The sequence below is a fragment of the Ochotona princeps genome, chromosome 6, assembly GCF_030435755.1.
Source record: "Ochotona princeps isolate mOchPri1 chromosome 6, mOchPri1.hap1, whole genome shotgun sequence".
Taxonomy (NCBI): domain Eukaryota; kingdom Metazoa; phylum Chordata; class Mammalia; order Lagomorpha; family Ochotonidae; genus Ochotona; species Ochotona princeps.
Window position 1 is genome coordinate 13,690,961 of NC_080837.1, and position 70,629 is coordinate 13,761,589.

At 50.3% G+C, this 70,629-nt stretch overlaps 1 protein-coding gene across 2 annotated transcripts; it reads left to right on the top strand.

Annotated features, from left to right (window-relative positions):
• Positions 1 to 10,535: 10,535 nt before the first annotated feature.
• ANP32A (acidic nuclear phosphoprotein 32 family member A) lies at positions 10,536 to 41,886 on the top strand. 2 transcript variants are annotated; one of them, XM_058665627.1, is made up of 7 exons: positions 10,536 to 10,727; positions 36,622 to 36,771; positions 36,906 to 37,028; positions 38,471 to 38,687; positions 39,530 to 39,627; positions 41,399 to 41,459; positions 41,620 to 41,886. In XM_058665627.1, the coding sequence occupies exons 1-7, from the start codon at positions 10,674 to 10,676 to the stop codon at positions 41,679 to 41,681; spliced, it is 765 nt and encodes a 254-aa protein (XP_058521610.1). In that variant the 5' UTR covers positions 10,536 to 10,673; the 3' UTR covers positions 41,682 to 41,886. The 2 variants fall into 2 exon arrangements, with proteins under 2 accessions (XP_058521610.1, XP_058521611.1); XM_058665628.1 differs by having other exon boundaries at positions 39,533 to 39,627.
• Positions 41,887 to 70,629: the final 28,743 nt, after the last annotated feature.

Sequence of the window (70,629 nt, forward strand, 5' to 3'; positions counted from 1 at the left end):
GAGCAGGGTCCCAAGGCTTTGGGCTGTACTCGACTGCTTTCCCAGGCAACAAGCAGGGAGCTGGATGGGAAGCAGGGAGTTGGATGGGAAGTAGAGCTGCCAGGATTAGAACCAGCGCCCATATGGGATTCTGGTGCACTTAAGGCGAGGACCTTAGCCGCAAGGCCACTGCGCTGGGCCCCAAATTGCCTTTTAAGATAATTCTATTCCTGGATAAAAGCCTAAAATAAAGACAGTTCCTGAGTAGGAGCCTAAAATGAATCTATTTTTTTTTAAAGATTTGTTTTTATTGAAAGGCAAGATTACAGAGAGGAGAGACAGACAGATCTTCCATCTGCTGATTCATTCCTTAAATGGCTGCAACAGTTGCAAGTGAGCTGATCTGAGGCCAGGAGTTTCATCTGGATCTCCCACATAGGTGCAGGGTCCCAAGGACTTGAGCCATCCTCTGCTGCTTTCCCAGGCCATACGCAAGGAGCTGGATCAGAAGTGGGGCATCCAGGACGCCACCCAGCACTCATATGGGATGCTGGCACTGCAAGCAAAGGCTTAGCTTACCATGCCATTGTACCAGTCCCTAAAATATATCTTTTATAAGTCGAAAAACTTCTGTGTTACAATCCCTTGTGTTAGAAAAAAATAAAGAGGTTACTTAGCAATCCCTGTTTCCCCAGTGTCCTATTGGTATTTCCTTAGCATTGACAATTAAAATTATTTACATGTTTCAAATGTACTGTCCACTACATTTAAATCATTTATTAGGCCATTTAATATATGTCAGTTATTTAAAATGTTCAAATGGAGGGATAATACAGTGGAGCAGAATGTTGGTTTTATCTTCAAAGATTTACTGTAATTTTTATAGGAGGAGCAAATAGCTATAATACGTGGAAGTAAGTGGCCACCTGCTACACATTAGAGTGTAAGAGGGGTAAGAGCTCAGGTGGGTACAGCACATCACCACAGGCTTCAAGGAGACTGTGGCATCCGATCTGGTCTGACTTTGGGTAGGGTTTAGACTGGTGGAGAAAAAAGAACAGACACTACAAGGTGGAAGACTTACAGAGTTAATGAGAAAAAATATAGAAGAGTGAAATCTGCTGGGTTAGAAATAACATGAGGAATGTGCTGTCTTCGGTTGCTTTCCATCATAACAAGATACTTTGGATCAAAGAGTTTATTTAAAAAAAAAAAACAAAAAACAAAAAACAAAGAAACGTTTGTGGCTCAGCACTGTGGAGGCCGGAGGCCCGGGACCATGGCCCGGGGCACCTGCCGCTTTGCTGCTGCAGTGTCATGTGGCAGAGGGTAACACGTGCTGAAGCAGCTCTGCCTTCCTCCTCTAACCAAGACACTGACACTACTGTGAAGACCCCTCCCATGGTCTCATCTGCACCTGCTGACCTCCCAGAGCTCCCTTTCCAAAGACCCCAAACAGAGGAATTTGTAGATTCAGCTTCCAACACGTGAACTTTGAGGGGGCACATTCAACCCATAGCGGGTAGTCTTGGGCGTCCTAGAGTTATTTAAGTGAGGGTGGGAAGAGAACAGGCCACAGAGAAACCAAAGAACACTGTAACGGAAACTCAGAAACATCCATCTCACCATACGTCAGAGTCTGAGGACCTCAGGGCCCCTCCTGGTCTCCTGCAAGGTATCCATCCAGCTCCCCGGTCTAGAAATGTCACAAATTCTTGCAAAATTAGATGTACCTGGTAGAAAAGACTGTTCTGTATTCTGAAGTTGAGTTCCCCCTCTATAGTCTAAAAATTGTGATCATTTTTTCAAATAATTTTTTTAAACATTCATTTATGTTTATTGGAAGGGCAGATTTGATAGATGAGTGAGATCTTCCATCCACCGGTTAACTCCCCAAATGGCCCCACTGTCCAGAGCTCTGCTGATCCAAAGCCAGGAGCCAGGAGCTTCTTTCAGGTCTCCCACATGAGTGCAGGGTCTCAAGGCCCGGGACAGTCCCCCCTGCTTTCCCAGGCCATAAGCAGGGAGCTGGATGGAAAGTGGAGAAGCTGGGACACGAACCAGTGCCTATATGGGATGCCAGCACTGCAGGCAGAGGATTAGCCAGTGTCATCTCGGTGACTCCTAAGGAATTCTTTTTTTTTTTTTTTTAAAAATACTCGGACACCTCTCTTTTTAAAAGATTTGTTTGTTTGAAAGGCAGAGTCGGGTATCTTCCATCTGCTGGTCACTCCCCCCAAATAGCTGCAACATCAGGGGCTGGTCCAGGCCAAAGCCAGGGATCAGGGGGTCCAGTCACACCTCCCACACTGAGTGCAGTGCTCAAACACTTGAGCCACTTTTTACTGCTTTCCCAAGCACATTAACGGAGGGGAGTGGTTATAAGTGTAGCAACCAGGATGCCACTGTTGCCCATATGGGATGCCAGCATCTAATACACCAGCTTAATGTGCTGTACCACAACCCTAGTCCCTAAAAAAAATTTTTTTTAAAGATTTATTTTTATTGTAAAGTCAGATATACAGAGAGGAGGAGAGACAGAAAGGGAGATTTTCCGTCAGCTGGTTCACTCCCCAAGTGGCTGCATTGGCCAGAGCTGAGCTGATTTTCATGAAGCCAGGAGCCAGGAGTCTCCAGCTCTTCCATGTGGATACAGGGTCACAAGGCTTTGGGCCGTCCTCTACTGCCTTCCCAGGCCACAGAGAGGGAGCTGGAAGGGAAGTGAAGCAACCAGGACACGAATTGCTGCCCATATGGGATCCCAACATGTGCAAGGTGAGGATTTTAACCACTGGGCTACCGTGCGGGGCCCAAAAATGTTTTTGTCTGGAAAAATTAAAAGTTGGCAATGCTACTTTAGTTCTCAATGCCTCTTTGTAAACACTGTTGGTGGTAAAATGAGAACTCTGGGATCTCCTAGTGATGTGGGGAACTAGGCAAGGAGTTAGATGCAGAAGTGTGAGCTGCAATTTCCATCAGCCCTGCATTATAACTGTCTCCCTTCACCTGTCAATCTAATACTCCTAATTTCCTAGCATGCACCTGTGTCTCATCCTGAACCAGGAAGGAGATGCCATGATGTCACTCCCTTTTTAAACAAACCCTGCTTACCTGTGCATCATATGGATGCCTCTGCCTGGAATTCTCTCTGTGGGAGGGGGCAAGAATGGGAAACAAAGGTTAAGTTCCATAGCCCTGGATGGCTGGCACAGGAGCTGATGTGGGCACTTGTGGCACAAATGGGGATGCCAGGAGGGAATATGGTTGGCAGATAGATGAGGCTGTGGGACTCAGTGAAGGGCAGTTCCACAGGTTCCCTGATAACAGGTGATGGCAGGAGGTGGTGGGTTAGTGCTGGCTGGCAGAGAAGTTAGTTTTAGCTTTGGCTATGTCCAGTGAGCAAGTGAAATGAAAGGTGAGCCAGTTTAGTGGGAAGGTTCTGCTACTGGACGAGGCTGAGGGCAGGTCTAAATCAGGAGCACGTGGTTTCTAACCTCACTGTTGTTCACTATTGTTCCACCTCTGTACGCAGAGTGGATTCTAGTCTTCAATGGCATCATTACTTTTTCTTAAAGAGTTGTTTTATTTTTTATTGGAAAGTCAGACTTACAGAGAAAAGGAGAGACAGAGAAAAAGCTCTTCTATCCACTGCTTCACTCCCAAGTGGCCACTCCCAGTGGCCAGAGCTGAGCTGATCCGAAGCCATGAGCCAGGAGCCTCTTCCGGTCTCCCACATGGGTGCAGGATCCCAAGGCATTGGGCCATCCTCGACTGCTTTCCCAGGCCACAAGCAGGGAGCTGGATGGGAAGCAGGGCCGCTGGGATTAGAACCTGCACGTGCAAGGTGAGGACTTTAGCTGATAGGCTACCGCGCTGGCCCCAGCAGCATCTCCTCTACTCAGACTCTTCATGCTTGATCTCAGTCACATGACCCCATCTAGTGGCAAGGACAGCTGGAAATCATAGGTAAGTTCTGATGCAGGCAGAAGAGGAAATGGCATCTGTTGAATAACTAGCAACCTGCTATGATTTTCATTTCATCACCCAAGGAAACAATTACATTCCAATACAGAAAACACTTGGTCCTACAGGACTTTTTTTTAAAGATTTATTTATTATTTCTAGTGAAAAACAGATTTACACAGAGAAGGAAAGACAGAAAGATCTTCCATCCACGGGTTCACTTTGCAAGTGACTGCAATGGCCAGAGCTGAGCCAATATGAAGTCAGAAGCCAGGACCTTCTTCTGGGTCTCCCACACAGGTTCAGGGTCCCAAGGCTTTGGGCCACCCTCAAGTAATTTCCCAGGCCACAAGCAGGGAGCTGGATGGGAACTGGAACAGTCAGGACATGACCCCATATGGATCCCGCTGCTTCTAAGGCTCAGGAAAGTATGCCACCAGACATCTCTTTGGACAGAATTATAAACCAAATGGAAGAGGGGTCCCTCTTCCCACCGTGGGAGCTGAGGGGGCAGCTCATGCTTTTTTCCGACAGCTAGGACACCTTCATATGCTCTTGCTGAGGGCTATGACTCTTGAGGGAGTGGTACAAAGATGCAAGATGCCATGAGCACTGGGACAGGTGCAAGGCGCATAGCAATGACAGGACTTCCAGGGTGGGGTTCTCCACAGCACCCCACACTGTGCTCCAGGCTACCCAAGTTTCCATCAGCTGCTCCTTTCCTGGACCTTATTCCTCTTTGGTTCTGTGCCAGTCTCATAAAAGCTGCCTTCTGCTTGGTCAGTCAGGACAAATTTCAGTTGTGAGCAACCAAAAATTATTCCTAGCACAAAAAATCTCAAATACCAGTTATACCTGTATTGTCCATTAAGTCTGTTTTTCTGATTGCCAAAGTTAGCAACAGGGGTCAGCATGATGGCTCAACTGGCGAATCCTCCCCTTGCCAAGTGCCGAGATCCCATATGAGCGCCTGTCCTGGCTGCTCCACTTCCCATCCAGCTCCCTGCTTACGGCCTGGGAAAGCAGCTGAGGAGGACGGCCCCGTACCCACCTGGGAAACCCAGAAGAAGCTCTTGGCTTCAGATAGCTCAGCTTCAACCATAGCAGGCATTTGGGGAGCAAACCAGCTGAAGGAAGATCTTTATTAAAACAAAACTCAGCAACAAATTAGTCCCCTTCCCCTCCCCCAAAACAAACTCCACATGAGCCCATCACCCTTGCACCATTAAAAAACAAAAACAAAACAAAACAACAACAAAAAAACCCCTTAAACTATTTTTGGTATATTGGCGTCTTTTTTTTCGGTTAGGCATGTGAACAGCCCTGCTTTCCCTACTACAAAAAGCTGTGACTGAAGTCCTTGCCACACATTTTTGCATCCCAAATTTGCCTATTACTCTATCTTACCCATAGCAGAGCTTCTCTGAGTTCACTCAGGAGTTGGTCCAGCCTGGTGGAAAGCAGGTGTCATACTGATTCAAGCTGCCTTTGAATAAATCTATGCAAAAGTGGCAGGACGGTCTTACAAAAGGAGGCATGAGAATTTGAGTTCAGGTACACAGCTGGGCCAGAAAAGCAATGTTGCAGATAGAGCCATGCCCTTCTACTGGGGTGGAGGCTTCAGACTCCTCACCCGACTCGCACTTGACCGCATGTAAATGAATGTTAAAAATCAGGTTGCTGGGATTCAGAATTTCCAGAGAAAGTTTAGAATATACACTTTTGTGATAACATTTTACTTTATTTTTAAAGTTTTTTTTTTTTTCAAAGTCAGATATACAGAGAGGAAGATCTTCTGTCTGCAGATTCACTCCCCAAGTGACCATAACAGCCGAAGCTGAGCCAATCTGAAGCCAGGAGCTTCCTCCAGGTCTCCCACACGGGTGCAGGGTCCTAAGGCTTTGGGCAGTCCTCGACTGCTTTCCCAGGCCACAAGCAGGGAGCTGGATGGGAAGCAGGGCTGCTTGGATCAGAACTGGTGTCCATATGGGATCCCGGCATGCTCAAGGTGAGGACTTCAGCCGCTAGGCCACTGCTCCGGCCCCCTGATAACATTTTAACTGGAAATACATAAAAAATATGTCAGTTGTGGGGGCCTGGTGTAATAGCCTAGTGGGGTAAATTCTCGCTTTGCATGTGTGGGATTAATGGACCCTGCTGCGTGTTCCAGCTGCTCCGCGTTCCAGCTGCTCCGCTTCTCATCCAGCTAATGTTTGTGGCCTGAAAAAGCAGCTGAGGATCTTGAGGATCCTGCACCCACACAGGAGACCTGGCAGAAGCTCCTGGTTCCCCGCTTTGGATTGGCTCAGCTTTGGCCACATGGGAAGTGAACCAATGGATGAAAGATCTTTCTGTCTCTCCTCTCTGTAAATCTGCCTTTCCAATGAAAATAAATAAATGTTTTAAGAAAAAATGTGCCAGTTTTTTAGAGTAAATTAAATTGATCTCTAATTCAAGCACAATTGTTGACTAATTTAAAATGGATCCTTATTTACAAGTTGAAATAATAACTTCTGTTACAAAACAGAGGGAACCTGTGAGAGAATTTTTGCTATGTTACTAAAAACTTCAAGTGGTATTTGGAAACTTCAAGTGGTTTTTGTAAAGTATGATCTTTACTACTTCAAGCTTCATAGATTTTTCAAGATGTATTTTTATTGGAAAGGCAGATTAACAGAGAGAAGGAAGAGAGACAGAGAGACAGAGAGAAAGATCTTCCAATCTGCTGGTTCAGTTCCCAAGTGGCCACAATGGCCAGAGCTGAGCTGATCTGAAGTCAAGAGCCAAGAGCTTCTTCCGGGTCTCTCACGTGGGTACAGGTTCCCAAGGTTTTGGGTCATCCTCGACTGCTTTCCCAGGCCACAGGCAGGGAGCTGGATGATCCTGGTGAATGCATGGCAAGGATTTTGCCAGTGGGCTATCACACTGGGCCTCAAGCAGAATAGATAATGTCCCTTTCTTCAACTCCAGATGGGTTGAAATGAATTAGCAGTCTAGACAGTTTGTTTTTCTAGTTTTTCAACTTAAATTGTCTTTGCTTAGTCTTTATCATTTGGCTTTCAGGTATTTTTTTCCTTTATAGCCATATTTAAATGTTAAAATATAAGCGAATAGCTCTCTTTTTCTTCTTGTTGAGCCCAATTTTTCTTATTTCTGCTAGTAACAAATTAAATTTTACTCATCTAAAGGTGGGATGGGGTGGATGGACAATAGGGCACTCTCCCATCCGCTGCTAGACTCTGCAAACGTTTGCCTCTACAGTCAAGGCCGGGCCAGGCCAAAGCCAGAAGCTGGGACCCCAAGCCGAGTTTCCTTGTGGGTGGCAGGGTCTGTGTTAGCAGGAAGCTGGAGTCATGAGCAGAGCCTAACCTCACACCTGGGCACCACACTGTGGGACATGGGGTCACCTATTGTCTGGACTGCAAGGTCAAATGCCTGCAGTGCTTAATTTTTAGTCATTGATGACAGTCTTAATGGAATGGTGCTTTTTCTGCAGGATCAAAATCATTGATAACAATTCAGTCGCCTAAGTTATTTAAAAAGAAAATCTAGTATCGTTGATTAATAGCCAAAGAAAATGAAGAGCGGCTTCTCACATCTTGGGCCCCAACATTCCTTTGCTACTCACATCAAAATGCAGTAGTCCTCACATTTGTTACCATGGATTTTGAAAGAATAATCTACATTTCTAAAAGCTATTTATATAGAGCAACAAAAGAGACTGTAATTAACCTGGAGCCTTTCCATAGCATTGTCTTTGAGGTCCAAGCAGAACCCTGTTGGAGGGGACAGAGTTCTGTGGCCTGGTTCCAGTGTGTATGACACCAGTTCAAGAACAAAAAGTCAATGGTGAATAAAAAAGGATGCGAAGCAAAGGGTTTGCATCTTTTGAGATCAAACAAAGGTTGAAGGAGCTACAATCGCAGTGGTTACTTACAAAACAGGACTCTCCAGCAAGAGCCTGAGGGAACAGGTAGCTCACAGGGCTCACAGAGCAGGCAGCCTGCTCACTTGCTTGCAAGGATTCTCGGATTCGCCCTGGAGAACATTTTGGAAGGCCAGCTGTCTCTCCAGGTGCTTGAACTTTGAACTGTGCATCCGACCCAGTTGCAGAGAATAGATCCTGCCTCTCTCCTCACCCACATTCTGCTTTGGTTTCTCCAGCTGTCAGGAACCCCACCCATTCCCACTGTGTCAACAGCCACTCAATGCTACCCCGGGACAGGACTTCTCTTCTTACTATGTTCTTTGAAATGCAGATTCATTCATGGCATTTAGTTAGCATCATGATAGCCACTACACTGGAACTTAATGAAGAACCCTGGAAAACAAGGATTGAGGAGATTTCCTGATATTTGGCCAATGTCTTAGCTGAAGTTAAGCTGTATTTCCGATTTCCTTTCGATAAGAACTCAAAAATCAGCCTCCATTTCTCTGGGAGCCAAACTACAAATTTACTTACGAAGGCAAAGTGGACATTTTTTCCTCCTGGGCAATATTCAGTGGGGTGACACTTCGGATATTTCAACTTCTGTAATGACTGACTTTTAGTGAACTGCTATCAAAAGGTATTTTCAAAAAGCAAGATGCTTGCAGAAACAGGTGACACTTGTCTTTCTGACTGGGTGTTCAGGTAACGCTTTTCTAGCCAGAGTTCTATCTGCTCCTGGAGTTTGGGCTTCCCGGGGATCCTCCCCTGCCTTCTGCTTGTTTACCAGGGCAAGAGGGCTGCATCTCCGCCTCTGATTGGCTGGCTGCGAGCAGATCACTGGCCCGGAAAGGCACTGTGCCACAGGGCCATGCTAAGTGTGGTCCCGCCCGCGGGTGGAATTTTAAATGAGCTTCTGCCTTCAAAGAGAGCATTAACTGGCAGGACTGTCATCACATGGAGCCCACCAGATTGTTTCAAGGCAATTTGAAATAACCCTCTCCAGAAACAACTTGGGAGATCTCGTGGCTCAGAAAAGAATACACTGAAAGATAAACGAACCCAAATGACACTCATAGCTCTCCGTAAGATGAACAAAATCCGAGGCTGACAGAGACGCCAGCTAAGCCAACGAGTAAATTATACTACTTATACCCGGACTAAATGAAGCCACGACTTGGATGCTTTACTTGGCGCTTCCCAGCTACTCAGAGTAAACCAAACGCGGCCAACTTTCAAAGTGCATTTATGATCGCCACGGAAACGCTTCGCCACGGCTTGCAATCCGGCAGGTTGGAGTACCCAAGACGCTAGTTTCCTCCCTCGGCGTGTTGTTCTAAGTATGTCTTATTTACACTGTAGCTTTTTGTGTTTCCTCCCAAACTTTATGAAACTGTATCGGTGTTATGTAACCCTGTTTCACAGGTCTCCCTCCCTCAAGTCCTTGCCTCTGAGAAAAATAAGCAATGTATCCAGCACCCCAAAAGAACGCTACCTTCGGGTTTGTGCACCTTGGGGGGAAAGCATGTGCAAAACACCGAGTCGTGAAGGATCAGGATCGCGAGGCTGGCGATTAGGGGAGAGCCACAGGCAGGCAGCTGAACAGCTACCAGGCCAGGACACCGAGCTTCAAGGTCTCTTAAAAACTTCATTTTCTTGAGGTTGCAAGCCGAGAAACCGGGGCAGAATGTGCCCATGACTGCCACGCCGGCAACCCAAGTCGAAGCAAGTGACTCAGGTGGACCGCGCGCCGTTGGCAGTTGGCGCGCGGCGGGGATGCGAGGTGCGGCCCCTGCCTTGCCCTCCGCTCAACCACCAGCACAGCCAGCGAGACAGGCATGCAACGCACGGCCAGCACCCTCCTCGGCCCAAACACGACCCCCGCGCACCCAGGGGCGAGAGCTCTCTCCAAGCTGGCCTTAGGTGAAGGCAGAAGAGACAAGAGGGACCCGTGCGGTAAGTCACGCAGAGGTGCTCGCCGCGGGCTGTGTCAGGTACTGCTTCCGAGCGGGCCCAGGCGGTGGCGGTGGCCCGAGGGGCTGGGGCGCCGCAGCCCAGGGACCCTACACCCTTAAAACGACCCTCAGGAGCCCCAAGACTCGGTGGAGACCCTCCCCTTTCTGCGCCTTTTACTCCTCCTCCTCGCCCCGGGGCCTTTCATGCGCCGGGCGGCCCCGCGGCCCAGGGGAATCTCAGGCCGCCAGCCTCTTGGTGCCGCCCCGGCAGGGCCCCCGAGCGGCGGGGACCCCGACCCGACCCCCTCCGGCCGCACCCCTGCCCCTCGCAGCACCAACGCACCTGCGGCCCCGCCCCCGGCCCAGCGCGGAGGCGGCGGCGGGCTGGCGAGGCCGTGCGGCTCGGGCCCCGGAGGCGCAGTCACCTTCCCCGTCCCCCGCCAGGCCGCCCACCCCCCGCGCTCAGCCAGGGAGCAGCCGCCGCGCTCCTCGGCCGCCCCGAAACCTAAACAGGGGTCCGTCTCCGGCACCACAAACCAAATGGCTGCACCTCCCTGGCCGGCTGCGCAGCCCGCCCATTGGGCCCTCCCCCCCACACCGCCGCCATTGGCTGTGGCCCGGAGACCCTCGGCGGCGATTGGCGCGAGGCGCTGCCGCTCGGCCGCGCGGGGCCGCAGATCCCGCCTCCGCGGCGATCAGGTTCGTGTGCGCCGCGGGTGCTGGGGGCTCGAGCACCGAGCGCGGAGCTGGTTGAGCCTTCAAAGTCCTAAAACGCGCGGCCGTGGGTTCGGGGTTTATCGATTGAATTCCGCCGGCGCGGGAGCCTCTGCAGAGAGCGAGCGCGAGAGATGGACATGGACAGACGGATTCATTTAGAGCTGCGGAACAGGACGCCCTCTGATGTGAGCATTTGCCAAAAATATCTCGGGCGGTCCATTCTCCTACTTTGTGTGTGTGTATGTGTGTATATGTGTGTGTGTGCGTGCTGGAGGAGGAGGTGGGGGGAAGAGGCACTTTTCCTAGAGGGGAGGGGGCGCCCGGGAGGTGTGGGGTCGGGGGTCGCAGGGCTGCGGGTGGGAGGATGGCGGGCTTTGCAAGGCCCCCAGCCCATTCCCCGAGCCCGTGCCGCCCGCTGCCCTTGCTGGGTGACTACCTGTGTGTGTGCGCCCGCGTGTGCGAGGTGGGTGCGAGGCGCTGCGTGCGAGTGTGCAGCGGCGGGGCGGCGGGCGGGCGCACGCGTGCGGGCCGCGGAAGCCTCTGGGCCCGCTGCCCCCGTGACTCGGCCGGGCAGGGACGGGCGCGGGAGGCGGCGGCGAGGGGGCAGCCCGCCGGATTTCCCGGTCCCGGGGAGGGGGGCTCGCGGCCACCGCGCGCCCCTCCCGCGCCCGCCCGCTCGCTCGCCCGGGCTGGCTGGCTGGCTGGCTCTCACGCGCGCACACACACGCACACAGACACACACGCACACAGACACACACACACACACAATAAGTTTTGGGCGCCGCGAGTCCGGTTTAGTTTGCGATCCGTGTGGGCCGAGGCCCGCGGAGTTGGGGGCGGCTCGAGTTGAAAGTGCGTCCTGGCTGCCTCGCAGTGATGAGGCGAGAGACTGGGGAGCCATATTTGTAACTTTGTAGTGTTCGTGAACGCGCCCTTTCTCTCCCTCCCTCCCTCCGCCTGCCTTCCTCTCCTCCTCTTTCTCCCTCACTCTTTCCACACCACCTTCGGGCCAGATGCTGAGGTTTCCTCCTCGCCCGGCGACCACCGGAGGACAAATTCGCGGCAGGGGGAGGGCTTCTCCACGCTGCCCCTGGGCGCCCGCGGTCCCCGCGCCTACCCGCCTCGTCCCTGCCGTTGCAGCTGCAACTTGCGCTGAGCCTCCGCGTCCCGGGTGCCTACCCCTCCCCCGTCCTCGCCCCCCAACCCCTTCCGGCCTCCCTCCACGCCAGTTGAGCTCGGGGCGGACTCCCCGGCAGCCCTCTCAGCGCCCGGCTCCGACCCAAGCACAGGAAACTTTGTTAGGACGCGGAGCTGGGCGCCGGCCGGGAAGCTGGGGTGGAGAGGGGGGACCCACGGTCGTGCGGGGCAGGGCGCGCGCGCAGCCCCGGCCGTGGAGTTTTCGCCTGACCGCTGCTGTGAACGGCGAGATCTGGTGGAGGAGGGACACTTACGCGCGGATGGGAGGCCGGAGCGCACCCCAACGAGGGGAAGGCGAGCTGGGGGACGTATTCCTGGCTCCTGCTCGCTTTCACGCGTGGCTATTTCTTGCGAATTGGCAGCTCGGCAAGGGGGGAACCCCAGGGGCTGCTGTGCGGACCCCGGCGGGACCCTAGCAGGCTCTGGGAAGCCCCGGAGTTGGGACTCGGGGATTGGGGGGTGACCCCCAAGTGCGGACCCGTCGCCCCTCCGGCCCGTTAAACCTGAGTCCCTGGCGCAGCCAGGCCTCGCTTCCTCTTCCCCTAGTTCCTCCCCCGAGCTGGAGTGAGACTTTTGAAAACAAGATCCTTTTTGTCCCTCCTTCTCTCGCCACGGCCGGTGGACGTGCCAGTGCCTGCGGGGTGCCGGGGAGGGGGCGCCCTGGCCCGGCGGGAGTTCCTGCGGAGTGCTTCTCGCGCCGCCTGGACCCCGCAGCCCAGCTTTTCGGGGGTGCTGGGTGTGGTGATGGGGGAGGGGGCCGCAGCCTCCGTCTTCCCGCGTACTTTCCGGAAGCCCCCGGAGGGGCGGAGAGGGTCCGAGTGATTGCAGCTGGCCGCCTGCCGCCTGGGAGCGCAACGGCAAGCGGGTCGAACCGGCTTTAAAGTTCGCGAGTGTGCGCGGCGGCGCGCCGGACGGGGAGGATTCTCACGCTGCGCCCCCTTGGCCCGCCAGCCTGGCGGCCCGCACGCCGGCCCCGGCCTCAGGGCGGGGTGGGGCGCAGGCGGCGGGGGAGGGGGCGAGAGCCAGCGAGCGAGGGACAAAAGGGGTGGGGGAGGAGAACCGGGGTTTTGCACGGGTTCCGGAGACAAACGGCTCCGGGGAAGCGCCCCCTGCGCCCTCCCCGGTGTGCCACCCCCCACCCCTTTGGCGGGGGCGGACCCCTGCGCACACACACATACACATACCCACACCCACCTTCGGGACCTCTCCCAACTCGGCTCCGGGGCTGGTGGCCACGCCGCGACGGCGAACTAGGACGAGCAGCCATGTTCCCCGGTCTCGCGCGGCCCGCCCCGCCCCTCCCCCACGGCGGTGCGCGCGGGGCTCGGCGTGCGGGCTCGGCGGCTGCAGGCGGCGCGGGGACCGGCGCGCCAGGCGGGCTGGTGGGCTCGTTCCGAGCAGGTTCCGAGCTCCGGCTGCGGCATTTGTGAATGAGATTTATTTAAAAAAATTTTTTTTTCTATTTCGAGACCCACCCTGGGGCCGAGCCCGAAGGGCTCCAAGGCGTGCTTGGGGGCGGGGGCAGCGGTAGGGGGTGCGGTTGCGAGGTACGGGTGGGGAGAACCGCCAGGGCCCTTGGCGCGCCTGTGGCACGACTGCCGGGCGCCGAGCTGCCATTTTGTCACCGTGGCTGTTGTCGCCGGTGGGGGGTGGGGGCAGTGAAGCCTTGCGCCATCGACCCGACGGCCTCCAACGAGGAGGGGACCTTGGAAGTAGCGCCGGTGACCCCCCAATAGGGTTGTGTAAGGTGCTTGGATTGGGGTCTGCACCCCGCACGTCGCTGGGAGGGCCGCGCTCCACCGGAGGCGCCGCCCCTACCCGCGGCTCTCTGCCCTCCCGCCCTTCTCTCCAGGGTTCGCTGGTCCTCCTGCAGGCGCAGACGTAGTTAAATGTAGCCTTAAGAACGACCAGATCCCCCCCCCCCACCACCACTGCTGGCTCCTTGGGCGGAAGTGATGGGGTGAGGGTAGCCTTGCTGGGGAGGGGTCTGTGGGTGATGCAGGGTGGGAGAGAAGGGGGAGGGAATACGGGGGTCTCCAAGGCCAGCCTGGAGCCCAGGATGGCCAGCCTCTTTCCCCGGAGGCAGTGGTGTGGATCCAAGTGTTGGGAAAACGCCCTTCAGGAAGGTAGGTGCTGCAGGTGGGTGTCGTAGAGGATCCCCTCCTTACTCTGTATTTTTGTCCCAGGGAAGGGAGTTTGAATAGTCAGTCGGAGTAACCCCTACCCTAAAGAAGAGACCAGAATCACTTTAGAAAAAAAGTTAACTGCCTTTCTCTGTTCTGTACGTCCCCCCTCCGTCTGCCGGAGCCACGTCCGACCCAGACTGCCCTGCAAGCCGGCTCTGACTGTGACCTTTGGAATACATCGCATGATGTTTTGCAGGCTGACTTGCTGCCTAATGGGGTTCGAGGAGCCTGCTGTTAACTCCGGTTTTGTGCGAGCAGCTAGAGAGTCACTCAGAACATTGAGCCCATGTTCACATTGGTCACAGCCAGTTGAGTTTGGTTGCACACCGGACTTTTGGAGGCTGGGGACTCCGTGGGGAAGCTGGACTCCAACCAGGGCCCAGGCCTGGCTTGAGAGAGAAGAGCCTTCTGCTAGTTGACCCCACTTGCATCTTTGAGGCTTAGTTTCCCCACCTATATGTGTAAGGTGGGAGGGATGGTAATCTCATTTCGCCCTGGTTTGCTGGAGCCTTCAACGCGGGTCAGTGTACCACGGTAGTGACAGCAGAGGTTTGAGTTGAAAATTCATTGTTTACAGAAGCAGCTACTGCTTCTGTAGCACCTAGGCTGTGTGTGGCACATGTATGTAAGTAGATTCCACACGCCATGCAGCTGTGTGGAGGAGGGAGTATTAATTTCTTGCTGTAAAAATTGGACATGGGGGCATAGGAAGGTCATCATGTGATGAGTCAGGCAGAGCCTGGATTTGTGCTGGGATCCTTGGCACTACCTCCACTTCCCCGGAAGCACCCCATCTTGGGGGACACTCCTTTCTTTCTCCCCTTACTTTGGAATGATGCCATCTGAGGGAGGGAGGGAATTAAGCTGCAGCTGAAGGTCCACACGTGCAGACTGGCTATCCTCTTGGGTTCTGGAGCTCAGCATCCTAGCTCCAGGGCCACCATGACCTGGAGAGGACCTCATGCTGAGGACGGCTCAGCACAGGCACATCTAGTTAGTCTGCAAGGATCTGGCCTGTTGGGTACTAAGAGCAGGCAGGCAGGGAGTGGCCCCTCTGACAGCGGCTTCTGTGGTGTCATCTCCCGTGTGATGCCTTCTCTGTTGGCCTCCGACTACACAGCCAGGACACTGACCATTGGCCTGTCCTTAGTATCTGGGACATCGTATACTCCTAACACCTCCTGGATCATCTCCCTTAATCCTCCCCACAGCTCCTTAGTGGCATGCCAGGCGGTGTGCTGTTAGCCCTGTTCAGAGGGTGAATCATCTGAGGTTTTCAGGGAACGTCGGACAACTGGCAAAAACACCAGCCTTGGTCTTTGTACTGTGAAACCCGATGCCCCATAGGTGGACCTTAGGATGCTGGTGTCATCCTCTCAGGGTCCAGTGTGATGTTATTATTTTAACCAAAATTAGCAGGGAAGCATGCGGGATGCAGAGTTCCGGGTTCCACTGCTGAGTAGAAGTTGTTCGTACTCAGCCCCAAATTACAGCTGAGCTGCCTGTGTTTGGACAGCTCATGGGCTAAGGATGATTAATACATGTAAACATGGCAATGGTTTGGATGTGAAATACACACGCTGAATCCCAATCAAGTGAAATGTTACCCCTCTGAAGAAAGTTCCACCTACCTCCTTAGCAGACCTGTAAAAAAGCACCCAGTATGATTTTTTTTAATCAATTAAAAAAAAATTAGTGGAAATTTGTTTTTGTTCTTACGGTGAAAGTGCTTGTGTGTCATGCTCCCTGTGTAGTTCATCCTTGATTTAGTAGTCTGGGAGGAGGGACCCCAGGGTTGGTTGGGTTTTTTTTTTTCCCTCCAGCATGAAGCAATCCCGCATTTATTTGGGCAGTGTGTCTGGAGTCCACATCTTTCTGTATGTGCTGAGTAAAAATCAGCCTCCAGTCTGCAGGAGCTAACCAGTTCGGTGGCACACAGCCCTCTGTCCACTTCTTGTGTATAACCAGCTAAAGTTCTCAGGGGTGGGCGCTCCGTATTTCTCCTGGCCTTTGCATCTCATAACAGTCACCCTCCCCATGTGACTGGTCTTCTCTGTGTCAGGTGAAAGGAGTTTACAAAGGCAGGCCTGAGGTTTTCTGGCATGTCTGAGGCGGGAGGGGGAAGCCGCAGACGGTCTTGGGGCCTGGTGGTGTTGGCCTGTGCTGTGTGTCACGGTGTGTTTGTTTTCTGCTCTTGGAGCCTTCCTGTTCTCCAGCCTCTTTGACACGAACTAGTGAGTGGAAGATTGACCTGGCCCGAAGAGGGAGAGAATTATGTAGGGGAGAGGGTTTTGGGGGTTGGTCATGATAAGTCCTGGTCCACCTCACAGCATCCTGAACTTGGAGGCTGCAGTTCCTCCTCAGCCACCCTACACCACCAGCCTGTCAAGGGGAGTTGGACTAGATGTCTGTGGTTGGTAGCACTGTTGTAATAGCATGGATTTGAGTTTTCAGGGCTGAGTGTCCCAGAGAGGTTCAGTTCAAATGTATCCCACCACACTGAGAAAATAACTTGCAAGGAAGCAGGGGACTCAGCTTACGAGGGTCTCAGGGGTCCGGATGGAACACACCGTTGGAGATGCTAGCTGCCTTCTCCCTTCCCCGTCCTATGTTGGCCTGTCCTCCTCCTGCTCTAGCTGGCTGTCCAGCCTATTGGCAAGTACCCAGTAGCAGTCCCCCAACCAGCAGAGAAACGGGGACCTGGCTGGTGGCTCCTACGTTGCCTTGAAGTAGAACTGCAACACCAGTAATAGATGCCCAGCACTGGTGCCCCATGGAGGTTGGCAAAAGCAGCTGTGGCTCAGAACTTCTCATTTAAAGCGATTTGTCATCGTTGGTGCTGAGCCTGGCCGCGGTGGCCATGAGCCTGTAGCCAAGGCAGGGAAGAGCTCAGTTGTCTATAAATAAGACCACAGCCGGTCCCTGGGGTCTTGGGCTTCCGGGGCTCCCTGTTACCCCTGGGTGCTTGCTTGGGTTCGCTTTGCTTGACTCTGCGGCCATCCCTGGCATTCATCTCCCCACCGATTCGTTTCCCACACTGGCTGCAGGCTGCAGATCTGAAAGATCGGCGAACGTACTCTGCTATTACCAACTCTGCCGTGGATTAAAGTCAGCCCTGTTTTTCCCAGGCGTATTTATGTTTGGAGATTCCGGTTTGGTGAGGAAATTACCAGAGAACTATTAAAGACTTGGTTCTGTTCTCAGCTTTGCTATTAACAGAGCTGGGTGCGTTGTCTGTCTTCCTGGGCCTTGGTCGTCCCCACTCTAAGGTAGGGTGGTGGAATTACACGGTGAGAGTTCAGATGTTCTGATCTGATGGTTGCTTCCACACCTGCTACCCAGAGGCCTGTACCCACTGGTGCACCCATGTAGTCCTTACTCAAGAAACGAACCACGTATTCTGCTCCTTGATGGAAAATACTTTGGGGTTTGTTGAAAAGGAAAATTGGCTGGCTTTGACCTGTAGATTTGGTTTTGTCCCTTGTGCATGTTTGAAAGACATTAAAAGGTGAGTGTTAAGTTCCCCCATGTACTAAAGGGTTTTTTGTGGTGTGGCTTGGGGGAATGAGAAAATACCCTTTGCTCTGGGGACCCCTTGGCACTGTGAGCCAGTCATGCTGCCTCCTGTTTGGAGCCGGATCAGCTCTGGATGCTGTGTTCTCGAGCCGTCTGCTCTCTGACTCCCAGCCCCAACCTTCTCAGCCGCACAAGGCGTCATTATCCTAACTAAACTCCTTTCCCTGGCAGACACCTTCCACAGCTCACTTGCCCTTGCGCCTGTGGCCTTCAGCCACCCACACTGCCGCACCCTGTTCTCAACCCCCCCATCCCTCTGCACACTACGGATGTTGCCTGAAGGCACCCACACTTTACAGCTCTGAGTCAGAGAAGCTTGCAGATGGGGTTGGATTGTGACGTTGTAGGTTAAGCCATTACCTGCAGTGCCAGCATTCCATCTAGGCACAGGGGGTTCAAGTGCCAGTTGCTTCACTTCCAGTCCAATTCCCTACTATGTTGGAAAAGCAGTGGAGAATGGCCTGAGTACTTGGACCCTTACAACTACGTCTGAGACCTGGAGGGCATTCCAGGCTGCTGGCCAAACACTGGCTAGTGTGGCCTTCTGGGGAGTGAATCAGCGGATGGCAGACCAATCTCTCTCTGTAACCCTGCCTTTCAAATAAAATAAAGTTTTTTGTTTGTTTTTAAGTAGGTTGTAGAGAGGAGAGTGCACTTCACTGCCCTGTATCCAAACTTCCTGACTGAGCATCTTGTGTCCCCCACTTCTAGCTGGGGGCACCCAGGCAGCTGCTGTCCCTCCCAGGGCCTAGCTTGTGTCTGTGAAATGAAGATGTAACCATCCGTCCCAGGCACACAGCAAACATTCAATAAATGCTACGGTCTGTTCTGCTGGAACTCGTGGCTGGCATCACTTAAAAACACATTACCGAGAGACACACGGTACAAAAAAGTCACATTTGTTTCCATGGGAAAGAGGTTAGAAACTAGAGAACTGAACTGGCACAGTTCGTTTTGCTCACAGACAGTGTGCTGGTCACTGAGCTGCATCCAGGTCTGGGTAGATCCGCAGGAGCTGAACAGCACAGAGCATCCTGGCACCGATGTGGGGCAGTGGTTTCTACAAGGGGAGAGTGTCACTGTGTGCCATGCCCTGACCATCACTCCTTTTACCACTGCTATTAGTTTTAGGTTTCAGGTGTCCACCTCTCAGACTGCCCTCTGTCCAAGCTGGGATACCCCCTTCTGTTTCCTAAAGGATGATTCAAGCCCAGACCCCTCCCCAGCTCAGTGATCCTGTGTTCCTATCCTCTGCTTCTTACCGATGGTTCCCTTCTCCCGGGCACCTTACCATTCCCCAAACGGATGCTCCTCACACTCCAACTGCCAACCACCCTCCCAGAACAAGCATAAAGACATCTCTGGTGGGTCCCCGACCTCCTGGAGCTGCCTTCTCCCTCCCGTTGTGTCTGTCATCCCTCAGCTGCCTGTGGCCTCTGCATTCAGCATCCACAGCTGATGCGTCTCTGGTTGGCCAGCTGGGTGCTGGGCCCTGTGATGCTACGTCCTGTCTGTGTGCAAGTTCCATTACACACCACTGCAGGTGCCACACTGGCCTCCTCGCTGGGCTCTCTGCTGCAAAGAGCACTGCGGTCCCAAAGGAAGCCTGTGGCCTCTGTGTCCTGCTCCACCTCTTGCCTGGCCCCCTTTCCATCTGTCACAAGTCCTGTGGTTCAGAACACTGTCCCCTGTTGCTAGCCGGAAGTTCTCCGTGCATCCCACTGTAGTTTCCCAGAAGCCAGGCTCCCATCTTCAGCAGGATGACCTTTACCGAAACATAGATGCCATCATGTCAGCCTTAGCGTAGATCTGCAAGGTCCTACATGGCCTCTCTCTCATCTTCCTTCATCTTCCCCTTCAGATCCAGGGCTGATTCTGTCTCTGTTCTAAAACTCTTCTAGAACCTTGCCTCTCCATTGCTTCATTTTGTGATTACACAGTCCTGGAGGAGCTTGATGAACATCGTAGCCTGGCGCCTCGTGTGTGATCCCAGGGACCTGGTCTTGCTCACCATCACATGTATTCTCATTGCCCACTGCGCTTGGCTCTCTGGAGTGCTGAGTGGCAGCAGCAGGGCATCCATCTTTTGCGTTACCCATTGGCTGGGCAACCAAGCATGAAGCCACAGAGACAAGGCACCCAGCTTTCCTGCCAGGCTGACACGAGTTCTACCTCTGGACGTGTGTGTGTGTGTGTGTGTGTGTGTGTGTTGGGCGGGGGCTGTTGCCAGCTCAGTGTGCTGCAAGTCTTTCAGAATTTTTTTTCATCCATTATCACCAAAAAAATGAGCCTCAGCTCTTTAGTACGTGGGGGACTTCTAAGTTCAGGAAGGATACCACTAAAATGTAAGTTTATTTGAATGCAAGAGTAATATTTAAATCTGTGCAAATGAAGGCTCTTGAAAAAGTCCATGAAAATGTGTTTTATGGAAAAGTTATGCATCTGTTTTAAATTTTGTGCATGAAAATGGATCTTCTGATAACTTTTCATCTATTTTTAAAAAAGATTTATTTATTTTTATTGGAAAGGCAGATAGAGAGGAGAAGAGATAGAGAGGAAGATCTTCCATCTGATGACTCACTCCTCAAGTGACCGCAGTGGCCAGTGCTGCACCTATCTGAAGCCAGGAGCCGGGAGCTTCTTCCAGGGCTCCCACACGGGTGCAGTGTCCCAAGGCTTTGGGCCGTCCTCGACTGCTTTCCCAGGTCACAAGCAGGGAGCTGGATGGAAAGTGGAGCTGCCGGGATTAGAACTAGTGTCCATATGGGATCCCGGGGCGTTCAAGGCAAGGACTTTAGCCGCTAGGCCACCACATTGGGCCCCTGATAACTTTTTGAAGTGCCCTGGTGTGTGTCTACCTTTTTTAGTTCTGGATCATTTGCATATACTACATATAAATACATATCTATAGCATACAGCAAGGATAATTAGTGAGAAAGGATAAGTTAAAAAAATATTCCAGTGCTAATTTTTTTTTCCTTTGGCCACAGTAGATTGTCTTAGGAGAGCACTGCTGCAGTTCATTGTTTATTTGTAGCTCAGTTTCGAAAAGTCCCACTGTGAAGCAGGTGCTCGAACCCTGGCAAACAGCATCTCCTTGTTAAGCTCTTTGCAGCCCTGGCGGCTGATGAGCAGGACAGAGGACATTCCAGCCCCTCTCTGGTAAGGCAGCCTTCCTGGGTCCATTGTTGCTGCATGTCCACTTGATGATGCCACATGTCCAGGTCCACCTGAGTTCCCGTCGGGTCATTCCTATGGCTCCATTCCCCTGTACCTGTGTTAAGAGAGGCCTGGAAGTAGTGAGGGGGAGAGGACTTTGTCACTATGGGCTTAGGGTCAGCTGGTAGTAGGTGGGCAGCTTTCTCCTTATCTTGAGGCTGGGAGGAAGTCTGCTGCAGGTGGCAGGGCAGGGACCAAGGAGCTGAGCAAAGCTTGGAGGAGGCAGACGTGGCTGTGTTTCTGGGTGAGGCTTTGGTGCAGGTGCAGGGACCCTGTGGCCTCCTGCAGAGGGAGAAAGGAGGGGCTGGTGAAGGAGTGAAGAGGCAAGACCCAGAAACACTTTGATTTCTCCTGGACCATGCATCAGTGAGGTAGTCAACCCCACTCTGGGCTTCCAGCTCTCTCCTCAGGCCATGGCCTTCCCAACAGGCCCTAGTGGATGAAGTGGTGAGGGACAGGGCAGGAGCCACTTTGCTGGTCTGGCCTGTGTGCCAGCTGTGGCTGATGGCCCCAGCCTCTAGGGTGAAGCGCGAGTTGGATGCCCATATCGCTAAAGTATGTGACAGAGTTATTGCCCAGGGTACATGTGCTGGGCTGGGTTGGAGGTTCCCTTGGTGGCACTGGGGCTTGGTGGCTCATTAACAGGCACTAAGGGGATGGTTAGAAGGCAGATTTCCATCCCAGCAGTGTGCCAGGACCACCCAGGAGCTGCCAAGGAAATTCTTAGACTCTACCCCAGGTGGTGCCCAGTGTACCATGCACTTTTTTTTTATTACGTTGCATTATGTGACACTGTTTCATAGGCTCTGGGATTCCCCCAACCCCTCCCCATTCCTTCCCGCTACCATGCACTTTTTATTTAAAAAGATTTGTTTATTTTTACCTGAAAGGCAGAGAGAAGAGAGACAATGATCTTCTATCTATAAGTTCACTTCCCAAATGGCCACAATGTCCGGAGCTGGGCTGATTCAAAGCCAGGAGCCAGGAGCTTCTTCCAGGTGTCTGATTAGGGTACAGGGGCCCAAAGATTTGGGCTATCTTCCACTTCTTACCCAGTGGTTTAGCAGGAGGTGGAACAGCCAGGACTGAAACTGGTGCCCCATTTGGGATGTCAGGTGCAGGGGGAGACTTAAGCTTCTACTCCACAGCGTGGGCTCTCTGCACCAGGTATTTTTAGCAAGCTCTGAAGGAGACTCAGTTGGGAGCCACTACATTGGGGTGGGGGGGGAATGGGAGTTCCTAGCAGGTCGGGAGATGTCAACCCAGAGGATATGAAAGAGGAAACTGGGGGCCTGGAAACAGGACAGAAGGGGCTTGATCCAACCTACTGGGAAATGGTGATCTGCTTCTTGGCTGTGTGACCCCAGCCATACAGAACTTAGTACTGTACACTTACCTGTGTCTCCTATGGGGGATGCTGCCAGGAGTGTAGCCTGAGACTTGCTGCTCAGGTCTGGGTTTGACTCATCCTCAGCCCCCAAGGGACTGGGGGATTCATGGTGTTTTGGAAGAAGTGGGTACTAGCCCTCTTCACAGTCAGGTCCGAAGTAGCCACACCTGCAAAACAGCGAATGACCGTATCCGCTTCCCAGGGCTTGTTGAGAATGAGTCTTACTGCCCAAGCCCAGGCTGTAGGGAGCTGCTTGGGTGATAGGAGCCAGTTCCCCAGGAAGGCTTTTGCCTGCTGTCTGAGATTGAGGAGGTCGGGGGAGGTAGTAGTTCTTAGAGCAGAGAACAGTCTTTGCCTAGCCCTGGAAGCAGTTCTTGCTTGCAGCTGCTGAAGCAGACAGGGAGCTCCTGGGTGAGGGTCAGAGACCCCTGTTGTTATAGTAGTAGTAGTAGTATAAGGGCTAGAGGGCAACCCAGGGCCTAGCACTTCCTTCCGTGGAGGTCATTGGGCTGTGGCACTGGCTCATTCTGCCCCAGCACCTCCTCAGTCTGTAGAACTGGTGGGGTCGGTGGCTCTCAGTCCTCAGCCTTCTTCTGGGAGCTTCCGCAAGGTCCACTTCCTCAGGAAGGCCTCCTGGATTGTCTGGAAGATCCTGCACCAAGTTGTGTTTACCCAGGTAGCATGGAGGTCAAGAAGTCCCAAGGCCTCCCAGATCACACGGCAGCTTGTTCTGTGAGCATCTGGCCTGGGCGTGTGTCTGTGTCTCCCCGCTGTTAATGCTGATCGCTGTGTCTCCCTACCACCTGCTGTGGGCAGCACTGAGAGGCCTGGCACAGCTCAGTATGGCTCCCCAGTGAGGCAGGCAGTGAGGACAGGTGCAGTGCTCCTGCTCTGTCTCGGGGACTTCACACTGGCTCTCACAGCCACCCAGGCGGGTCTTCATTCTGCATGCCTTCTGGAGTTTGGGGCAAACCCCTGGATGTGGCCCAGGAAGAGCAGGCTGCGTTCCCTCTGGTCGGCGCTGAGGAAGGCTGTGTGCAGAGGCTGGCCCGCAGCCATAATGAGTGGTTCTGCTCCTCTGAGCCCCGTCTGGTTGGCAGTTCCGTGGCAGACATGCCCGTATGTGTCTTGCCTAGGAGGGCTGGTATGTCTGTACCTTTAGGTGTGGTCTGGAGTCTGGGAGCCTGTTCTGAAGGGAGTGTTCTCCAGGGCTGCTGGTGCAGGGCTGGGGGTGGTAGGAGCAGAAATGGACTGCCGAGCATCCTCTTGGAGCTCAGCGGGTGCTTGGTTTTGGGACAGTTGGCCTCGCTAGGTACTCAGGAGGCTTCCCTCAGTTCCAGTGTCCAGCATGGGCACTACCAGGAGTGACCACAGGGCTGGGCCGGACATGGAAGGGACTGGCCAGAGACTCCAGCAAGGCGTGTGTGTTGGTCTGAGTGGTCCCCAGCACCAGACTTATCTGGGGACAGGAGCCTTATTAGCCTTAAGAGCCCTGTGTGGCCACAGATGTCCTGCCTCAATCCTTGGCCAGCCTGTCTGATATCAGCCAGGGTCATGGGCTTGGTTTCTGCAGGTGTTAGCCAGAGGCAGAGGCAAAAAAGAGATATAGCAAAGGAATTCCTTCTGGCCGACTCCCAGTCTTGAAGACTCATTCATTCATTCCCTCATGCTGATCCAGTGCCCTCCCTGTGCTGCATTCTCTTCTCGGCATGCCGGATGCAGCAGTGACCCAGGCAAGCAGCTCATCACCTGTGCTGGACACGGAGGGCTGCCACTCCCTCGGGGAGAGTCAAGAGGCCATCTAACGAAGGCTTGGCGCTGGCGTGCTAACTGCCGTGCTGAGGGGGATGGAGCGGGGCCTGGTGTCTTGGCACAGTGGGTGTAGCCACCACTTACATGCTGAGAGCCAGTTCGAGTCCCGTCTGCTCCAGCCCCCTGATGATGCACCTAGAAATACCAAGTTCATGGGCCCCTGCCACCCACGTGGGAGGAGAGATGAAGTTTCTGGCTCTTGGCTTCGGCTGGGTCCAGCCTAGTGAGTGAATCAGCAGATAGAAGATTTTCTCTCTCACATGTGCACACGTAATCTGTGCTCTTTTGTTTTTTTTTAAGGTTTATTTACTTTTATTGGAAAGCCAGATATACAGAGAGGAAGATCTGTCCGCTAATTCACTCCCAAAGTGACTGCAATGACCGAAGCTGAGCTGATCCAAAGCTAGCAGCCAGGAGCTTCTTCTGGGTCTCCCACGTGGGTGCAGGGTCTCAAGGCTTTGGGCCGTTCTCGGCTGCCTTCCCAGGCCACAAGCATGGAGCTGGATGGGAAGTGGGGCTGCAGGGATTAGAACTGGCACCCATATTTGATCCCAGTGTGTGCAATGCGAGACTTTAGCCACTAGGCTACTGCACCGGCCCTATGCTCTTTCAAATAACTAGATTTTTAAATAGATGGATGATTCAAGAAGGCCTCCCAGAGGAGGCAGCATTTGAGCAGTGTTGCAGGGCCTGACCACCTGATGCCTCCTGTCTTTGTACCTCAGAAACCCACTGGATTTTCATCCTTTGACTAAAGAATAAGAAAAGCAGGTGTACTTTCTTTACCTTTTTTTTTTCTGTTTGTTGAGCGCCACTGTGCCAGATACTGTGTTTATTCTTGGTTAATCTGTGCAAAAATGCTGCAAGATGAATGGAATCTTTCCCACTGTATCAGGTGAGGGGATTGAGGTTGCCAAAGGTCATGAGGTCCCTAGGAGCTGTGCTGAGGTCCAAAGCTGGGTCCTCGCCCTTGAGAAGACCTAAACCCGGAACCTGGAATCTTGGGGTGATCTTCCATCCAACTCCACCTCTGCCTCCTGCCCTGCTTCCCAGCTACCCCTTCAGTGATTACACAAGGGTTGCACAGAAATCTTTGATAACTCTGTCTCTAGTGATATCTACTACATTGTTTTCCTAGGAGCATGACACAGATGAGACCAAGACTTTGCCTTTTATGTTTTACTGTGAGGCAGAATGACTAAGAACAAATAAGTGTGAAGTTCTGCGATTTTCCTCCCAGTTTCAAATTTAACTGATTGCTTCTCCATTTCTCAGAGCCTTCATTGGGCCAGGGTCAGGGTTTGAAGGTGCCCTGGGACCCTCCTGGGGTGCTGCTCCAACTAGGAAGCCATTGTGTATTCCCGCCTTCTGGTTTTCCCCAGAGCCCCTCCCTGCCCTTGCCGCCACCCTCACCAAGATTCCCTTTGGGTTCAGCCAAGACTTTCTGGCTACTGGGCACTTGCTGGGAGTCTGGCATGGGGCTCATCAGGGACTTGGCAGCCTATACCTTTAAGAATAGCTCTGGTCACCCATTTTAAGACAGGGGTTCTGGTCCCCAGGTTGAATGGCTTATGAGGGCCACTGTAGTGGTTCCTTCTGTGGGTTCTACTCAGACTGGATGCTGTGGGGGCAAGCGGCAAGGGTGGGACAGCACCTGCTATGCTTGGCGCTTAGCCAGGGCTAACCAGTGTTTAATGAATGGACAGGAGTTCAGCAAGTTGTCCCTGTGAGCAGGCAGGTGGCAGTGAGTTAGCCAGATTGCAGGACGGTGAAACTTCCATGGGTCAAAAGTAGGAGCCGATTCCAGCTCCCTGTTTCTCAGCTAAGCTGGGGAGAGGCAAGCTCTTCTTCATCGCACAGTTGTTTGTTATAATGAAAGATGGGAAGCAACCCAAATCTGCATCCATAAGAAAAGCTGATGACACATGGACACTGTGCCTTACCATGTGCTTGCGAGGCAAATCCAAGGGTGCTTCTCATGGACTGTTAGGCTGGGCTCCTAAACCAGAACGCGGGGTGGAGACCTGAGTTAGGCCCTTTGCCCTTTCGTGTGTAAGCAGGCTGTGGGGATGTGCCTAGTGGGTGGGCTGGTCAAGATGGAGGCTCACGTGGGAGGGAGAGCGCCCTGTGTATCTTCTTTTTCTCTTAGGTTGGAAACTGCAAGAAGGAGCATACATACTGAGCAAAGGGGCCTTGATCTAGCTCCTCCACGCAGCAAAGCAGCAACACTGGCTCGAGACTTGGTCTGGGGTGGCATGTGTGTGTCCTGCATTCCTCTCGCGTGGCTCACTTCCATGGGTAGTGCAGAGGTGTGAGGCCTCATTCCTCTAAGCACACCACCCCAGTGGGTTCTTTCCACCAAGTGATGGTTCTGCAGCGGGCAGTGCACTGCCGGTTAACAGGGACAAAGATGGTAACGTGCTTTCCCAGTTTGTAATGCTTTTCAGTTCAGCAGATGTCCATTGGAGCTCTGTGCAGGACGGTGTGAGGGCATCCGAGTTGCGTAACCGCTGGTCTCTGCTCACTGGGGTTCAAGTCCTGGCTGGGAACTGTGCTCATGACAGTGGCCTCCAGGTCACCTGCTTTCCTACTGCCTGTCCCCTGCCCCCCACACACCTCTTCTCTCATGGGGCCCTTGGTGATGTGTGAGATTGGTTTTAAAGATGAAGAAATGGTGTCTCATTGAAATGGAGTCTTGACAAAACCACACACAGCTCCTGAGTGGTAAAGCCAGGGGCCCAGCCAGGTTTTCTAACATTGTGCTCATCAGGAGCACTGCCTCCCATATGGGCAGCAGTTCGAGTACCAGCTGCTCCATTTCTAGTCCTATTCCCTGATAATGTACCTGGAAAAGCAACAGAACGTGGCCTGAGTACTCGGACTCCTGCACCCACATGGAAGACCCAGAAGCATCTCCTGGCTCCAGACTTTGGTCCAGCCCAGCCTGACCATTGCAGCCAACTGGGGAGTGAACCTGTGGATGGAAGATACTTCCCTCTCTGTCATTCTTTCAAATAAAAGAGCACTCTCTGAAGCTCCTTTCTGCGATACGACATAAGCCCATTCACTCTGGAAGTCTGGGGTGAGCACGGTTCTGAAAAAAACTCCCTGCACTTTTATCCTGCAAGCCAGGGCAAAAAAACAAAAAAACCTTTAAAAAAATTATTCATTTGTTTTGACAGGCCAAGGGAAAGATCTCCATTTGCTGGTTTACTCTCCCAGATGGTCACAGCAGTAAAGTCTAGGCCAGGTTTACATCCAGGCCTCCTGCATGGGAAGTAAAGCCATCCTGCTACCTTTACAAGTGTATCAGCAGAGAGCTGGATTGGAAACAGAGTGGCCGTAACTTGGTGCTGTCCCCAGCAGACAGCTCAGCCTGCTGCACCCCAGTGCTGGTCCCGGGGAACCTTGGGTTTCGGGTCTCGTGTCCTGTGTGGTGGTCCAGGTGGTTCTGTCTTATCTGACTGTGCAGTCTCCCACCCCACTCTCAGCTGTGTGTGGAAGGGTGAGTGGGACAAATGCTTTTTTTTTTTTTTTTTTTTTTTTTTTAACTGCTAGAGTGTTTGTCAAGGCTGTTTCTTCTTGGGATGCTCTTCCCAGATATTTTCTCAGTTTCAGCTCCTGCTGAACGTGCACCTGGGCTGTGCCTGCCCCGAGCACCTTTTCCACAGTAAGGCCCCTTGGTACCATTGCTTTTTTCTTATTCTTCCTTAGTAGACTTCATGCGTGTTACATGCAGATGTGTGTGTGTGTATGTGTTTATTGGCACTTGTGGAATGTAAACCCCCCAGGACAGCCATCTAGTTTGGGTTGTTACCGCATCTAATGCCTCTTGCCATGGCCGGCGTGGAATAAACAGAGTGTAAAAGAGCGGTAAGTGAGTCGACCAGGCCTGTGCCCTGAGCGAGTCATGCTTCTTTAAGGGGAAACAATCAAGTTGCAGCATCCTCAGAACTGAAAAGACCCGAGGCTCATCTTTTTTTTTTTTTTTGCAGGGCTTGATTTTACAATATTGTTACCTTGGCACTTGGAGCACAGAGCCCTCTGCCGATGGTCACTGAGCAGCCTCCCGAGTCCCTGCAGGGAGAGGGGGCACGCAGTTTTCAGAGCAGCTGCCCTTTTCAGTGAGACAGCTGGCGCAGTCTGAAGACCCTCTCTCAAGAGGACCATTGCCTTGGCAGGCTAAGCTGCTGCTTTTGACACTGGCGTCCCAGATTGGAGTGTGGCTCTTATCCTGGCTCCTCTGCTTCCAGTCCGGCTTCCTGCTCAGGCACCTGGGACAACATGAAAGATGGTCCATGAATCTGGGCTCCTTGCAGCCCTAGCTGTAGTAGGCATTTGGGGGATGAATTGATGGGAAGATCTCTTCTTTTTTTGCTATCACCATGCCTTTCAAATAAATAAGTAAATCCTTGGGACTAAAGCCTCTCTGGGAGCAGGAGTGTAGCCCTGTGGTGAGCATGCGCCTATCTCCTGGCTGCAGCTTTTCCCTAATGCAGATTGTTGCTGGAAGGCAGCAATGATGTCTCATGGAAGAACTGGATTGTGTCCCCGACTCCTGCTTCCGCCCCAGCCCCGACTGCTGCGGATATTTAGGGAATGAACCAGTAGATGGGGAACGCTATGTGTCTCTCCCTCTCAAGTAAAAATAAAGATCTTTGGGTTTATATTGGGCAGACAACTAGTTCGCAATTATTCCTGCATGCATATCTTAGTTCCTTTTTTTTTTTCAAAGATTTATTCATTTTATTACAAAGTCAGATATACAGAGGAGGAGAGACAGAGAGGAAGATCTTCCGTCCGATGATTCACTCCCCAAGTGAGCCGCAACGGGCCGATGCGCACCGATCCGATGCCGGGAACCAGAAACCTCTTCCGGGTATCCCACGCGGGTGCAGGGTCCCAATGCATTGGGCCGTCCTCAACTGCTTTCCCAGGCCACAAGCAGGGAGCTGGATGGGAAGTGGAGCTGCCGGGATTAGAACCGGCGCCCATATGGGATCCCAGCGCGTTCAAGGCGAGGACTTCAGCCGCTAGGCCACGCCGCCGGGCCCCATATCTTAGTTCTTAAGCCACCCGAGTAGCACAGAACCATTGCAGAGATCAAGCTATCACGCTTCTCCCTGCCCTCAGGCCGAGATGTCAGAGCTTCTCTGCTTGTTCCTGTCCCAGTTTTGAGATACCACCCTTGCCTCCTTCAAGCTTGGGTTTTTGAGGTTTGGTCTTCTTGGTGCAGGATATCTAGGGACCCTGACCAAGGAACTGGGTCCCTTCTGCTTTTTTCTGTCCACACAGTTGGCATGAGTTTTATTTATTTGAAAGGCACAGAGCCGTCTTCTCCCTGTTGGATTCCCTCTTCCAGAGACCTGCAAGAGCCAAAACCAAGCCAGGCCAAAGCCTAGAGAGTGGGACTCTGTTTGGGTTTCCCACAGGGGTGACAGAGATACAGCTCTCTAAGCCATCGCCTGCTGCCTGCCTCCCAAGGTGCACATGAGCATACAGAAGCAGGATTGGAAGTGGAGGTGGGACTTGAACCCAGGACTGTGTAGGGGAGGTATGTGTCCCAAGCAGCAGCTTAACCACTGTGTCACATGCGTGCCCCTCCTCTTTGGTTTGTTCCTGTGCTTTAGCACTTAAAAAAATTTTTTTTATTGAAAAGTCAGATATACAGAGAGGAAGATCTTACATCCGCTGGCTCACTCCCCAAGTAGCCGCACAGCTAGAGCTGAGCCAATCAGGAGCCAGGAGCTTCTTCTGGGTCTCCCACACTCCCCTACTGCTTTCCCAGGCCACAAACAGGGCGCTAGATAGGAAGTGGGAGCCACCAGGATTAGAACCACCACCCTTATGGGATCCTGGAGGATGCAAGGTGAGGACTTTGGCCACTAGGCCACTGCACCTGGCCATACAAGAACATTTTTAAAGACTCATGGGCAATGGAATTGAAAGATGAACTTATTTCAGTGCAAAGTATTTGAAAATCCATACATGAGGGATCTTCAGAAAGTACATGGAAAATGCAAGGTACGAACAAAGCACAGAGTCCAAAGTTTTGTCTGCATCCAAATATTTAAAATCCATCAAAAAACATTTTTTTATAAGTGCCCTCCAGTCGAGGGACTTTGAGTGGGGGCTTCCTGGACCAGTGCTTGAGCCACAGGCCTGGCTGAGAAGGGCCTTGGTCCAGGGAGTGAAGAGGCCAGATGTGGTGTGATCAGAGTGACATTTTAGGAGGTGAGATTGGCTTGTACCCCACTTCCCTCCCTGCCTTGCCTCTAGGTCTCTTCCTGGCTCCTCTGTGGTGTGAGAACCGTGCTGTGGTTGAAGGGAGGCAGATGGCAGCACCTCTGGTTTTTTGTGCCCCAGAAGTCTGAGCTGGAACGCCCTCAGAGGCCACGCCCCTCCGGCCCCCACGTTTGGGACCTGGTGCCCTCCAGCCTCCTTCTTTGTGCTCCTGCTGTGTGTTCAGAGACCAGACATCCTACTCACCACCCAGGAGACCCACCCCATGTCCCAGATTTCTTTCCCACATCCCAGGCGACGAATGCTGGCTCCCTGGCCTGTGAAATTGCCCACCTCCTCTGGTACTGACGGCGTTTGGGTATGTGGTGGCGGGGTATGGACCCATAGACTCTTGGAAGCAGAGAGGACCTGGACCGCTTTATCCAGTGTGTGGATGAGACAGCCACAGAAGGCCCAAGAGTGGCTGTGAGCTGCCTGAGCTCCAGGGCTCTGACTGCCTGGCCAGTGTTCCTGGCACCACAGCTGGGAGCGTTTCACTCTTCCCTTCTCTTCCTCATTCTCATTCAAACTCCAGCTGCTCTGCCAAGTGCAACCATTAGCTCTTTCTTCCAATTCGTACCTCTCCCAGTATTGCGGGGAGAAAGTGAACAACCGCTGGATTTTTCACCTGGTCTTCTCCCCTGCCCCTTGCGAATCCCTACTCCCAGCAAAGTCAGACCTGAGACCCCAAATAGCTCCCTGGGCTGTCTTGCTGCAGCTCTGGGAGTGCTTGATTCCATAGGTGTCTAAATCAGGACAGGTAGGGTCTGGGCAATCGGGAAAGGCTTCCTGTGGGAGGTGGAGCTGACAGGTCCTTGAAGTGGAGTAGCAGAAACAGTTTGGGCTGGAATGAGGCTTGCTCTAGGGGAGTGGGAGTGGGGAGGCACCACCACCTGAGTCACAGAGGCCCTGGCTGGAGGTATCTCCGTGGTAGAACCAGCTCCTCTGTTTTGGCGAAGGCACGCAGAGTCCTCCTCACGCCCCCTGGAGGTGCCTAGGGGAGAAGCAAAGCTGGTTCCAGGGTTTGTGTGGACCAGGGCCAGGGCCCTGCCCTCACCAGCAGTGGGGGTGGCCCTGCTTCTGGGTTCCCTAAGATGGGGAGGGTGGCGCCACCCACTTCCCAGGCCACGTGCGCCTGCTCCACCCCAGGCTTGCCCTCTCCAGGCAGGAAACACTTTCTGAATACCCAAGAGAGGCTTTTTTTTTCCCTGAGGGACATACTTTTGTTTTCGAGTCATGTGGGAGGGACCCTGCCCTTTGCCAGGTGTGGCTGCCCGTGCCCCAAAACAGGATCTGTTTCTTCCAGGGTCTCTCCAAAGTCACTATGCTCGGGCTCCCTGACCCCAGCTCTAGATAAACCAGCATTTTGCAAACAGTGAGTCATGTGTGAAAAAAAAAAGATGTTAAGTAATAGAAGAAAATCCACTGTGAGGTGCCTCCTCAGCCAGGCACACCTCGCGGCACCCTGAGGCACGGGCCGGGAGGATGTCTCTTGCTGTGGGTCTGTGGCCAGAGCCTTGGATTCTGTCTCCAAGGCATCTGGCCAGGGTTCTGCCAGCCACCACAGCTGTGAAGCAGAACTGTAAGTTTGATAAGCAACAAAATCACAAGTATCTCTCCTCTCTCTCACCCCTCTCTGAAACCGGGTCTCCAACAGTTTGGCCTTCTAGCTAGAAATGGAATCTGCAACAGGGGATGGCCCATTTAAAAGCTGACCTATTTAGAGCCCACATGCACCGAAAAAAAACCCGGGGTCAATTGAATTTGAGTCTTCTTTTCTGTGCAAAGTCTGGGACCTGAACACTAAATTGGGCAGGGACTGACAAGGTGGAAAACAAAGCTACAAGAATTTATTGGATTCCTGCTCAGTGAAGGGAAAGGAAATCCGGGCTCGAGGTTAGTGTGAAAACCCAAACGAGGTGCGGAAGTAAAACCAGGCAGGGTGTGCTCCTAGCAAAGCAGCCTGGTTCTCCAACAGGTGTTACGGGAACAGTCTTCCCTTAACTTCCTAATGGTGGTCTCTTTGCTAAGCTGCCTTGGGGCCCCATGCTGTGGCTAGGTGCAGCAAGGTGCCTGTGCATGGGAGGGCAGGCAAGTGGCCCTTTTCCCGGCGGAGGGTGCCCTGGACACGTGATTCCCTGCGTTCCAGTCCTCAGAGGAAGCGGAAGCTCCGAGGAGCGTGCTGGGCTCATAAATAGAGGTTCTGGCGCTGCGCCAGGTCGGCCTACCTTCTGTCCACCTCTCCAGATCGCCTCAGGAAGTGCTGGGAAAACAAAGCATCGCTTTCACTGCGTGTTTCCTTCTCTCCAACTCTGTCTGCTTCCATGGAAGCGTGTGAGCGGGGCGGGGAGGGGGGCGGGGGGGCGACACCACCACCCTGGGATCCTTGCTTGGAGCTAGCCCTGTCCCCGAAGTCCCCCTTGTCTGCCCTGAGCCTATCTGTCTTCTGGCAGAGGCATTTGAAAAGTGCCGTTTTCCCAGCCTCCATCCTCCTGCTGCCTGGCTGTCTCCTTGCAGCCAGCCACCACCCCTTGCGCTGCTGGCAGGTTCTCCCTCCCCCCGCCATGTGCCGTCAGCCAGCAGGGCATGTGTACACAGGGCTGCAGACCAGGTCAGTTGGCACACATACAGCTGCCCTGCCTCCCGGGGCCCAGCCTTGCCACGTGTGGTGGTGGCAGCGGGGCTTGCTTGTTCAAGGTAACCTGTGCGCAGCATCGGTTCTCCTCCTAGTGCTGTCCAAGACCCTGCCGCCTCATGGGTCCCCAGCCCCACACCTGGCATGGTGTGTGCTGCTACTAGCCTGATTACGGGGAAAGGACAGTGGCTGACCTCTAGGAGGCTCAGGTGCTTAATACACGATTAAATGATTCATCCAGCAGCTGCCTGCCACCTCGGATTCTCAAGCTGGGGGTATGCGAGGCGTCCCAGCCGGAGTGGGGCGGGGCTTGAGCCAGATTTGTGGGGTGGACAGGTTGGGGGAGGAGCCCTGAGATTGGAGGAAGGTGGTAGAGCTTACACAGAAGACATACCTTGAGGTGGTGTTTATGAACGTAAGTGGTTTTGAGGCATAGGGAAGCCGGGGCTGATTTCCAGGCTGGCGTTTGCACTACGTGGGTTCCACAAATGCTGGTGACGACCTTGGTGGCAGAGGCAGAAGCACATACATGCCTGGGAGCTGGTCAGATCATTGGTGTCGTCCCGTAGCCCAGACTGTCTTCTAACCATGTCCATCCCTATGGTCACACAAACCTCATTTGGAGGCAAAAGCGGTCTCAGAAGTGACTGAAAGTGACAAAGGTACAACGTGGGAGTGGACAGGAGAGCTCCAGTTTTTAATTCAGCCAGTTGTCCCTCTGAGCAAGGAGTGTACATTGCGTTTGTGTTGGTCACAGAAGTTTGAGCCTGGGAAATGCCAGAGCCAGGCGGCCTGACATCTGGGGAGCCTTTGGGGCTCCCTGCCCACAGCTCAAGGAATGAAGCACTGGGACCTGTGGAGGTTGGGGGTTTCACAAGCTCCTGGTACAGGCAGAATAATTTTGGGTGTCGGACTATGAGGGGAGCCACATTTGGGTATTTTTAAATGGCCAGTGGAGTTGGAAGCGAGCTGAATCCCAAAGTACAAATTTTCAGGTTAATTTTAACTTTGCATATCACTCACACCCAAGACTTGGCAGGGCAAATGGGCTTGTGTGTGTGTGTGTGTGTGTGTGTGTGTTTCCTTTTTTTGAGCAGAATACCACCCCACCACCCCCAGAAATAAAAGCAAGGTTTTTCATGTGAAAAGGTTAACAGTGGCCATGGGGCGTCCAGGACTGCAGGTGGGCAAAAGGACCTTCGCCCAGTTTTGGGCACTTGGTGGGCAGCTCACCTACCTTCCCCTTTCCCCACCCCTCACCCCACTAGGATGCTGAGAAGAGGCAGTTGGGTGCTGTCTGCAGCATCATGTCTGGGCCCTGCCTCTTCCTCTGCTCTCTGATGTCACTGTAAACAGTGCCTGTCAGCCCCCAGCCGTGGCCAGAGGAAAACCAGGAGCAGTTGGTATTCTGCAGGTACCCCTTCCACCCCTTGACCATAACAGGGAGTAGAGACAGCTCCGTGCCCTCTGGGCGGTCCCTGGCTTTTTTTATTCTCCTCCAGCTTGGACTAAACCCGGGCTGGGTGAGGTCCCATGCTCTGGTCACTGAGGAAGTGTAAGCAAGATGGGGAGCTGAAAGCGGTGCTCTCAGAACAGCTGGAGGTCTGAGCTGTGGTACAGGCCAAGGGCCAAGCGAGGTGTGGGGCAGAGCACAGACCCTTGTCAGAGAAGCCATTAGGGACCCCCCTTCTTCATCTGGTGGCCAACATTGACCACCTGGACTGATGGGCATCCTTGTCCAGCTGTGTCCTTGGCACGCTAGGATAGGCTGTGCTGGTGATGATAGGCTAAGATAGAGAGGGTGAGAAGTACTCCATGTACAGGATGATGGATGAGACCATGTGCATGTGTGTGTTACGCGTGCACACATGGCACTAAAGTGGACCTGGCAGGCACTCCAGAAAGAGCTGATGACTTCTTAATAAAGGCCTTAGCAGCTGTGGCTTGCATAGTGTCCCCCAGAGGAGTGGCCTCTGTGGTGCCTGCAGCCAGGGACTGCCTGAGCTGGCTGGCCCAGAAGCCTAGCTAGCATTTGCTTATAGAATCCTAGGCGGGTTGTGGCCAGGGACAATCAGCAGGCAGCACTCAAGGTGCCACCCCAGGGCAAAGGTCTTGTCTCCCAGTGCTGCAGCCGCCTGTCTTCAACTGATGGTGGTGAGGGGAGAAGCCCTTGACCTGTCCAGGAGAACCACGTGTGTCCCGTTCCGGGGCAGCCCAGGCTGTATTCTCTTGCGGGGACCTAAGAATCCCCAGGGCTTCCCAGGGAAGGCAGTTACTAAAACAGACCGTGGGCCTGTTGACTGCAGTGTTTACAGTAGAAACAGCGTGGGTCTCCCTCTTTCCCGTCCCTCCATTGGCCGTGTCCCCTGAGGCTTTGCAGAATCTTTTCCCAGGCTTTCTCACCAGTGACCTTGGGAAGGTGGCTTGACCTAGACATCTGGCCTCTCTAGGGAACTCGATGTCCCCTCCCAGTAAGAAGCTGGGCATGGTGAGAGCTTGTTGGCTTTGGGAGGGAACGGCCATCCACTTGCCAAGCAGTGGTCCTCAGGTACCAGGGTGTGGGGAGGAAAGGCAGGGCAGCTTCTCTGTTCCCATCTGCTTTTTTTCCAGGTTAACCCTTGGCCCAGTGCAGGGCCCTGGCAGGGACTGAAGCAAGGTGGCCTGCTCTGAGGGGCAGGGGCAGGGGCAGCTGACTGAAGGCAAGCTTGTGCCATGGGAAGCCTCTCTGAGGGACTCAGGCCTTACAGAAGGGTCAGGGTTGGCGATGGACAGTGCTGAAGGGCCTAGCAAGCAGCCCCAGGTGCCGCCAGTAGTTCCCTGCCCCTCAGAGGCCAGCTCACCCCAGCAGGCTTCTCCAGGCACCTGGGTACCCTTGCTGGCCTCATTACCTGGAGGCATTTCAAGCTGAAAACTCAGTGCTGTTCCTACCTTCTCCATTCAAGCCCGCTATCTCACCTTCAGCTGCATGGGCCACTAACCACCTCATGCGTGCATTGGTCCTGTCAACCTAATCAGAAATAAAGGGTTGCAGCACCCAGATGTGGGATGAGGAGAAAGGTAGACAGGCCTCAGAGGTGCCACAGAGGCAGGCCTGGGACTCAGCATTCCACTGTGTGCCCCCAGGCATGTGGGTTTCCCTGTCTCCATGTGGGGCTCTGAGGAGCCCAGCCAGGAGCTGTGCCCTGCACACCCGAATTCATTCATTAGGGGCTCAGTGACCACACAGACAAATGCAGCCCAGCACAGAACCTTGCCATCCTTGGGGAATTCTCTAGGATGGCGCTGGGCTGGAAGAGGGAAGCCTGCCAGCAGTCCCTAGAGCTGTCCCCAACCCCCATCCCCTGGGGTGGGGCAGGCCAAGCAGGTGACTGCAGTGACACATGCCAAGTGGGGAGTGGGCTGAAGAGCGCACAGCACGCACATGGAGGTGACAGGAAGGTGGTGGACTCTGGGAGTAAGAAGCAGGCAGCTAGCCGCCCAGAGATGCCCCTCTCCACGCAACTGGGGGGACTTTGGGGGAAGTGTGGCTGCGGGGTTGGAATGAGACCTCCAGCCTGGCCAAGGGCAGCATGGGCCAGGGGGTCTATCTCCCATTGGCGTCGGTCGCTTGCCTGCTCCTGGTGCTGCCCTCTTCAATCCAGCATTGCCAGTGATGGAAAAGCCAAGATGGAGTGAGGCTATTATCTGCTGTCCAACAGGGCGGTGATGGAAAAAACGCCCTAGTGTCCCCTGTCTCCCCCTTTGTCCACCTCTCCCACGCTGACCCGGCACCTCCCTTCCAGGTGAAAGAGCTTGTCTTGGACAACTGTCGGTCGAATGAAGGCAAAATCGAAGGCCTGACAGATGAATTTGAAGAACTGGAATTCTTGAGTACAATCAACGTCGGCCTCACCTCAGTCGCAAACTTACCAAAGTTAAACAAACTCAAGAAGGTGAGTGTGAGCAGTCGGAAAGGTAACGGGAGGAAGGAGTGGGGAGCATGGCTGCTGGGATTGAAGGTGGGGCCGCTTTGCAGGTGTTTGAAAACCTTTTCTGCCTTGTCTCTCTGCCTGCCTGCCTCATTCAGCTTGAACTAAGCGATAACAGAATCTCAGGGGGCCTGGAAGTATTGGCAGAAAAGTGTCCGAACCTTACGCATCTAAACTTAAGCGGCAACAAAATTAAAGACCTCAGCACGATAGAGCCCCTGGTAAGTCGTCTGGGTGCTCCCCTGGCCCCTGGTGGAGAGGTGGGAGGGACGAGCCAGTACCCAACATTCCTGCTCCTCCTCACTTAATCCCTTTGACTCCGTGATGTGCCGTGGGATGGTAAAATCAGAACTGCGATCGTTGCTTCATCCCTAGGGGAACAGAGGCCCTTGGAGCTGGCCGTGGCCTTTTGCCCACCAGGGAAGCTGGGCTTCCTCCTCCTGCTGTTTGCATTGGAGTCCCCAGCCAGAGGCTGGCTGCTCCGACCCAGAACCCTGACTGGGGTGGACAAGTCCTTTGGTCCTGGTATGGTGGTGGTGGTGGTAGTGTTGGTGGTAGTGGTGACCAGGCTTGAAGCCTCAACAGAGCTGAGCACACCCCAGACAGCCAGAAGAAAGGGGTGGCTGTAGGCAGAGTGTGGTCTTGCCCTAGTGGCTGCATGACCGTATTCCTAGAGTCCGGGAAAATGGGCTGCTGTGTCCCTGATGGGACAGCTGAAGCAAGGAAGCCTGCAGTCAGCACAACTGTTGTCAGTACAGATACAGAGCACCCAGGGGGACACTCAGCCAGACCCCCTACCCCCACGCTGGGTAACAGGGTGGAGCCCTCAGCTTGCCTTGGAGTTGGTAAATTCTGCCTAACAGGCACCCTGTCCTCCATGGTTGCCCAGGGGGCTTGTCCATGGGTCCGGGTTACAAGGCAGTGAGCTGGCGTTTCTGTGTCAGGCCTCCTAGCATGCACGTGCCAGGGAAGTCCCTCCCAGCCCTGCTGTGATCTCAGAGAAGCAGGCAGGACTATCTGGGTCTGCCTGGAAGTTTCTTGATCCTCATCGCTTGATTATACAAGTGCTGTGAAGTGCTGTGTTGAATAGGAGCTGTGGCAGGGCACTGAGCGTCTCATTCACCATTAGAGATCTCTCTGTCCTTCTCTCTGTGTCTCTGTCCCTCCCTCATTAGCTTCCCCACACTGGTGTTTGGCATGATGACATGGGAGATGTTAGACAAAGCATGGTTCTGTGCTCCGTCTGCTCACCTGCAGAAGTGGCAGGACATGTCGACTTCCAAGAGGCGCTATGTTCGCCTTAGCAGGTGCAGGAGGAGGGCATTTGTTAGCTCAGGGTGCCTCCTCTTCCCCTCCGGCACTGGAGACAGGGCTGGGCAGCTTACCTGGTTCACACACCAGCAGAGCCCTGACCCATGGCCAGCTGGTCACCGCTAAGGCAAAAACTACACTTGCAGAATCAAAGTGCACTTGGTGGGTGCAGCTTTAGCCATTGTCAAGTCCAAGCCCCCATCTTCCAAATGAGTCCACTGAGGTCCACAGCCCAGGGCTGGTGAAGAGCTGAGCCTGACCTGGGTTTCCTGTCACCCACAGCCCCCTGCCCATCCCCTCTGTTCCACCACCTGTAAGTTGCTCACTCTTGACTCTGTTTTGCTACCCACAGAAAAAGTTAGAAAACCTCAAGAGCTTAGACCTTTTCAATTGCGAGGTGACCAACCTGAACGACTACCGGGAAAACGTGTTCGAGCTCCTCCCGCAGCTCACGTACCTCGATGGCTATGACCGGGATGACAAGGAGGCCTCTGACTCGGATGCCGAGGGCTACGTGGAGGGCCTGGACGACGACGAGGAGGAGGAGGACGAGGAGGAGGACGAGGATGGTGAGTGGCTGAAGTGGAAAGCTGTGGAGGCTCAACTGGAGAATGGGATGCAGGAACCACAAGAGGCGCCCTGAGAGCCTGCAGCGGCAATGGTCACTTCCCTGTAGGCCAGCTCCCCACAGTCCCCTCCATGTCTCCCTCATTTGCAAAGCATCCTGGGAAGGGAGGTTCTCCATATGTCTGTAGTGTTCCCCAGCTTCTTTGTATATGGGGGGAAGGAGGGAGAATCCTAGGTGGTGGCAGGCTTGACCATGGCCAGTGCCTAGGGTGCCTGCTCAGGTACTCTGGGGACCCCAAGGATTGGAAGTGAGGAAGGCAGGGCTCCCTGGCCGCGCTGCCAGGAGGCAGAAACTTCTGAAAGAACACAAGGGGAAACTGGCAGGGCAGCTTGGCTTGCGGAAGGTCTCAAGAATCAGCCACTTGCCACGCTGCTTGGGCACAGAGCTGGGTTTGCATGGTAGAGGAGGAGGGTCTTGCAGATAAGCGGGGACCTGGGCCAGCGTTGGACCTGACTGCAGTGACTTGGGTGTGTGTGTCCTTGACCAAGATGGGTTCCTCGTGTCTTAGATTTCTTGCTGTGAAGTCAAGAAGTCTGGCTGTGCCCCTTCTACCCGCCGCTCCCCCGTCCAAAAAAAAACCATCTTGGTTTTCCTGGGTGCCCACTCCCTGACAAAGTCTGGCTTCGGGGACCCTGGGAGGAGGAGGGCTCCTATCCCAGTCCCTGCTGGCCCTGAGTCCTCGAATCTGCCCTTGGGCTTAAATGGGCCTGTGGGAGAGGTGTTGCGGGGCTGTGCTGTGTGAGCCAGGGCCGGCTCACCACCAGTCCTGTCCCCTTCACACAGAAGAGTTGTTTGATGAAGACGCTCAGGTAGTGGAAGACGAGGAGGACGAGGACGAGGAGGAGGAGGGCGAAGAGGAGGACGTGAGTGGAGAGGAGGAGGTGAGGAGGCGGGGCTGGATAGGATACCATTGCACAGGGCCGGTTTGCAGGAGGTTTGGGTGGCTGGAGAGTGGGGAAGAAGGTGTTGGGGGCAAGAGTGCACCTGCTAAAGGTGGGTCTGGCTTTTCCTTCCTCGCCAATGAGTCTGTTAGGAAAGGACAGAGTCCACATGCCCCCTTCCAGCTTCCACAGAGTCTGGGGGGCGGGTGGGGAGAGCAGCAGCAGGAGACAGTGCCACCTCCGGTCAGGGGGAGAGGAGATGGTACCCCTTGGGGTGGCCCGAACCTGCAGGGGAGGTGGCCATGAGGGTGGCGGAGTGCAGAGGTGGAGAGCGTGGTGTAGGCTGCTTCCCATTCCCCGCCCACCCCCGCACACACATACATCTGGAATGTGCACTGGACCTCCTTTGTAAAGCAGGGCTCCCAGTGCCTTCCTCACTGGGCCGCTGAGAGGATAGGGCGTGAGGAAGCTGCTCCGAGACTGTATCTGGCAAAGTGCGAGTTTGGCCACCTGCTCTGGACACCGTGCCCTCCTTCACGCTCCTGCCCCGCCACCCCCTCCAGTGCACCTGGGCTTTGTTATTGTCAATATTCTGTCTCGTTGTGGAGTCATATTCTATAACTTGCTCAGAAGTGCATCAGCTCTAGAAAGGTTTAACAGGACAGTGGCCCAAGCAGGTGCCTGCGTGTCCCTCTTGCACACCCCCTCCGCTCCCTGTTTCCTGTCCCTCCCTGGAGGACACAGACATCCGCTGTGGCACAGACTTGCTCGGACGCAGCCTTCCCACCAGCCCAGCCCAACCCCACTCGACCTGGCCCAGGCTAGGGAGAAGCAGGCGGGCACACATACAACAGCTGCTGAGAGGGGCTTGGACCATCTTGTTTCCCCTCCACAGTCCCTTCTGCAGGGTCACGGGCAGGCACTCTGCCCTCCCCCAACTGGACAGGCCAGTGAGTTGTGCTGTGGCTGATGGACTAGTGGCCTTGCCCTTCCTGTCACGAGCGCGACAGCGTGCGGGCTTGTTTTGTGGCTGTAATCTCAGTGACCATCTGCACGCTTCCAGGGAGGGGGAACTCAAAAAGGCGTGTGTGCGTGAACACACACACACACACACACTTTCTCTCTCTCTCTCTCTCTCTCTCTTTCTCTCTGTCTCAGCCTCAGCAGGCAGGCAGGCAAGGATGCTATTTGGTGACAGCACCGAAGGATGTTTCTCTTCACATAATGCAATCTGTTGCCAAGGACTTTGCAGCCAGGGGCTGCAGGGCTCACCACCCAGGGATGCTGTGTGTGTCTGTGTGTTGTGGGGAAGCCACACCCCTGGCTAAATCCGGAGCAGGTTGGGGTGGGGGAGGGCTGCAGACAGCCTCTGGGGCCTTGACTACACCACTGCAGGGACTGGAGAGGGGGAGGCTGCGGTTGATCCCGAGCCTCAGGACCAGACTGAGGACGGACGGATGAGAGAAAGGCTGGCCTACTTTGCACAGTGGGGGAGTCTGCTCAGGCCAGCAGCTCTTTGCCTGCTTACCTCCCTCCAAGGGTCTCCAGGGCCCGTGTCCCCAGTCCAGGCATGCAATCCCAGGTGCTCTGCAGCTTGCATACCCGGGGCACCGAGCTCAGAACTGATGCTGGGCTGTGACCCAGAGGCAGCAGGCCTGGGCTGGGGATCCCGGAGGCCTAGGGGTGGTGGCCGTCCTTCTGTGCTGCCTGCACGCAGGATCGTAGTCCACCCCAGCACACTGTGACCTTCTGCTGTCATGTTTTCTCCTAGGAGGATGAGGAAGGTTACAACGACGGGGAAGTGGATGAGGAGGAAGAGGAAGATGCTGGTGGTATGACAGCCTTTCCCTCTGGGCTCCAAGCAGCCTGGCTATGCCCAACACTTGCTCACCTCACCCTCACCCCAGCCCCACCTTGCCTCGGGTTGTCCCAGCTCGTGGGTGGAGTGACAAAGACAGGATGGGGGTCTAACAGAAATTCTTGCCCTTACAGAGGAAGAAAGGGGTCAGAAGCGGAAACGAGACCCCGAAGACGAAGGGGAAGAGGACGACTGAGTGGAATCACTATTTTGAGAAAATTCCTATTGTGATTTGACTGTTTTTACCCGTCTCCCCTCCCCCCTCCTCCAAATCCTGCCCCCTGAAACTTATTTTTTTCTGATTGTAATGTTGCCGTGGGAACGAGAGGGGAACCGTGTACTGGGGGTCGCGGGGGGAGGGTGGGCGGGAGGGGTGGAATAAAAGACTATTTTTACTGCCATCCTTTATTTTTCCCCCTCCTCTTCCTTTGTGTCTGGTTTCGTCCCTGTAAGTACACACCGACTACTCACCTGCCCCACTCCGATGCCACGGGCTGGGACATTTCCCGGTGGGTCCCAGGTCCCTGGAGTTGGCAGAGGGATGGGGAACTAGACCTCAATCCGTTTACTCTGAGCCCTGGAGAGCCCAGGCCTGAAGCTGCATCTGTTCAAGTCTAGCTCTGGTCCTCGCAATTTCCCTGCAGTTCTCTGGTTGTAAACAGTGGTCTGCAAGCAGGCGGATTTGGCACGGGTTCCAGGGCTCTTCCCTGTCGTCTGACTTCCCTGGTCCCCTGCCCAGAGGGTGGCGGGCTCCTGTCGCTGGGGGACAGGACACCAAACCCAGCAGCCGTGAGCTGGAGTGGCAAATAAACTGGACCTGGTAGCATTTACCTGCTGACATCTGCCTGTCGGCAACATCAAGAAAGCTGGCCTGTGTGGCTCTGGAAGGTGCCGGAACCCTTGGTTTTAGACAGTGGAGTTCTCCCATGCATCCATGGCCGTGCCCAGAACACGGTGGCAGGCTTGTGCACAGGAGACATGGCAGGTCTGGTTTGCTTTGAGATTTTAGTTTTTGTTTCTTCTGTATACCTGACCACGGAAAAGCTAACCTGAAATTGTATTTTCTTACCTAGTAGGGACTGGAAAGGACTGCGGGTTCCTAGCTCATGTCCCCATGTGTGTGTTCATGTTCCTCCCACGGTTGCTCTAAGCAGTGCTGTGTCCCTTCTAACCCCTGTTCCATCCAACTCTTGTACAAACAGCCTGTGCCCCGGGTTCTCTCCTGCCCCTCAGAAGAGCCAAACTTTTGAGTTTTACATGTTTGTCATTGATAAATTTCAATAAATCTTTTTATACAATTTTTTTGGGGGATGGCTTCTTTTGAGTCCTGTAGGAGGCCACGGAGCTAGTCTAAGATGAATTCTGGAAAAGCTGCTAGCTCAGGGTGGGCAGGTAAGGGGGAAAGGGATCAGGCAGCACTTTGTTTGTTTGTTTGTTTGTTTATAGGAAGGGCTTCTAGGGACTAGACCCTGATCCTAGTATATGTGGTCCCCAAGTAGGGTTCAGTGGTGTGTCCTCAGGAAAGAGGTGGCGGGCTGGAATACAAGCAGTAAAAGATGCCAAGAGTCGCTTGAAAACACACACTGGAGCAACAAAACCTTGGACCCATTGCTGAACAAACCGTGTTTTGAATCTTCACTGTTTTGTTTTTCATGCTGTACAAAAAGAATGTATGCTGAAACTCAGGAATGTATAAAGCAAATTATTTCACAAACTCAAGAGATTCATAAATGGTGTTTTTATTTTTCTACTTTTTTTTAACTGTCATGGTGACCATTTCTGTCCACCCTTAAAAGGTTTGCATAAGTGTCCGTGGCCACATCACAGACCCTCAACTCGTGCTGTTTAGTTTGGGTAGTGCTTTAGCATGCCTTGTGTATTCAGTATGTCTCACCCTCTGGGGCTTCTTTGGCCAAACCTGTGTTCTTCAGGCTCATGGATGAGTTTGCACTGTGCTTTCCAGCAGGGCTATGCCCACTTTTCCTCTTGTGTTTACACAGACGAGGGTACACAGAAGGTGAAGCTGCCTCTTGGGATCCTCACATCACAGTGCCTGGTTCATTTTCAGGCTAGTTAGCGCTTCCCACCCGGCTTCCTGCTCGTGTGCCTGGGAAGGCCATGGAAGAGGTTCCAAGTGCTTGTGCCCCTGCCAACCCAGTGGGAGAACCAGATGGAGTTCCTGGCTCCTGGCTTCAGCAAGGCCTGGCCTGGCCTGCCACTGCTGTTGTAGGCATTTGGAAAGTGAATGGAAGACCTTCCTCTGTCACTGGACTTGAGAGAAATTTGGTTTGCCATACAGATCTAATCATAATAGCTTCTCAAGTGTTCCGCATTACTCTGTCCTAGCTCCTCACAATGTCTTAACATCCATTGTGCAATTCCAGCCTTGGTCAACTTGCCCTCTAAGACAAGTTGCCTCTGACTCCAGATGTAAGATGGGCAGGTGGCCTGTGGGCCAGGTGTGGTCTCAGTACTGAGGCCATGAGGTGCTGAGCTGGTGGACACAGGTTTCTGGTCCAGGCGCCCTCTGTGGAGGTTGCAAGTTAACTGGCAGATACAGAAATGGGATTTATGGAGTATAACGTGTGATGGATGAATGATGACCTTGGGCCCATCATACCAAGCATTCACAGCTGTGAGAAGGTTGTTTTAATGCCCATTTTGTAGATGAGGAACTTGGAGGCTGAGTGGGGAGGAAAAAGGGGTAGATCCCAGGTCTGTCTGGGACCACTTCAACTTCACTGAACCTAGTTGTGCGTGGCATGGAAGAAAAGGAAGGCCAGCTAGGGGGAAGAGCTGACCTTCACTGAGCTCTAGTGTGTGTGCCAGGCCTGCCCTGCACCACACATACAGTGTCACGTTAATCTCACTGAATCATCACAGCCACCTTCAGGAGGTGCCATCATCCCTGATAAACAGATGGCTCAGTGAGTGACTCACTCGTGGCCTTACAGCCAGGAAACAGCACTGTGGGAAATGTATCAGATGTGACTGCAGGGCAAGCCCTGGCCCTCGCCCCGAGTGCCCCTGCCCCTGCCCCGGTCAGCCACCTCCTGCCCCCATGCTCTGCGCCCACCTGTAGAAGTCAGTACCTGGAGTATCATAGCCCAGGTACAGAGGCTCCTCCCCACAGCATGCTGGCTGCCCAAAGCCAATAGGATGGGACCCTGAGCAGGGAGGAGACTATGGAAGAGAGGTCAGAGGAGGATAGCCAGTGTGTGCCCAAGCTACTCGCCCAGACCCTGTCCTGGGCCCCGCTGCTGATCCAAGTGGCCACAGAGGTCCAGAGTGGGGGCAGGGGCATATGGTGGCCCAGCAGCATCTTCCAGAGACAACAGAACCCAGCCCAGTGACCGGAGAGAGGCTGAGTCCTGGCAGCCTAGCTATGTTTTCTCTTTCATGGCTCTGGGATGCAGCACCTGTTCTTTATCTTCAGCCAACTCCGCTCCTGGATCCTCCGAGCAGCAGGGAGGGCTGTACCTGGCCTGGCGCTGACCAGCAGCTGGAATGAGAAACACCTGGTGATACTTCCTTAGGCCCTCCCAGTCGGCCATGGGCTTCCTAGCCATCGCCTCCCTTAACTCTCGCAGATTTCACAGAGAAGGGAAACAGATCCAGCTCCACTCTCCACACCAGCTTCCAGCTAATGCATGCCCTGCAGGGCAGTGGTGATGGCTCAGGTAGCTGGGTCCTGGTCATCCAAGTTGGAGAAATGATTTGAGTTCTGGGCTCTTGCTTTCAGCCTCGCCCAGCCCTAAACATTATGTGCATTTAGGAAGTGAACCAGCAGATGGGCATCCTCTTGGTCGCTCAAATTAAAAGTAGAAAGGGAAAAAAGAGAACTGTGTCTATAAATACATATGTACTTTAAATTATGTCAATCTCATGGTAAAGAAGTCCAAGCAATGCAAAGATGTTCTGTGACAAGGAAAAACAAAGTTCTCAATGCCGCTTGATGATGACGTGGAAATTTCCCCCCGCCTCTCCCTTTAAATATTTACATATGGTAAAATGTACTCTTTGTGTAGGATACTATAGACACGATACATTTTGTGGACTATCTGGGTTATAGAAAGAAATGAGCTGACCTTCTGGGAGGACGTTACATCTTGCTGACAGCTTCTGAAGATGCTGTACATCTTAGCATCCAGAAGTCAGGAGCTGGATATTCGAACTAGCTCTGAAATTAACCCTCTGGGAGCCTCGGCCAAGTCGCCTAGATGCCCAATGTGAAGAGCAATAAGCCAATGCTGTGGTGTTGGTTTCCCATACAGGCACCAGTTTGTGTGCTGGCTGCTCCACTTTTGATCCAGCTCCCTGCTGATGCACCCAGGAAAGCAGCAAAGGATGGCCCACATGCAAAGGAAACCTGGAAGAAACTCTTAACTCCTGGCTTCGGCCTGGTGCGGGCCTGGACATTGTGACCATTTGTAAGTAAACCAGCAGACCCCTCTCTCTTACTCTGCCTTTTAAATAGATAAAATAAATCTTTAAAACAAAGAGAAAATAATAGGTATCAGATGATTTCTTACAGTCTTATTTTCCTCACTGTCCTGAGGCCTCTGTTTACATCTGTTGTGGTGTTGGAAATAATCAGGTGTTTGTTTTGTTTTATTTATTTGAAAGGCAGAGCAACAGAGGAGACAGATCTTCCACCCACTGGTTCACTGCCCAAATGTCTTCACAGCTGTTGCAGAACAAGGCCAAAGCCAGGAGCCTGGAACTCACTCATGGGTGGTAGGCACTCGAGCATCCTGCTGTCTCCCAGGATGCACGTTGGCAGGAAGCTAGACTACAAGTGGAGGCAGGACTGGATCCCAGGCACTCCGAGATGGGATGCAGGTGCCCCACGTGGTGGCTCAACCCATTGTACCATAATGCCCTGTTGCTAGTCACATGTGCTTTGAACATATGGCTCAGAATTCCCTGGTCAAACTCTGCAGTAGCAGGGGAAAGGATTCCCTCTGCTGCCGCTGGGACACCCTGAGCAGTGGGAGTAGGGAGAGGACTTTCGGAGGTCTCTGGGTATAGAGTCACACCTCAACCACCAGGGTGACCTTGCGACCAGTGAGAAGGCAGGGACAGTGCAGATCTGCATCGAGTGCTCCTTCTGTGCCGGGCTGGACACGGTGACTGCATTTCGTTCTCACAGCAGAGCTGTATGGCATGTGGCTGTTACTATCCCCACTCTCCAGATAAACAGCCAGAAACTCAGAGAGGTACAGAAGGGGCTTGAGGTCCTGTTGCAAGGAGGGCAGGAGCTGCTGTCGGAACCTGCAGCTTCCTGGGCTGAAGGCTGGAGCTGTCTCCTGGTGGTTCAGCCCAGCACTGGCTACATCAAGACTCACCTCAGCCAAATCCTGGTTCACTCCTTAAGATGTTCGCTCCCAAGCCCAGAGGCCTTCCCTCCTCTCTGCAGCTCCTCTGCTTCCACACCACGACAAAGCCAGTCTCTCATTGCCCCTGGGAACAGGTGTCTGGAGCCCCAGGAACAAGGAGAATGGACCTCTGTGTCTGCAGGGAGGGATGTGAGATGTTTTGAATAGTCAGCAGCACCTCCTTCCAGTGCTAAAAAGAAAAAAAAAAAAAAAAAGAGGGGGGAGGGGAAGGTGAGGGAACAGCACAAGTGCTGGTGCCATTCTGGCATTTGGGGAACCAGCTCCCTGGCTCTCACTCTCTCTTTCATGCTCTCTCCTCTCTGTCAAAGCACAAATAAAAGCAAAAAACAGAACATCCTTAGTCATCAGGCAAATGCATTTTAAACTCACACTGAGTTGTCACACACACTTACCATTAAAAGAAAATCCAAGACTGACATGTCATGAAGCAACTAGAACTCATGACCATGACAATGTGAAGAATCATGTAACCTCAAAGGGAAATTCTAGCAATTTCTTTTAACTATATAATTGTAGGCAGACCCTATGACCAAGGAATTCCACCCCTTGATATTAACCTAAAAAAAAAATGAAAAACACTTAATCACCAAAGACTTGTGCAAGGAAATTTACAACAACTCTCTTTTGAGAAACTTTACATTGGAAACAACGGAGGTGTCTGAGAACTGTTGAATGAACAAATTGTAGCTTCTCTGCACCGTGGAATATCGTCACCCAACCATACAAAGGAATGGATTGTTGGTGAACACAACTCAGAAAAGTCTCACAAATCATTTTTCTGAGTCAAACCAAAGCAGAGGCTATAGTACAAATAAGGGCACTTCAAAATTTCAGGGAAAAGTAGGACTGAAATCCACACACAGTCTCCATACTATACATATTCTGTAAACTTTATGAAACCCTTTCCTGTACAACTGTTGTGAAAGCTTTGCACCTAAACACATTTACCTTTTCATTTCATTCTTTGAGAAATTTTTGAAGCTTTCTTGCACTATTGGATTCTATTTCTGTATCTTTGAAACACTTATTTTTATTTAAATGGCAGAACAAGGAGAGACAGAGCAGGATCTTCATCCACTGGTTCACTCCCCACATTACAACAATGACCGGGGCAGGTCTGAAGTCAAGAACCAGGGACTCCTTCTGGGTCTTCCATGTGAATACAGGGTCCCAAGGGTTTATCCTTCACTGCCTTTTTTTTTTTTTCAAGATTTGTTTGTTTTTATTGGAAAGGCAGATATACAGAGAGGGAGATCTTCCTACCAATGAATCACTCCCCAAGTGCTGCACCAATCCAAAGTCAGGAGCCTCTTCCAGATCTCTCATGCAGGTGTAGGGTCCCAAAGCATTGGGTCGTCCTCGACTGCTTTTCCAGGCCACAAGCAGGGAGCTGGATGGGAAGCAGGGCTGCCGGGATTAAAACCGGCGCCCATATGGGATCCCAGCATGTTCAAGGCGAGGGCTTTAGCCGCAAGGCCACTGTGCTGGGCTCCTTCGCTGCTTTTTCAGGCCATAAGCAGGGAGCTGGATCAGAAGTGGATCATCCAGGACTAAACAGGCACTCAGGGGAGATGCCAATACTGCAAGAAGAGGCTTAACTGGCTATGTCACATGCTGGCCCTGATTTATATAAAATGTAATAACAAACAAAATCATTCTACAGTGATGAAAGCCAAACCAGTTTGCCTCTGTGAGCTTTGGAATGGGAAGTGACTGGAAAGGGACTTTTTAGTATCTTAATTGGGGTGTAGATGATACATTTGCAAGATTTATCAAACATTTAAGATTAGCACTTTTCACATGCAAAAACATACAGAACCATTAGATAAATACTGATGCTCAGTTAATGATGTGCACACTGACGTGTTTAGAAATGAAATGCATTAATTTCTGGAATTTATTTTGGAATGCATAAAAATAAGATGGATTTGAGATAAGTAAATATGGTAAAATGTTAGTCATAGAAGCTGGGTAGTAAATATATCTCCCACTGTTCTGCATGTAGGAAAAATTTCATGGTGCAGTTGTGGTGTGAAGGTCATGTGTAAAGCAAAGACACGTTACGGCAAATTTTTTGATCACCTAAAACATTAATCTTATATGTTTGTATTCAACTAAGATAGGTTAATATAATTCTTTATGGCCAAAGTAAAAAAGTAACTCATTATAAAAATTCTGGAATGTACTGAGAAATGGAAATAGTTTTTGTTTGTATTGCTAATATCATAACCTGCAGGAAAATCACTTAACAAGGTACTAGCATATTTCTTTTTTCACTTATCTCAAACATTTGTCCTATGATTAAATATTCTTCAAGAGCATGATTTTTAGATAGTGGTATATTCCGTTGTCTGTGTGCACTATATATAAGTTGTTGAATCACTTCCTATTGTTAGATGTTGGCTCGTTTCCAAGACGTTCAACTGCGAAGAAAGCGGGAGTGAACATTATTGTGCATTCATCCTTGATCACATGTTCGTTTTTCCTTAGGATGCATTCTTTGATTTTGGTTTGCTAGATCAGAAGTTAGGAACATTTTCAATGCTTAATATAAGCACATTGTTTCTAGAAAGGTTATACGGTTTACATACCCTATCTGGTATATGAGAGTGGTTAATTTCCCTGAAATTTAATCATCTCAGTATTTTCTAAAATTTAGCCTTTATATTTTTACCAGTTCCACTGAAGGAAGAGTGTATCACAGGATAATTTTGAAAGTAATTCAGTTTTGAATATTATTGAATGTTTCTTTTTCCAGCTATTTATAAGTGGATTGTATTTCTTTTGCATCCTTCTCCTGATCATTCTAATGATGTTTTTTTTATTATCATATTAATTTGTGGATGTTTCTGTAAAATGAAATACAAAGTACAAAAATACAAAAAATAATTTTTGTAAAGAGCAATCCCATGCCTTATGGATTCATTATGGACCCCTCTCCCAGCTTCTTCCTTCTCTTTTTAAATTAAATTTGTGATTTGGGGGCAATTGTAGGCTCACATGTAGGTGTCAGAACTCCCAGGAGAGCTCCCACATGCTACCCAGCTTCCCCCTATAGTGAGACCCTGGGAAGGCATGGCACAATATCACGGTCAACATTGAGATCATTCCTGTGAGTAGAAGAGGCACTCGGTGCTCCAGTAGCCTTTTCTTGTAGCGACATCTGCTTCCCTCCTGCCCCCAGTGCTTCCTTACTTCCTGAAAACCACCAATCTGCCCCCCATGGCAGCAGTGTAGTTATTGCAGAAATGTTAAAAAATGATACAGTGCAAAAATATGTAACTCTTTAGGATTGTCCTGAGCACAATTGTCTGGGGAGTGCGCGAATCTGTCAGCGGTACTCCACCATTTGCATGTGCGGGAGTTTAACCACTCACTCCATGATGGACATCTGGGTTCCAGATTGGAGCTTTATAAAAATATCTGCTGGGATCTGGCAGCGTGGCCTAGCGGTTAAAGTCCTTGCCTTGCATGTGCCAGGATCCCATATGGCTGCCAGTTCTAATCCCGGCTGCCCTGCTTCCCATCAGCTCCCTGCTTGTGGCCTGGGAAGGCAGTCAAGGACATCCTAAAGCCTTGGGACCCTACACCTGCATGGGAGACCCCAAAGAGTTGAGCTAATGCTCAACTCTGGCCATTGGGGCCATTTGGGGAGTGAATCCACAAATGGAAGATCTTTCTCTCTGTCTCTCCTCCTCTCTGTATATATGACTTTCCAGTAAAAATAAATAAATAATTTTTAAAAATAAAATAAAAGAAAAAAACTGCTGATCCAGTACATTGGCTCAGTCGGCTAATCTTGTACCTCCAAGCGCCACATCCCATATGGATGCCGGTTCATGTCCCAACTGCTCCACTTCCATCCAGCTCCCTGCTTGTGGCCTGGGAAAGCAATAGAGGACGGCCCAAAGCCTTGGGAACTTGCACCCACATGAGAGAACTAGAGACCGCTACTGGCTCCTGATCTTGGATTGGCTTGGCTCCGGTCATATCAGCCATTTGGAGAGTGAACCAGTGGATGGAAGATCTTTCTTTCTGTCTCTCTTTCTCTCTATAAAACTGCCTTTCAGGTAAAAACAAACATACACACATATAACACACACACACACACACACACACACACACACACACACACATATATATTTGAGAAAAAGCTACTGTAACTTCCTATAGGTTTTTGTGGGAATGCAAGTCTTCACTTTTCTGGGGTCAGTGCCCAGGAGTGCAATTGTTGAATGGGATGCTGGTTGCACAGCAAGTTTTCAAAGCTGGCAAGCTTTTTTCAGAGTGGCGACGGCACTTTGCATCCCACAGGGACAAGAGTGATGTAGTTTCTAACACACTCGCCAGCATTTGTTGCTGCTGCTAGGATTTATTTAAAAATTCTGATAGGTGTGCAGTTAATACCTCATGGTGCATTTAATTAGCATTCCTCAAATGACTAATGGTTTTGAACATCTTTTTGGGTGTTTATTTGCCACAAGGATATCCTCTTTACTGAAATAGTTCCTAGTGTTTAGGGTTCATTCTGCAATGGGATTTATTTTTTAACTGTTGAGTTTTGAGAATTCTTTATGTATACTTGATACTAGGCCTTTGTTGAAAATGTAGTTTACAAATATCTTCATCCAGTCTATAGATTCTTCTTTTATCTTTTTTTAATGATTTATTTATTTGAAAGGCGAAGTTACAGACAGAGAGGGAGAGAAGGAGGGAGGGAGGGAGGGAGAGATCTTTCTGTTGGTCAGTCCCCACATAGCTGCAGCGGCTGGGTCTGGGCTAGGCTGAAGCCAGGAGCCAAGAGTTTCTTCAGGCTCACACGGATGTAGAGGCTGCAGTACTTGGGCCATCCTCCGCCTCCTTCCCAGGTGCATTGTCAGGGAGCTGGATCAGAAGTGGAGCATCCGGGACTCAAACCAGCACTCATATGGTTTACTATACCACAATGCTGGTCCCTGGAGCTACTTTTTTGCATCTGCTTAACATGCTTTTTAGAGAGCAAGCATTTTTAAGTTTGATGTAGTTAAACTTACCAGTTTTTCCTTTTGTGCATGCATATCTAGAAGATTTCTTCTTGTCTCTTTCTGAAAGTTTTATAGTTTTATTTTACATTGGTCCATTTTGAAATAATTTCTGTATGAAGCATGAAGTTTCAGTCCAGGTTCTTCTTCCACATTCGTCACACCTTCTTTCCCAAAAGGCTCTGTTCCTGCTTGGAATTGTTGGCACACCTGCCCAAACATGATCTGGGTATGTGTGGGCAGGCTGTGGTTGGAGTCTCTGCTCTGCAGATCTGTCTATTCCTATGTACATGTTATAGAGAGTCTTGAATGAAGTCTATAAATTGGACGGATTGATGGGTCCGGGTTTATCCTTGATTTTCAAAATTAGTTAAGCTGTTCTAGTTCCTTTGCTGTTTCGTATTTTAGACAAATCTAGTCTGTGTCTACCAAAAAACTCCCTGTGCCTTTTTTTTTTTTGAAAGATTTATTCATTTTATTACAGCCAGATATACACAGAGGAGGAGAGACGGAGAGGAAGATCTTCCATCCGATGATTCACTCCCCAAATGAGCCGCAACGGGGTGATGCCGGGAACCTGGAACCTCTTCCGGGTCTCCCACGCGGGTGCAGTGTCCCAATGCATTGGGCCGTCCTCAACTGCTTTCCCAGGCCACAAGCAGGGAGCTGGATGGGAAGTGGAGCTGCCGGGATTAGAACCGGCGCCCATATGGGATCCCGGGGCTTTCAAGGCGAGGACTTTAACCACTAGGCCACGCCGCCAGGCCCTCCCTGTGCCTTTGATATGAATTGTATTGTTTATATATCAGTCTAGGTAGAAGTGACAGCTTCACTGTGCTGAGCCTCCAGATCCGTTAAACAATGGGTTTCTCTGTTCATTAAACTCTCATTTTTTCATTAACGTCTTGGAGTTTTCATTACACAAGCCCTATACATGTTATAGTAGTGTTACACTGAAGGTTTTCATGTTTGAGGGATTAAAAAATGATATTGCAAATTTCAGTGCTTGCATACTACTAACAGTAGTTGAATTATAATTGATTTTTCCTATCTTGATTTTGACTTTACTGAACTCATTTTATTAATTCTAGGAAGTACGTGTGATCCTTTGGAGTTTTCTTTGCCTTTTAACATTTACTTTTTTAATTTTTTACTAGTTTAGAAGTAGAATTACACACAGAGAGAGATCTAACAATTGCATTGGTTCACTTCCCAAATGGACATAATGACCAAGGATAGACCAAACCAAAGCCAGGAGCAAGGAACTTCTTCCAGGTTTCCCACGTGGGTATCAAGGACTCAAGAACTTGGGCAGTCTTCTGAGGATTTCTCAGATGTATTGGAATGATTGGAAGAGGAGCAGCTAGGACTCAAACCAGTGTTCATATGAGATACTGGTGTCCCAGACGGCAGCTTAACCTTCTGTGCCACAAAGCTAGCTGAGATAGCGTTGTTTCTTTCTCCCAATCTTTGTAGCTATACAGTTTTTTCTTGATTTAATATTCTGTCTAGAATTTCCCACACTCTGATGAATAAGAGGGGCAAAAGCAAGTGTCTTTACCTTACTGCCAATATATTGGGAAAACCCATTTCATCTTTCTCCAGGAAGAGCTATTTGGTTAGATTTGTTTGCCCAAGTAGAGGAGTTTCTCTTTATTCTCTTGTTTCTATGAGTCTCAATCATAAACAAGTGTTGAATTATGTCAGATATTTTTCCTTCAACAGCTGTTTTCTTTGACCTGTTGATATGCTTTACATTAATTGGTTTTCAAATGTTCAACCAGTCTTACATACTTGGAGTAAACAATATTTTGTTACAATTCTTTTTACATACGACCATATACTATTTTCCAATCTTGTGTTGCATCTATATTCATGACAGATATTGGTCTGTCATTCTTTTATTATACTATTTTTAAACCTAGTTTTGATACCAAGGTAATGTTAATTTTATAAAGCAAACTGGTTATTAGTTCCTCTTCCTCTATTTTATAGAAGAAAATATGTAAGGTTTTCTTTTGGGGAGTTTAAATGCTATTAATCCAATTTCCTTAAGAGTTCCAGCAGTTTCAAGTTATCTATTTCATACTAGGTGAGGTTTGGTAGTTTTTGAGAACTGGGGCTTTTCTGTCTAAACTGTCAGATTTATGTGTGTAGAGTTTTCCTAATATACTTGTATTTTTCCTTCGATGTCAGCAGGCTCCCTGATGACATGGCCAGTTTCATTCTTGTCACTGATCACTTATGTTTTCCCTCAATCTTTCTTTGCCCACCTTCCTAGAGATTTGACAAGAACAAGTGGCCTATTTCATTGATTTATCCTTATTTTTTAATTTCATTAACTTCTCTTCTTTATTATTCCTTCCTTCTTGCTTTGAGGACTTGGAAAAGGTTCGTTTCTTTGAAAGGAAAGAGAGAGAGAGAGAGAGAGTCGGGGACTCCAGCCATCCAGCCAGGTCTCCCACATGGGTAGCAGGGACCCAAGGACGTGGACCATCGTCTGTTGCTTTCTTTCCCTGATGCATTAGCAGGGAAGGGGATTGGAAGCAGATCACAATCCACTGCACCACAACACCAGCTCCTTTTCATTTTTATGCCTGTTGAAGTTTGTTTTATGACCCAGGGTGTGGTCTATCTTGGCATGCAGTTACCAAATGTTTAAGAAAACCGTACTTTGCTGGTTAGAAGTTGAGTGTACTATAAATGTTGATGAGGTCCTGATGGTATCTTTGAATTCTTCTTTGCCGACACGGAGAGGAGAGCTGGAGTCTTCACTGCAGTTGTGGTTTGTCTGCCTGTCCTTCCACTTCTCTCAGTTTCCCTTCAGTTACCTCACAGCTTTGTTTGCCAGTGCATCCACACTTAGGACCGCTGTGTCTTTCTGTTGAGTAAGTTTCACTGTCACCTTGGAATGCCTGTCTTTGTAACTAGTAAAATTTTTGCTCTGAATTCTACTTTACCTGGTGTCATATCCAATTCTTGCATTGTTTTCATTGATATTTGTACCACTACAAGATTTTCTGAAGAGTTTTTTTTTTAAATGGAAATGGAGGATAAGAATTCTAAAAACAAAACAAAACAAAACTAAAAAGGGCCATTTTGCCCAATAGTTCAAACTCTGGTTAAAATGCCTGCATTCCTTACTGGAGTGTTTGGGGTGTTGAGGTTCGATGTCCTGCTCCCGTCCCTGACTTCCACCTCCCTGCTAAGTAGCACCCTGGCAGCAGGGATTGCTCAAATACTTGGGGTCCTGCTTTCCACATGGGAGAGCCACACTGAGTCCCCAGCTCCCGGGTCCAGCCCTGCCTCTGTCCAGCTGTTACCAGCATTTAGGGAGTGAACCAGCAATGGGAGTTCTCCCTCTATATGTCTCTCAAACAAATAAGTAATTTTGAAAAGCTTTCAGAATTTTAAAACACAGTCAACCTTCACTTATCCACAGTGAAAATCATCTATAAGTGTAAACACCAAGTAGCATCACTAAATGTGCTTACTCTACCCCCTATGTTCCTTCTTATGGTAAAATAAAGCATGCGTGTGTGTGTGTGTGTGTGTGTGTGTGTGTGTTTATACTTATATATATGAATAGATCCTGTGGCTTTGTTCTGCCCAACTGAGGGCTGACTCATCTCACTCCCTGCAGAACTTCAGCCAAGAGAGGAGCACCACTCTGAGAACCTCTCAACTCCATGGCCTCAGGACAGCTCCCCAGCCTCCAGAATTTTCCTGGATTCTTCCAGGCCACAGGAATTCTTAAGTATAGAATTCTAAAAGAAAAAATCTAAAAAAAAAAAAAAAAAAAAAGAGGGAGGGGGTGCGGCACAGTGGTGCAGCACACTAACCCTTTGCCTGCAGGGGCAGTATCCCACATGCGCTCTGGTTGGTGTCCTGCTCCACTTTTTTTTTTTTTTAGAGATTTATTTATTTTTATTGCAAAGGCAGATATATATAGAGGAGGAGAGACAGAGAGAAAGATCTTCCAGCCAACAATTCACCACCCAAGTGACTGCAACGGCTAGTGCTGTGTCAATCCGAAGCCAGGAACCTGGAGCTCTTTCAGGTCTCCCACGCAGGTGCAGGATCCTAAGGCTTTGGGCTGTCCTTGACTGCTTTCCCAGGCCACAAGCAGGGAGCTGGATGGAAAGCAGGGTCGCTGAGATTAGAACTGATGCCCATATGAGATCCCGGCGCTTGCAGGGTGAGGACCTTAGCCGGTAGGCCACCGCGCTGGGCCCTGCTCCACTTTTGATTCTCTTTCGATTCCTCTCTTTGTCTGTCTCTCCTCTCATCGCAAAAACTGCCTTTCAAATGAAAAAAAAAATAATAATTCTTTTAAGAAGTGATTCTAATCTTTCTTCCAGGTGAGATTACACACAGAAACACAGAGAGGCACCAATAAAGCTCAAACACAGGATCTAGCCAGCAACTTCCAACTTGTGGCCCACCATCTCACCACACAGCTGCTGTTGATATTTTGGTGACTTCTACATTTATCTCTGGATTATCACAAATATAATGAATTCCACTGATATTTCTCTTTTTGGATTAAAAGGTCCAATGTAAAAAAATAAAACTGTGGTTATTCCAAATATGCCACAATTTTTGCCTCCTCATTTAGGCATTTCTCATTTTATAACTCACCAGGTGCCCCTTAAAATGACATTAGCTGCAGTTTTCTCTTATTAAAAGTTTTTCTGATTTGTTTGAGAGGGAGAAATATCTTCCACTTCTTGGTGTGCTGAGTGCCTGTACAGACTGATGGGGCCAGGAGTAGAACTCCCAATGTACTCTCCCATGTGGGTTTCAAACACCCAACCACTTGAGCCCTTGCCTGCTATCTCCCAAGCTACACATTATCAGGAAGTTAGAATTGGGAGCACCGCTTGGAACTCGAACCCATGCACTCTGATATGGGATATGAGGTTCCCAAGCAGGGTCCTTACTGCTGCAGCAAACACTGCCCACCTGCAGGGTCTCTTTTGATAACTCTGGGAAGCCTCGTAGTGAGCTTCCAACCCATTAAGGATGGGATGCTCTGATTTAGGACAGCAGAATTCATATTAGCTGATCATCCAGGTCTTGCTAACCTGCAGTCCAGAGAAGACAGAATGTGGGGATTCCTGCTCATGTAGGCACAGCTCCATGAGATCATCCCTATTGCAGGAGCGAGAGGCATTTATCCTACTCACCCCAGCAAGTATCAGGCTGGGAGGCTGCCCTACCCACACCTTGTGGACTTCATGAATCCTCACACTTTCAACACAACCTAAGAACAGACATGTTAGCTTCTTTTCTGGAAAGCTCTAAAAGGCAGACCTTCCTGGCATGATGGCTCAGTGGCTAAAACCTTACCTTGCATGCGCCAGGATTCCATATGGGGAATTTGTGTTCTGGCTGCTTCACGTCCCAACCAGCTCCCTGTTTGTGGCCTAGTAAAGCAGTAAAGGATGGCCCAAAGCCTTGGGACCCTGTACCCATGTGGGAGACCTGGCTCCTGGCTTCAGATCAGCTCAGCTCTGGCCATTGCGGTCGCCTGGGGAGTGAACCAGTGGACAGAAGATTTTTCTCTCTCTCCTTCTCTCTGTAAATCTGCTTTTCCAATAAAAATAAACAAATTGAGAGAGAGAAAGAGAAAGAGAGAAGAGAGAGAGAGAACTTCTGAGAACACATGCCACAACCGGGTCACAGGAGTACAGGCAGCCCAAGGTCTGACCTTTCCATCAGAGGTTAGGAGGATCCTGGTAGTCGGGAGACCTGCATGTGCTGCATCATGATAGTGGAGGATGCTGGGAGAGCCGACGGCCCTTACCAAGCTGAACACTACGAATGGGTGAGGGCTTTTAGAACAGAGCTGCTAGAGAGAACAACCAAGACAATAATGGTCCAAGAGAGGCACGAATCCCTGCCATGGTTGGGCACACACTGGTGGGCAAACACCTGTAAGGGGCTTGAATGGGATTTGAGCTTTGGATCTGAGTCTGTGGTCAGGATGAACAGAAGTTTTTGTTGTTGTTGTTGTTTGTTTTGTTTTAAATCTGTTATCCCTTGCTGCTTTAAGAACAATGAAACTAGGGACTTGGCGCCATGGCATAGCAGGTTCACAGTAGGAGGAGAGCTTCCTCTGCTCGTGACTCCAGCATCCCATATGAGTGCCAGTTTTAGTCCCAGCTGCTCCATTTGCAACCCAGCTCGCTGCTAATATGCATGGGAAAGCAGCAGAGGATGGCTCAAGTGCTTCGGTTCCAGCATCCATCCTGGCTCCTGCCTTTGGACTGGCTCAGCTCCTGCCATTGCAGCCATTTGGGGAATGAACCAGCAGATGAAAGATCTTTCTATATCTCTCCATGTCTCTTTCTCGTCTATAACTCTGCCTTTCAAACAAAGATAAATAAATTTTTAAAAATAAGCTAAATCTGAGGCCTAAAGGTAAATAGCAAAATAGAACAATGTTGGAGGATCCAGTGGGGACAGAGACCTCACTGACTCTTGGACCACTTCTCTCGCACTTTTCTGGCATATTCATTGGAGCAAAATTAAAACCCATCTTTCATTCCATCTACAATGCATTCACGTGGGTCAAAAAACAAAAAAACATGAAAGCGTCTACACTGAAAGACTTCCTTACTACTCTGTCCCTGCTACCCATTCTATCCTACACTTGAGGCACTTGCTTTTTTTTTTTCTGTGTATTCCATTATTTCACTTTGCATTATTATTGTTGCAGCTTTATTCCACTGAAGGCAGCACAAAGAACTCTGGGAACATGAACTACCAAGCCAAATTGACAGTTCAACTTCCTGCTCACAACTCATTAGCTCCATGTCTCTATGCAAGCTCTAGGATCTCTCAGGACTCCCACATCACAAGTGGACAGTGAGGGTGTACTGTGGTTGTCTGAGGAATAAGTGAGCTAAATGTGTACACGGAGCATTTAGGAAGGAGTCCTGATACACAATGAGCTTGTGTGTACGGTCCTATTCCCACAGAGTGGTGGTGGTGGCTTCCTTGGAGCAAGGCTGCCCAAGGTCAGATCTCACCACCTGATGAGTCACATGGAGTTAATCATAGTGATCACTCTCATAAGGTTGCTGTACTATTAAACGCATATGTACATGTTAACTCACTCACAGATATCTCACTTTACACCATGCCTTGGGGCCAGTGTTGTGACACTGAGGGTTAAGCTACTGCTTGCACTGCTGGCATCCCATATATGCACTGGTTCAAGTCCTGATTCCTTCACTTCTGATCCAGCTCCTTGTGGGTGCAACTAGCAAAACAGCAAAAGATGACCCAAGGATTATAGGTCCCTACCATTCACATGTGGGAAACCAGGATGGAGTTTCAGGCTCCTGGCTTCTGCCTGGACCATTCCCAACTTCTGTGTCTGTTTTGGGAGTGAACCAGTGGACAGATCTCTCTCTTGCTCTCTCCTGTGTGTGTATGTATGTGTGTGTGTGTGTGTGTGTCTGCAACTCTGCTTTATAAATAATTTTTTTGAAGGACATTGCCTTGTGCTTGCTAGGCACTATCATATTTCATCAAATCCAAAATGCCTTGGATTGTAAAACACATCATTATTTTATGTACTGAGAAAGAAAAGCCATTCCAATTAAATTATGACATGCCTTTGACTGTAATACATCCTCATTTCAAATATGTTGTAAAGTGAAAAAGTACCCATCTTAGAATTGATGAAATATAGGATATGCGCATAAGCTATTCCACTCCTTCTTTTACTTAAAAATACAACTTGGATATTTTTTTTGTATTGCTACAAAGAGAGATTTTTTCCTCTTTTACAAAAAAAAAAAAAGGCTGTATAGTAATCCATTGTGTGGATGAACCATAAATTATTTAACCAGTCTTCTATTACTTTCCAGTCTGTTGCTGTTACAAACAATACCACAATGAATAACCTTGCAGATATGTCATTTTGCACGTCTGCTATTAGAGCTGCAGAATAAACTTCCAGAATTGGAATTGCTGGGCCAAAGAGTACACACATTTGAAATTTTGGCAGGGATGCTATGCGCAAGTTTCAAATTGCAAGGCTACTTCAAAACAAGGAAATCCTTCATCAAGGATGTTAAGGAAAGAGCAGCTTAATGAGAAGGAGAGCCGAGGTGGAAGTCTTCCCACAGGGTACAGGAGAAAGCAGGAACACTCTGCTGTCCAGTTGAGTGCCAGGGAAATCGGCAGGCTTTTTGAAAGGCATTTTGGCACTGTGTTTTGTTTTTCTTTTTCGTTGTAAATAATTTTAGCATTAATTGTCTTTTTTTAGATTTTAAATTATTTTTATTTTTGATGAGTTTTACATAGTTGATAAGGGTGGATAGGGTCAAGGACTATAGCAAAGTGGGTGATATCACGATTTTCACATTCTCTTTTTTCGCTTCCTGTATCTGGAGGAAGGGGGAGTCAAGGAAACAATCCACACCCAGCCTCCCAAATGCCTCTACACCCCAAGATGGAGGGCAGCCACCCGACACTACCCTAGGATCTCCAATGTGGGGCATGCTCTCAGGGTCCTGCTCAAGAGGTTTTGATAGTTTAATGGTTCCGATTTACTGCTGATCTCATCACTCCAAGCACGATGAAATTTCTCCAGAATCCATTGGTTGACATAATCCGCCTTAAAGTCTTTTTGCCCAGACACTCACTGCCAACACTTGGCTGAGGTAGTTGATCGGTCTGTTCTGTCCTCTGTCTTCTGTTGTTGTACTAGGTGTCTTCTGCAGACTCCAGTTTACTGCTATATCCTCCATATGCACCTGGATATGCTGTGCACTGCTCTGTCTAAGCCACTGAGGATGCCCAGCTCTGACACATGCACTCCACGGTCAGACCATGGATCCTGCAATTCTCTCCACAGTTGGGGTTCTGAGTATAGCAATCCAGTTGGGGGTTATATATCTGAGGTTATATATGATCTGGTTCTTGGGTGTGCTTGTAAAACAAGGCCTGGCACAGTCTGTTGTCCCAATCAGCTTATGCCCATGCTGGTAGTTACAATTGTTGGGTCAGTTCTGTCTCCAGCCCTGTCTTTTACCACAAACAAATGGGTGTTGCAATCCATGAGTGATCCTGCCTACCACACACTTCGCCTTCACAGATACTGGTGGGAGCTGCAGGCTAGTCAGAGCAACCCATAATAACCCCCTCCAGGCCCGCCCCTTACCCTGGTTCCCAATGCTTGCCAGAATGTACAGCAGACTGATCCAGTCTGTCCCACATCGCATCCAGCTCTCATGCATGTCAATGGGCATTGGAACCTAGTTCAATCCAATCGGCCCCACTATCCAGCCCACACACATGCTGGTGGATGCTGCTCTCTGTCTCTAGCCATGCTTGCCCCAGTCCTGGTTCTTATGCTCCCCAGTCAGAGTGGCAACCCAAGAGGGAGGTGCCCACTTTTTGTCTCCCTACTGGGCCTATTCCCACTTCTGGATCTTGCACTCTCTGGTTAATTCTGCAGTTTAACTTAACAGAGTTTGCCACCCTGTATCAGCATCTGCCAGCTGATGCTGTGGCTAAGCACAACCAACCCTCACCCACTCTGATTTATGCTTTCACCAATAGGAACAGTCAGCCTAGCCTGGCTTTTCCCTGATTTAGCTCACATGAAGCCAATAGGTGTTGTAGCCCTGCCCGGCCTGGTCAGCCCCCATCCCAACTCATGCTCTCCATGGGAGTGGTGGTCTAGCAGGGAGCCCTCCACATTCCATTCTCCCTACCGGTTTCGCCCCTGCTCCGCCCCCCCCCCCCCCCGGTCTCACATGTGCTAGTTGGGCGCTGTGGCCCAGTCTGGCATGGCCCACCTCTCCTCGACATTTGCCAGTGGGTGCTGTAGCCTGGCTGGATCCAGCCCAGCTTCAATTACAACTCATGCTGGTGGGGGCTACATCCTATCCCAGTCCAGCTCAGCTGATTCCAGTCCTGGCCCTCATGTGAACTGGCTTGTGTTGTGACCCAACACAGCCCAACCCACACTCCATTCTGGCGCTCGGATTCACCAGGGGGTGATGTGAGCTGGCTCAGCCTGGTTTTCCCCTGACCTGTGCCAAATGTATGCCAGTGGGTACCTTTCCCTGGCCTGGTCCGAGCTGCTCCCTGTCATTGTTCTTGTGCTCACCTGCAGGGACTGTGTCCTGACAGAGGGGTTCTCCAAATTCCTCCATCAGAACCTCTCCCAAACGCCAGATCTCATGCACACCAATGGGACCTTGGGCCAGCCCTACTTGGTTTACCTCCTGCCATAGCCTTTCCTGCCTGCCCTTCATCCATTCTGGTTTTTACTGTTCGATGTTTCAGCCCAGCTAAGCCTGATTCATACCTGGACACAAATCACGCATGGTTCAGTAGAGGCAGAGACCCAGCCTATGTGAAAGGCAGAGATAGAGAGACTATTTCTTATCTGCTGGTTCACTTTTTTTTTTATAAATTTTTTCTAAAGATTTATTATTTTTATTACAAAGTCAGATACACAGAGAGGAGGAGAGACAGAGAGGAAGATCTTCCGTCCGATGATTCACTCCCCAAGTGACCGCAATGGCCGGTGCTACGCCGATCCAAATCTGGGAGCCAGGAACCCTTTCCAGGTCTCCCACACGGATGCAGTGTCCCAATGCATTGGGCCATCCTCAACTGCTTTCCCAGGCCACAAGCAGGGAACTGGATGGGAAGTGGAGCTGCCGGGATTAGAACTGGCGCCCATATGGGATCCCAGAGTGTTCAAGACTAGGCCACGCCGCTGGGCCCTGCTGGTTCACTTTCTAAATGCCCGCAATGGCACAGGGAGGCGTCATAACCACTGCCCCCCCCACCTGCCAACACTCACCCCTGGCCCTGTCCTTTCAATGCTACTTCTTGGATGCCGTCTTACAAAAGCATCAGCAGGAACTGCAAAGGCTTAAGTGATCAGAACAGCAAACATAAACTCAGTGCTCTCAGATGGGAACTCATAGCCCTGGGAGCTTTAGAGAATACGAAGCTCATTAGTCACGAAGTCAGTGTTGAACCCAACGATCTGGGCCTGTTTCTATGTTCTTAGACCTACAAATAGTAAAACAAAACATCAAAGAAGTTTTAATGTCCTAAAGTGAATTATTTAATATTATTGAAGTATTCAATAATATTATAATATTAATATCATTATTATTATTTTGTAGAGAAGTTAAAGTGGTGTTACACACATGTATGTATTTCACTGCACACACATGTATGTATGGTTGTGGCTGTCATATAGAGGTTGGATGAGTGGGATAGATGGGTAGATTGACAATTGCATATGTGGAAACAGATAATATCTTGAAGGATAATGAAGCAGCCAAGAATGTTTACTACAACAACTTCTGGATGTGAAGACTGTGGGATGATAACTTCATTTTTAAAACTTCCAGGTTTTTACTGGAAAGACAGATTTACAGATAGAAGGAGAGACACAAAGAGAAAGATCTTTCATTTGCTGGTTCACTCCCCAAATGGCCACAACAGTTGGAGCTGAGATGATCTGAAGCCAGAAGCCAGGCATTTGCTTCCAAGTCTGCCACACAGGTTTAGGAACCCAAGGCTTTGGGCTGTCCTCTGCTGCTTTCCCAGACCTCAAGCAGGGAACTGCATGGTAAGTGGAACAGCTAGGACAGAAACTGGTGCCCATAGGCGATATTGCCACTTATAGGCTGATGGTTAGCCTGTTGAACTTTTGTGCCAGCCCCTTGAATGAACTTCTTGCAATGACCTTGTTGTTAAAGAGCAGCAGTCACAGGGACACTGAATTCTTGACTCCAGAAATTATCTTTCCCCTGCCCTATCATCAGCAAAAAAAACCAAAAACAAAACAGAACAGAACAAAACAAAACAGAACAGAACAAAACAAAAAGAGAGAGAGAAGTGATGGAATACAAAGGGAGAAAGATGGAAAGAAATCTAAGAGGCAAGGTGAGAGGGTGGAGGAGAGAGAAAAACCCAGAGATAAATAGCCTACTAGTACTGTTTTACTGGGAAATGATTCGACATTATCATCTATGGAAATCAAGTATTTTAAAAATGATTTTAAATCGTTTTGTTTTCTTTAATATTTTTGGGCATCCTGTGTTCCATTCCCAAGTGGCATTCACATCCTAGGATCCCCCAAGCTGACCTCAAGCAGCCTAGGACACCATGCCACAGACTGGGTCACACGGGAAGAACACAGCTTGATTTCTTCCGTGGTGGAGGCGGGACTGTTGGAGACTCAAGTGTGGGTGTTGGGTGGCCAGTGAGGGCCGCCTCTGTTTCTGAGATGCCACCGGCTGCCGTGGGCTCTGGAGGGGGCAGTGTGGGTTCCCCCAGGGCAGGAGGCAGAGGGGCAGGGCAGCGCTGTCCCCAGCCTCTCCTCCTGCTGTAAGGGTGCTCATCCTGCTCACAAGGGCAGACATGACGGGGTCTGATCACCTTCTAAAGGCATTCACCGCTCAAGGCTGTCCCACCGGGTACTTCAGGGTATTCATTCCAAAGCGAAGGCAATCTCTCTTGTTTTCTTTGAGATGGTTCCTGGTAGTGCTCATCTTACTTGATGGACGCTGACTACTGAAATGTGTGTGTTTAGGCTCCCCCTGCCACCTTGGCCGCTCCTTTTCTTCACTTTCCTTAACTGTTTTGAATTTCTTTCACTTCACAGAACCTTCTAGAAACGTCTACTCTTTCCTGCCATTCTCCTCTCATCTTGGATGAGACTTCTGCATCTTGTGTCATCTCGGGAGGGTGGGTCCCCCAGAGGTGCTGCTCAGGTCTCATCCCCACTTCCCTGCAGCTGGAACATTCCATTCGCACCACCTCCACCTTCCATGGAATCCTTTGTTTAGGAGTTCCCGGTGCCGACCCTACATAAGCACCCTGCTTCCCTTCTTTCCACGGGAACCACAACACCACTTCTTGGACTGAGTTTTCATGTAAACACGTGATTTCCTGGATGATGTCACTTCCTGAGTTTAGTGTAGCCAGGTCATGGGAACCAGTTTCCCTGCTTGATTTTATCCAGGTTACCCAGGGATTATTTTGGAGCCATTGGATGGCCTCAGTTCCTGACACTGCTCCCTCCATTGTCTCATCTCATGATCTCTTAATGGGACCAGGAGAACACATTAAGACCTCCCTAATGCAGCTTTTACCCCAACACAGGAGAGTCTGTTTTGGGAGGGCAGTTAGTCCTCTGCCCTGACTCCCAGCCATTCTGTTGTCCTCTGCTCTATTCAGGCAACAAATACTGACCAGCCAAGAGAACACCTGTGTACAGACTGTCCGACTTAAGAAACAAAGCCCAACCAACACCACTGAAAGTTCTTTGCAGTTCACAGTCATGGTCGCTGACACTCCACTCCCCAGGGAAAACTCTTATAGAGTCCTGTGCAAAGTTTAAAACTTAATTTAGTGGGGCCTGGCACAGTAGCCTAATGGCTAAAGTTCTCGCCTTGAACGTGCCTGGATCCCATATGCGCACCAGTTCTAATCCCAGTGGCCCTGCTACCCATCCAGCTCCCTGCTTGTGGCCTGGGAAAGCAGTTGAGGACGGTCTAAAGTCTTGGGACCCTGCACCTGCATGGGCTCCTGCTTTCAGGTCGGCTCAGCTCCGGCCGTTGCGACCAATTGGAGAGTGAATCTATGGGTGGAAGATCTTCCTCTCTGTCTTTCCTCCTCTCTGTGTATCTGACTTTTCAATAAAAAAATTTCCTTATGTGTATTACAGATAAGTCATATGATATTTACCAATAGGAACTAATAGCAGTGACTTGAGTTCAGGACAACATCCAGAATCCTGCGAGGAGCCCATCACTCTTGGTGTTTGCCTCCTGGTCTGGTCCCCCACCTGTTTCTCACCATGCTCACTTTTATTGTGATTTTTACTCCCTTCACCTTTTTGATATATGCTTCTTCTCAAATATCTGTGTGCAAGATACTATCCAGCTAATATTTGTTTTGTTTTGTTTTTGAGCTCTATAAAATCCTATTAGTTTCCTCCCGACATTGAACTCCAAGAAGTTCTATGTAGCCATACCTAATGTATTTTCACTGCTATATAATATTCCGTGATTTATTAATTCATTCTCTGGTGGATGGATGCCAAGTTTCTCCCATATTTTCTTTCTGTTCTGATAGAACTCTTGCTCCAGTGAACAGCTGCCAGAGTGTTAGCAGGTTGTTCAGTGAGGAATTGGGTCCGCCACGGTGATTCTGAAGCCTCAGAGTATGTGGGAGACATCAGGGAAATGACATGACACAGAACACATGCTCTCTCTCTCTCTTTTTTTTAATGTAGCAAAGTTTCCTAGGTGATTCTGAGTCACACACCAGTACAAGAACCACTGCCTAGAAATTGGAAATGTTGACTTTTATGTGAAAATGACCAATTATTTGGTAACTGGTTGTACCAATTTGTACTGCTACCTGCACTGTCTGAGGATTGCCAATCACATCCTGTATGACAGTCCATACTGTGAAACTTTTGCATTTTTACCTGTCTTGTGAGTGTAAAACAATATCTCAACGGGGTCTTATTCCATTTCCCCCTTACTCATGACATTTAGCATCATGTCGTAAGTTTGTTCAATATCATCACTTTTTTTAAAGATTTTTTTTTATTTTATTACAAAGTCAGATATACAGAGAGAGGAGGAGAGATAGAGAGGAAAATCTTCCGTCCGATGATTCACTCCCCAAGTGACCTCAACGGGATCCGAAGCCGGGAACCAGGAACCTCTTCCGGGTCTCCCACGCGGGTGCAGGGTCCCAAAGGTTTGGGCCATCCTCAACTGCTTTCCCAGGCCACAAACAGGGAGCTGGATGGAAAGTGGAGCTGCCAGGATTAGAACCGGCGCCCATATGGGATCCCAGGGCTTTCAAGGCAAGGACTTTAGCCACTAAGCCACGCCACCGGGCCCAGTATCGTCACTTTTTATATGCTTATTTTTTTTGGTAGCATTTCACTCTTCTATTGAAATATTTTTGATTTGTAGTATTTTCATACCCAATAATTTATTAATTCTTTAATCTACCAGCTATTGTACTTATTGAACATTTGCTTTCTTGTCAAGCATAATTGAAAAAAAAATAGAGGGTTCTGGCATTGTGGAAGAGCAGGCTAAGTTTCCACCTGAGATATAAGCATCTAATAGGGATACTGGTTCAAGTCCGGATGCTTCAGTTTAGATCTGGTTCCTTGCTAATGCACCTGGGAAAGCAGCGGAAGATGGCCCACTAGCTTGGGCACCTGTACCCAGGTGGGAAAACCAGAAAAAGCTCCAGTTAATCTGGCTCAGATCTGGCATTTTGGCCATTTAGGGAGTGAACCAATAGATGGACATTTTTTCTCTCTTTCTCTCTGTAACTCTGATTTTTAAATAATTAAAAAAATGTGAATCTAAAAACAAAAACGAGGGAAGGAAAAAGTCAGAGGGCTGTGTTCTTGCAAAGTTTATGTTCTCACATAGAAAATCAGACTGTAATAGTGTAACAAAGAGGTAAGTCACATAACCAATAGGAGGGGGGTGTAGACTATGGAGAAAGTAGCATACTCCTATGACTATCACACTGGGCAGTGTGTCTCCATGGCAAACATTAGACAAATTAAACTTAACAGAGTTCAATTGAGCAAAGCATGATTCATGATTGGGCAGGAAAGCTAGACATGTTCAGAAAGACCCACATGGCTTGATAACATTCATGGGCAGATAAAGGGAGATGGAGCACAGAAAACAGAAGTGAGGTTCTGAGACAGCTCCGTGGTGAAGGCCTGGCCTTGTCTTCCCTGACCCTGGTTTCATGGCTCCGTCCCAGTCTCTGACTGAAGCTTGGCTGCTATGATTGGCTGCGACTCAGTCATTTGTCACAAAGGCAAATTCCTAAGTCGGGTGCTCAGATGTTTACAGAATGACTTTGGATCCAGTTGGTTACCCAAGGACTAGGGATATGCCAATGTGTAGGCCTTCTAGGACCAAATGGAAGCCAACACCGAAGACATTCACAACATGAACTGGCTTAGAATGGGTCGATGGTGACTTTGGTGTAGTCTGATTTGTTGCCTGTAATGATTGTGTTGTTTGTGAAACTATGTGAGGATATGACATGCTGTGGCATCTGATCCAGTTGAAACTGGACTCCTTTGCACCTGTGGTGAATGGCCAGGCTTGAAGCCTTGTTCCTGCCTTCCTCTCTTGTGCCCTGATGCTGTTTGTTTCCAGCTGATATAACTGAGCCCCCTCCTAGTTCTTTCTTTCTGTCTTTCTTTCTTTTTCTTTTTTTTTTTTTTTTAAGATTTATCCATTTTTATCTGAAAGGCAGGTTTATAGAGAGAAAGAGAACACAGAGAAAAATTTTTCATCCACCACTTAATTCCCCAAGTAGATGTAACAGCCAGAGCTTGTACTAAGCTGAAGCCTGGAGCCAGGAACATCTTCCAGGTCTCCCACACAGGTGCAGGATCCCAAGGCTTCGGACCATCCTCTACTCCTTTCCAAGGCCACAAGCAGGAAACTGGAAGGCAAGTGGAGCAGCCTGAACACGAACCGGCAGCCGTATGGGATCCTGGTGTGTACCAGGTGAGGATTTAGCCACTGGGCCATGGAGCCAGGCTCACCCCCTTCTAATTTCTCACCACTCAAATTTGCGTTACCTTCCTCAACATGTTCAGAAGTGAATTTCTCCAAACATAATACCCCAGGAAGTCCGTCCTCTTAGGAGGAGATGCAGGGTTGTCCTGCCTTTCATCACAAGCAGCAGGCAAGGGCCAGGGAGGTGGGGGACGGGCGGGAAGGTGTCCACTCCTCTCCCACAGATGTCCAGCTGTGCCAGCTTCATTTGCTGAAAAACTCTCCTTTGTACCATTACATTAATTGTCTTGGCACCTTTGCTGAAAACCACTTCCTGAGCCATGTTGTCTTCTTTCTGGGTTATTCCTTTGGTTTCACCGATCCGAATGTCGTTGGTTGTGTCAGTGCCAACCGCTGTGTTTACATGAACAATAAGTCTTGAAATCAGGTAGTGTGAATTCTTATATTCTGTGCCATTTCAAAATCGTTTTGATTACGGCTAAGGCCTTCCTCTATATAAATAGATAATTATTTACTCTCTTCAAAAGATGCTGCTGTAATGTTTTGGCCAGGATTTTTAATTGAACCTATAAATCAATGTGAAGGAAGTGGAAATCTTAGAAACATGTGGGCTTCACAGGCATGATCATGATATGGTTCCCCAAACAATCAGGTTTCTCTGCACTGCGTTTTATAGTCTGGAAAGCAAAGGTCCTGTACAGGTTTTATTAAATTTACTGTTAATATTTCATGTTCTTAACACTACCACAAATAGTACATTATAAGTATATAATATCTTATGTGGTTAGCAGTGTTGATTTTCTTAATTTATTTTTCTAATTTAATTGTTGGCATTACACAAAAGTACAACTGATATCCATTTCTATATGATCCTTGCATTCTATAATTTTATTAAACCCAGTACTGCTAGTAGCTTGTTAAAGCATCAATTTGAATTTTATAATTGTGTGATTATATCATCTGCAAATAAAAATATGACTTTATTTCCTCTTTATCAACCTGCACGTCAGGTATTGCTTTTCCTTGGTTTATTACTTAAGCTAGGGCTTCTCATATGTTTCTTAAAAAAAAAATTTTAAGTTTGATTAAAAGGTGAGGATATCACAGAAGCACGCGGGACATGTTTGGAGGTAGAGTGGGTCAGGAGAGGAAAGGTGGGAGAGGGAAATGTTTCTGCCTTCCATTCTGCGTCCATGAAAAAACAGGGATCACTCCTCCACTCTGCCAGCCTTCACATAATCTTGAGAAGGGAAGCGGTTTCCTGATGCCTCCCCAGGTCCCCATGAGGGCAAGCACATCTCAGGGGAGGGGTTGTTTGATTGATAGATGGGGTTTACAAAGAGCAGAGGAAGTGTGGCTCCCAGCTCATGACCCTCAGCTAGCTACCTTCCAATCCTATTTCATTCCCGCCTCACAAGTTTGCGATTCTTACTCGAAGTGTTGCTGCAAGGTTCAGATTCTGGTCCATGAGATCAGAGATGCTGATGTGTCTGAGGACAACACGAGATGAAAGAACCTTTTGTCTGCTGATGCCAAAATCCAGTAGGCCTCCCCTCTGCAGTGGGTACAATGGTCTGGCTCAGGAAGACCCACATCAACAATCCTCAATGGCCTCCACCCACCCAAGGACTCAAGCCAGGAGCACAGAGCTCCATCTGGGCTTCCCTCATGGGTGCCAGGGAGCCCAGTTCTCCAACCATGTGCCAGTGCTTTGCAGGGTGCACGTTCCCGGGAAACTGAGTCAAAAAGTGGGGCAGGACCTGACCTCCTGCTCTCTGATAGGAGGTACAGTTGTCCCATGTAGAGCCTGAAGTCACTGCAGCGCAATGAAGCTACATTCTAGATTCTCTCTAACAGGGTGAGAAAGTCCTCTTTTATTCCTTGTTTGATAAGAACTTTTAATTATGATCACCAAATATTCCCACATACTTTTTCTGTATCTATGCAGATGATTGTATGGATTATTTTGTCTTCATGCATTATCCATTTTGAACGTTACTGGATTTAATGAGCTATCTATGGATTGAACAGGCATAGTTGAGAGAGAGAGATTTTTCATCAGCTGGCTCATTCCCCAAATGACCACAACAACTAAAGCAGGGTCAGGCTGAAGCCAGGGGCTTCCTCTTGGTGGCACT

Excerpts from the sequence above, each read along its gene's own strand:
- ANP32A (XM_058665627.1), top strand. The coding sequence starts at position 10,674 with ATGGACATGGACAGACGGATTCATTTAGAGCTGCGGAACAGGACGCCC. Across the intron at positions 38,688-39,529 it reads CGAGGAGGAGGACGAGGATG|AAGAGTTGTTTGATGAAGAC; the intron begins GTGAGTGGCTGA and ends CCCTTCACACAG. Across the intron at positions 39,628-41,398 it reads ACGTGAGTGGAGAGGAGGAG|GAGGATGAGGAAGGTTACAA; the intron begins GTGAGGAGGCGG and ends GTTTTCTCCTAG.